The following is a 70,376-nucleotide window of genomic DNA, read 5'->3' as shown; positions in this document are numbered from 1 at the left end:
AACACGCTTACGTCACGAACCAGGAAGACGTTTGGAATGCGATGACGACTTCCGGTGTCGTTACAGACACTGGACTCGACGACCGACTCTGATAAAACCATGGATTCAGAAAACTTCTTCATAATCCGCCAAAGCTTTCCACTGACTGTAATTGCAACCTTTGTGGTTGAGGTTCGGCCGCCTGCGTATCTACACGTAGATGTTGTAGCTTTGCTTGAAATATTCCACAGTAAAGAAAAAAATGGAACTGAATTGAAAATATATTCCAGGCAGAGCTACATAGTGCTAGCCGGGATGGCGCCACCTAGTGCCTCCGCTCAATTTCATTTCTCTCCAGCGACTAGATCAGGAATCAAAATACACTAGACGTTTTGCAAGACGTTTTGCAAGAAGCCTGGAAGTTGTAGACTGTGCACCGACCAATCAGCGAAGAGCTGTGAAGACATGACGTCAAACTTAAGGGTCTGTGTCCCTTTTGTGGAACAACACAACAGTAAACAAAGTGGCCGAGATGGATGCAGACGAAGACAGACATTCTGTGCTGGCAACGATTCCCAAGATTGAGGATTTAAAGCCGGAACAAAAAGAATGTTTGCTGAATTTATCAAGGGGAAAGATGTTATTACCCTTCTTCCTACGGGATTTGGTGCATTACATACGTCACAACCAAATAGCAGCGATTGGTTAAATAAAAAAGTACACACAGACCGTCAAGCGAACAAATCCAAATGCTGCAAGGTCAGACAGTTTCCACGACATGAAACCTGCTGATGAATCAGGCTAAGATAGTGCACCCTACACTATTAAAGACTCTTGTGAGCTTTAAGTCATGTTATAATATTGTTACCTCATCAAAATCGCACCTGGATTTGTGTTTTGTTTCATTCACACATGTTTAAATGACCCTTATGAGGCTGTGTACATTTCCAAAGCTCAAAATGCTCTGTTCCACCTTGTGATGTCATGCAGTTTTCAAGTGAACAGCTGTCTTTTATCTGTCTGGGGATGTCAATTCCAGGTCTGACATCATGCAAATGATTCTAGTGAAGGTGTATGACGTTCAAAAACACCGTGGAGCTCTTTCTGTATTACCACCTGACATCACAAGGTGGAACAGAGTGATTTCAGTTTGAGAGAAGAGCTCAGCCTAGTAAAAATATGCAAAGTTTCTGAGTGTGAATGAAACAAAACACAACTCCAGGCATGTTTGTGACGAGATAACAACATTAAATAGTGTAATATGGACACTTTTGAACTTTATAACAGCATCAATTTCCAAAACAGCCCCTTCTGTCTGCACTGTGACACCTGGAATGATCCATAATGATTCCGTAGCACTCTGACTCACTACCATTGTGCGCATTTGCATGAAGAAACCACGGCATGCAGACCTTTTGACAGCTCTTCCACTGCACTAGCACGCCACCCCAGCAGCCTGTGCCCTCTCCTCAGACAATGGAGAGAGCAGCAGCAGCAGCAAAAAGCAGCCTACCACCGATGACAGCAGCAGCAGCAGCAGCCTCCCTCAACGAATCACAGGCCCGCGCAGACTCCGCCAGACTCGGCTTTTATCAACAAGAGGCGACTGCAGATGCGAGGGATGACCGGAGCTCTCCTTTCGCGCGTCCTAGCACTAGCATAACAACACAGATGGATGTAAACTAAACACTAAACGCGTTGCTTAGACTAAAAGGCCCATAATGCAGCTCCACCACGCACTATTTTCAACTAATGCACTGGGAATAAGACGCAATACTACACAATAATAATGAATAATTGAGAGGAATTACGCATGAGGTATTTGACAGCAGCTCTTCTACGTAGTCCGTGCGTAATAATGTAAGAAATGCTGTAATGCGTGAAGAAAAAAAACATCTTACCAGCGCTCATGGTGCCAGTCGGACCGTTCCCCAGTCAGATGATAACGCGCAATAGAAATAAGACACTATCCTCATTGACAGTGCATGGAGAAGGACGCCAGCAGCAGCAGCAGCAGGGACCGCAGAGTGCGTGAGAGTCTCGGGGATGGAGAGGTCCAGAGCCCGGAGGAGGAGGAGGAGGAGGAGGAGAGGAGGGAGAGTGGGTGGGATTGTGGCTGGAGGAAAGAGTGGAGAGAGGTGGAGGAGACCGGAGACGAGCGTCCTGCCGCGGGACTCACTGCGGACACACGGCGCTCTGCCCTGGCTACGGCGCACACGAGTCGGCGCAGGTTGGGGTTGGGTGTGGGCGCGCCGCTGTCTGGCACCGCGACGTCAACGTGAGGGAAATGTGAACGAACGGGGTTTCCGGGGGGAGTGTTTCAAAGTAAAAGTGCAAAGTGTTGGTTGGAGCGGGACTGTGTGGACTCATAGACTGTTTATATACTGTACATTTCGTCTAGTTAAATGGAAATAAAAAATAAAAAAGTCAAGTTCTGCATTCTGTAATTTTTCTATTATTATTATTATTATTATTATTATTATTATTATTATTATTATTATTATTATTATTATTATTATTATTATTATTATTATTATTATTGTTATTATCATTATTATTATTATTATTAGTAGTAGTAGTAGTAGCAGTAGTAGTAGTAGTAGTAGTAGTAGTAGCAGTAGCAGTAGAAGTATTAGCAGTAGTAGTAGTAGTAGTAGTTAGTAGTAGTAGTAGTAGTAGTAGTAGTAGCAGCAGTAGTAGTAGAAGTAGTACTATTAGCAGTAGCAGTAGAAGTATTAGCAGCAGTAGTAGTAGTAGTAGTAGTAGTAGTAGTAGTAGTAGTAGTAGTAGTAGTAGTAGTAGTAGCAGTAGTAGTAGTAGAGTAGTAGTAGTAGTAGTAGTAGCAGTAGTAGTAGTAGTAGTAGTAGTAGTAGTAGTAGTAGTAGTAGTAGTAGTAGTAGTAGTAGTAATGGAAAGGAAAAACTAAAAAGTCAAGTTCTGCATTCTACAGTTTTTTTCTATTATTAGTAGCAGTAGTAATAGTAGTAGTAATAGTAGTAGTAGTAGTAGTAGTAGGTGGTAGTAGTAGCAGTAGTAGTAGTAATAGTAATAGTAGTAGTAGGTGGTAGTAGTAGCAGTAGTAGTAGTAATAGTAGTAGTAGTAGTAGTAGTAGTAGGTAGTAGTAGCAGTAGTAGTAGTAATAGTAATAGTAGTAGTAGGTGGTAGTAGTAGCAGTAGTAGTAATAGTAATAGTAGTAGTAGTAGTATAACAGATATCAGAGTGGGGACTTGGAAGTCGTAACTTGGACATGAGTCAGACATGAGTTACTATTTTTAGGACTCGAGACTTGACTTGATAAAATGGATTAGGACTTGGGACTCGGCTTGGACTTGAGGCCTGTGACTCGTGAACTTGCTTCTCCTAAAAATATGTTTTTAGAAAATACTTTTCTCTTTATAGTTGATACATGCAGCATTAAATTTTACAGGAACAAACTGGAACATGTCCGTCCCACTTCTGTTTGTTACTTTGGATGTAACTGAAGTACTATGAAGTACTGTGATGTGGTATCCTCAAATGTACTACAGTAATATACAGTACAACACAGTAAAACAGAAGGAACTACAAAGAACATGATCCTTCCAGTTCAGTGCAGACTAGACGAAAAAATAAATCTGAATTCTTTCTCTTCTAACCATAATGATTCACACTAAGATCTTGTCAAGACATTTAAAAAGGAAAAAAAATGCATTTCTACAACTCTTATATAAATATACCATGACTTTTTAAGTACAATTTAGTTTAAAAGTCATATAAATTGCAAAAATCTGGTATTTTGGTTTAAAAACTTGAATTGAGACTTGCAAAACAACGACTTGGTCCCACCCCTGAGAGATAATACTCCCTACAACTGTTCAACAACTCACCCTTTTGTAATAGATAACCCTATGTCCTGTCAATCATCATATTATTGTTGCCATGTCTTCCTCTTGTAAACAGCTGAGATTTGATATTTTATTACGTATTTTCTATTTTATTTTGACTTGTACATTTACATTTATATAATTATGTTTTATTTGACACCTGTCTCTTGCGTTTTTGGTACTTATTTAGAATTTATTACTACCATTTATATTTTTTACTCTTTGTTATTCAAATACATAAGGTGTAAATAGGCCATTTGAGAAAAACTACATTATACTACCACGCAGGCTTGCTTAAATTAAATTAAATTAAATTAAATCCGCCTTAACCCGGGTGCAGAGTTCTGTGCGGAGACTGGGGGCACTTGGGCTCTGGGTCAGATGCTGTGCGAGGTCCTTTGGCTCCACCTTGCGTTGATGTTTGGTAATGCCTCTCACTGCAATAACTTAGACTTAAACTTTATTGATCCACAAAGGAAATTATTTGGACACAGTAGCTCACACATCGTAATATAATATAATAACGAAGAGTAAAAATATAAATGGTAATAATAAATTCTAAATAAGTGACAAAAAAGATAGTAAGAGACAGGTGTCAAATAACACATAAGTATATAAATGTAAAGAAAAAGGTTCATTTTAGTCATTCCACAGCAGTTACAGCAGCTAACAGAATTAAGGTTTGTTCATTGCCTTAGAGATGAAGGACAAGTAGAAACTGATCATCATCTTCATCCAGGTGTTGTCCTGTTTAGGCACTGATAGAGCCAGAAAAAAAGAAACTGTAATTACCATGAACCACTTTAGTAAGATGCCTTTATCCATGCTATTTTTTCTCATAAAAAACAAACAAACAAACAAACAAAAAACATGTTACACAGGTCTGCAGGAAGAACAGTTTGTAGTCAAGGTCAGTTAAAAACAATCAATCAATGAATCTGCCCAGGGACGACAGGTGGAAATTATCACTGGGGCTACAACCTGGTACAGTGCATCTCTCCTGTAAAAACTGCGTGCTGTCCCTGTCTCAAATAAATAAATAAATAAACAAAAATGTCGCCACTGATTGAAATCAAACTCTAGTTTTTTTTTGTTTTTTTTTTTATTAACCTATATTACATCTTGGTGAAGAAAAACAATACTTTTTTATTTATGTCTTGAAAGGCTCAACATAAATGCAATGAATAATCAGTTAATTAATTTGGCAGATCAGAGCAGCCAATGGCGTGTTTGTCTGTGAACAGCTGACTGCACGGAGAGAGGAGGTGGGAGCACAGGGACACGCTCAGGGCGGAACCATGGAAATATAACGGAGCTTGTGCGCACAGAGGAGAAAGTTCAGACAGCGGGACGTGAAATCCGTGGAAAGTGACGCACCGGCGACATGGCAGGTAAATAACAGCATCGGTGTGTGGAGCTGAGTGTGGAGCAGATGTAAAAACAAGAAACATGAATAACTACGATTATTACATGTAGTTTTGTTGCAGAGGCGGCTGTTGTGGTGTCTGTGTCCGTCCAGAATAACGAGCAGAAAAAGTTCAGGTTTTTGGGGGTGGGTGTGTCTTTTCTCTGTTATTGTGTTCTACTTTACGCCATTTACAATCCGGAGGCGCTACGCACAGATGCTTTGATGTGCGTAACGCGCGTAATGGATATCTATAATACTATTAACAATTATGTCCCTGCCAATGTCCAGGTCACCCAAATATGCCTGATCGTCTTCCACGTGAGCTGTATAGTCTCTTTACCGTACAGTGGTAGAAGGTCATGGAGTAATGACCAACAATACTTAATTTCATCGTTTTTTGTAAGTCAGTCAGGGTTTCCAGATTTTTTATTTTATTTTAACTGAGCCACACATTTTACTTCTGTGCTCTTTTACATCATGTCACTAATATAACGTTTACTTGGCAGGTTTTAATTGCAGGATGTTTGGCCATAGCTGCAAAAAATCTTCATCTTCCCACGGTATGCAAATTGCATGTACAAATAAAATGTACTAAAAAACAAAATGTGAATATTAACAAATTAAAATACATTGGTAGAAAATAAAAGTAGATAAAAAGTATAAACATCTTCCTATATTTTGCATTGTAATGATAGTAAAAAACATTTCTGAATGTATTTCCAGCTCAGGGCTTGTCTGGGAATGGAGATTTTGTCCAGTCTGGCCTGCCTCGCCATCCTAAACATCACCGTGATTAAACTGATAACTCGTTATCATGCGTGCTATCATGCTCCAACAAGTCAAGACAAACTGGGGTGTGAAAACCTGCACGTATGTTTACTTTATTATTATTCAATATTTTAATCCAAGAAGTTTTGAATTTAAGAGCAAGGACCACGCCTCAACAATGGAATATGATAACGATATTTACTGACGGGAGAGAGATGTGACGGCTGGAGGGAGACTCAGGGCGGGGGGTTATGATCTCCAATCCAAAATGGTCACGCAGCTGAATCAGAACCCCCTCCTCCTTGAAAATGACGTCTTCAGACAGAAGGATGGGCGAAAGACACGAGTGGGAGGGAGGGAGGTTGTCGAGAGAGCAGACGCAGACGGTGTTGTTGGGATAGACCGTATAAATCGGGCTTGTGGGTAACTGAAGGCGTGGTTCAGATAAGCTGGTTGGCTGTAGAGGAGGTTGAGGTGTGGTCCATCATATTGACTCCCCTAAATTCTCCACTGTATTGTCACTGTAAACATAAAGTGTTTGTTGTCCGTCCTCTTGTGTTCATAGAATGCCCATATGCATCTTTTCACTGAGTTACTGCTCGTCCACGTCGCTCTCTTTGCCATTTCTGTCACTCTGGTAGTTTATGCCTGTAAGAACTGCTGCTGTCCTGCTCCAAAAGTGGTATGACACACACATACACACACACACACACACACACACACACACACACACACACACACACACACACCACACACACACACACACACACACACACACACACACACACGTTATGTTTTTGTGCTTTTATTGTGTTTCTGTGTGTGTTTATTTGTATCAGTGTAGGATTTTCTAAATAAAAAAATTAAACCTCTCTAATATAAACATGTAAATTGTGCTTTCAGCCGGTGATAATGATACAAGCCCCTCCGGCCCCTCAGTGAGGACAGCTGGAAACAAGGCTCATCATTTACTCCAGTGTGACACAAATGTCTCTCAGTACTAACAGCATGTTTGTTATGACACCTACAAATATTATCTACACATTTATTACATCTTCAGAACAGTTTTTTGCACTGTACGTAAGTTTTTATTTATATAGCGCTTTTCACAGACATTTGTCACAAAGACATTTTACAGAGCATTATTCTTTCACGTCACACCTGGTGGTGGTAAACTACTATTGTAGCCACAGCTGCCCTGGGGCAGACTGACTGAAGCACGGCTGCCATGCCAATCTGCACCATCGGACCACCACCCTCACTCACACACACACCACTTTCATACTAGGCAATGTGGGTGAAGTGTCTTGCCTAAAAACACAACAGTTTTTTGCAACTGGCGCCCCCCCATGGCTCCTGAGTTTCCCAGCGTCTCCCATCCAAGTCCTGACCAGGCCCAGCCTGTTTAACTTCTGAGATGTGACAGGATCAGGCTTTGACAAGCTGGTATGGTCACATACACTGTACTTATGCATGTTTGTGATTATGTGTAACAAGAAGTTTTATCATGCTGTGAATTACACTTGTTATTCAGATCTTCATAACTCACTTGTTTGAGTTTTGAATTGCTTGTTTGCGTGTGTTTTTTGGATTTATTTATTTTTTAAATAAATAAAAATAGATATTTGTATGTTTGCTGTTTTTAGTTAAATACTAGAAGAATTTAAAATGACATTACATGATTTTTGACAGTTCAGACAAGACAGTAAACTGCCATGACACAATTTATGTGATTGTTAAATTGTTGTCGTGTGTTGGTTGGGGTCGTACCTGTGATGATGTGACCTCTGCTCTATTTTCATTTTCATTTCACACACGCACAAATATGTGTGTGTGTGTGTGTGTGCGTGTGTGTGCGCGTGTGCGCGTGTGTGTTTGTGTGTGCATCTCACACAATTATATGCAGGTGAGGCGGGTGGTGCTGCAGGTCTCTCCAGTCGTGGTCAGCGCAGCTTCCGTCCCACACAGTGATGCAACTGAAAAGATGCTCTCAGTGGTTCCTCAGTAGAATGTGCTCATGATGGTGTGAGGCACTTGTCTGCTTGAGTTTTTGCAGGAAGCAGAGGCGCTGCTGGGCTTTCTTCACCAGTGATGCCGTGTTGTCCAGGAGAGGTCCTCACTGATGTGCACCCTCCACAGTTGCACCGTCAGTGGTCAGTGGCGGCTGTTGGGTGTGGCTTCTCTGGAAGTCGACATCAGTCTCCTTAATGTCTTACTACAATCTAGAGATCTTACCTTTTCATCCTCCCACTGGAAGAAGCTGCAATCTTTTCTGTCTCTGCAAGCTGAGCAGGCGTAGAATCTTTTGCCTTTAGAACCTCCTTCACAAACAAATAACAAAGTGGGACCTGGAAATGCTCAGTAACAGTAGTATGAGATATGCATGTGGTAGAACATAGAAATGGCATGGAAAGAGCACATCAACATTAATATTAGTGCTGTCATGCGATCAAAAAAATTTAGAGATTAATTAATTATGATCTGTAATTAATTAATCTAATTAATCTCATTTTAATCTCACCTAAAAATTTCTGAGAAAAGCTTCAATTTGAGGTATTTTCATTTAAATTCATTATTACATTATTGTGGCAGATCAAAAGACTGATATAGATTTAAAAAAGTGACTTTATAAAGTCATTTATTGTTTAACAAATGTCTCCAAATTTGGCTGTTGAGCCCAAGTCTCCATGAATAAGAAACTGTTTGCTGTAAAGTAGCAAAGACGAGGAAATCTGAACATAATAACTTTTGTCTACTTAAAGACAATAAAAAGTCCAGTCTTTCCTTAACCATATTAAAAATATTATTGATAGAGAAATGCTTTATATATGAGATCACTGGTTTTAGTCCTAGTTTAGACCTGGTTTAGACCTGCTTTAGTCCTACTTTAGTCCTAGTTTAGTCCTGGAATGGGTTAATCCTGGTTTTAGTCCTGGTTTAGTCCTGGTTTAGACCTGGTTTTAGTTCTGGTTTTAGTTCTGGTTTAGTCCTGGTTTAGACCTGGTCTGGATTAGTCCTGGTTTTAGTCCTGGTGTTAGTTCTGGTTTAGTCCTGGACTGGATTAGTCCTGGTTTTAGTCCTGGTGTTAGTTCTGGTTTAGTCCTGGACTGGATTAGTCCTGGTTTTAGTCTTGGTGTTAGTTCTGGTTTAGAGGCGCACAGGAGGAAGCGCGGTTTACGCGAGAAAACACGATCCACACGCGGCTCACGGGAGCACGTCGGTGTCCGCGCAGTGTCTACGGAAGGAAACGTTCTCAGGTTAATGACGATGATGAAGGTGTGTGTTTGTGTGTGTGTGTGTGTGTGTGTGTTGTGTGTGTGTGTTTGTGTGTATAGGGACAGTAGTGCAGACATCATGAGTCTATGCAGGTTGTTTTCACCAGTGACATTTAAGTTGTAGGCGATTTTATATTTGTTATTTTCTTTTATATTTCACGTCGGGAGAATAATTTCCAAGACACGAATGTGTTTTTACCTGTGCACTGCTGCCTCTGTTCTACTGGCTTTTCCACCTCGTCCATTGTGCGACTGACGCCGCAAACGTGAACATGACGTTTACATCGCTCTTACTGCGTGCGTTTTGTGTGGGTTTCCGACAATGAGTGGAATTACCGAAATAAAAAAAATTTATAAATGTGTTTTTTTGTGTGTGTGTGTGTGTGTTGTTGTTGTCCCAACAACACATAAAAACAGGTTTTATAATAAAGCAACTCACATACAGAAACACTAAAGTTAGAGATTAAAAATGAGATTAACGCGATTAAAAAACATAACGCGCTAAATATGACTGTAATTAATTAATCGCAATTAACGCGATAATTTGACACCCCTAATTAATATATCATAATAAAAGAAAAAAAAGAAAAAGCTTTCACACAGGCTTTGACTCCTGTCCCCGTTTGACCCTCAGTTGACTGCTGGCTGTTTGTCCCTCTCCAACTATTGTATCTAGTATCTGGTCTTATTACCACCTCCCTTAAATATACGCTAAAGAAATTTAGTTTGTCAAATTTGCTTAATCACATGTCTGTTTATTAGTAGGCCTTCTTACATAGATCACATATGTGGCTTTAGGTGTATTTTGTGCAGTAACAAGTGTAAGGCTCTTGTCTAAGTGACAGAACACAAAATTTATGATGATGACTCTTATTTTTGAGAGTGTCAGCACAAATAGCCCACTTACTTATCATATACACAAATCGTTTACAGTCAGTGGGACAGTTTTTGTCTGATCAGAGCAGCCAATGGTGTGTTTACCTCTGAACAGCTGACTGCACAGAGAGAGGAAGTGGGAGCACAGGGACACGCTCAGGGCGGAACCATGGAAATATAACGGAGCTTGTGCGCACAGAGGAGAAAGTTCAGTCAGCGGGACGTGAAATCTGTGGAAACTGCGCATAAGTGACGCACAGCGCGCACCGGCGACATGGCAGGTAAATAACAGCATTGGTCTGTGGAGCTGAGTGTGGAGCAGATGTTTGTGCTGCGCATCACGACGCTTGGAAAAACAGGATGTGAACAGTGATGGCGTAACATGTAGTTTTGTTGCAGAAGCGGCTGTTGTGGACGCGGACACGGGACTGTCCCACAGTCCTCTGGTGTCTGTGTCCTTCCAGAGGAACGAGAGGAGAAAGCTCAAGTTTCTGGAGGGAGAGCCCAAGGCCCTGGGGGTGGGTCTGTCTTTACTCTGTTATTAGGTGTGTTTAAGATGCTGAAATAATCGCCTGAATCGTCCTGAGAGCGCCTCAGGTTGGACACTTGACGAGCCCCAGATCACGCAGAGTCTCGCTGACAGGACAGATCTCGCGTTCATTTGAGGTGTTGCGCTGAATCAAACTACATAAAACTTGGTGAATACATTCTCCTGTCTCCCCACACACCACGGACTGACCCCATATCACCAGAGCAAAGAACACAGAGCTCGTAATAAAGTTTACACGCTTAGGCCTGATCTGTGTTGAAAATGACTTTGTAAAGATCATACATCGATCGTGTTTGTGTTGTACAACATCCGGGCCCTTTTCTGTATGATTTCAAGCATCTGTGTTGACATAAAAGTAGAAAGAGGATGGAGGGACACTCCTGGGCGACAGAGCGTCACGTTTCATCAAAACACATCGGGTCCAATCAGATGTCAGTCTGCGCCTGTGAGTTTGACAGTGCTGCATTTACCGACATGATTTAGGCTTTGTAATCCATGAAGGTGGGTGAAAGCAGCTGCAGGTGCCTTTTTAAGTCTTCACCCTCCTTGATCTCACGATCACCAGTGCGTGCGGAGCAGTTCACCGTCCTGCTCATCTTAAACACACCTAAAATATGTTCTACTTTACACGATTAACAATTATGTCTCTGCCAATGTCCAGATCACCCAAGTCTGCTTCATCCTCTTCCACGTGAGCTGTATCGCCACCTTCATGTACACTGGTGTAGGCAGATGGTTTTATAACATACAGGAATTAATTGCATCGGTTTTTGTAAGTCAGTCAGGATTTCCAGATTTTTTATTTTATTTTAATTGAGCACATTACATTTAACTTCTGTGCTCTTTTACATCATGTTGAAACTAATATAACGTTCACTTTGCAGGTTTTAATTGGAGGAAGTTTGGCCATAGCAGCAAAAAATCTGCATCTTCCTACGGTAAAAAGTACAAATCAAATGTCCAAGTGAATATGAACAAACAAAAATACACTGGTGGAAAATAAAAGTAGAAAATAAGTATAAAAATGTTCCTGTATTTTGCATTGTAATAATAGGGAAAAAAATAATAATTTTTAAATACATTTCAAGCTCAGGGCTTGTCTAGGGATGGAGATTTTGTCCAGTGTGGCCTGCCTTTTCAACATGATGATCAGCTCGAAACAGCTTCAAAGGGCAAGTTATTATTATTGCTCTGATGCTTTAACACCTGAAGACAAACTGCAGTGTGAGAACATGGGTGTATGTATACTTTATCATTATTTAATATTTTAATCCAAAATGTTTATATTTAAGAGCAGTAGATTCTTCACTTTATTGTCATTGTAAAGTGTTTGTTGTCCGTCCTCTTGTGTTCATAGAATGCCTATATGCATCTTTTTGCTGAGTTTCTGCTCATCCACGTCACTCTCTTTGCCATTTCTGTCACTCTGGTGGTCTACGCCTGTAAAGTGGTCAACTGCTGCTCTCCTGCTCCGAAAGTGGTATGACACACACACACACACACACACACACACACACACACACACGTTATGTTTTTGTGCTTTTATTGTGTTTCTGTGTGTGTTTATTTGTATCAGTGTAGGATTTTCTAAATAAAAAAGTTAAACCTCTCTAATATAAACATGTAAATTGTGCTTTCAGCCGGTGATAATGATACAAGCCCCTCCGGCCCCTCAGTGAGGACAGCTGGAAACAAGGCTCATCATTTACTCCAGTGTGACACAAATGTCTCTCAGTACTAACAGCATGTTTGTTATGACACCTACAAATATTATCTACACATTTTATTACATCTTCAGAACAGTTTTTTGCACTGTACGTAAGTTTTTATTTATATAGCGCTTTTCACAGACATTTGTCACAAAGACATTTTACAGAGCATTATTCTTTCACGTCACACCTGGTGGTGGTAAACTACTATTGTAGCCACAGCTGCCCTGGGGCAGACTGACTGAAGCACGGCTGCGATGCCAATCTGCACCATCGGACCACCACCCTCACTCACACACACACCACTTTGATACTAGGCAATGTGGGTGAAGTGTCTTGCCTAAAAACACAACAGTTTTTGCAACTGGCGCCCCCCCGTGGCTCCTGAGTTTCCCAGCGTCTCCCATCCAAGTCCTGACCAGGCCCAGCCTGTTTAACTTCTGAGATGTGACAGGATCAGGCTTTGACAAGCTGGTATGGTCACATACACTGTACTTATGCATGTTTGTGATTATGTGTAACAAGAAGTTTTATCATGCTGTGAATTACACTTGTTATTCAGATCTTCATAACTCACTTGTTTGAGTTTTGAATTGCTTGTTTGCGTGTGATTTTTTGGATTTATTTATTTTTTAAATAAATAAAAATAGATATTTGTATGTTTGCTGTTTTTAGTTAAATACTAGAAGAATTTAAAATGACATTACATGATTTTTGACAGTTCAGACAAGACAGTAAACTGCCATGACACAATTTATGTGATTGTTAAATTGTTGTCGTGTGTTGGTTGGGGTCGTACCTGTGATGATGTGACCTCTGCTCTATTTTCATTTTCATTTCACACACGCACAAATATGTGTGTGTGTGCGTGTGTGTGCGTGTGTGTGTGTGTGTGTGCGCGTGTGCGCGTGTGTGTGTGCATCTCACACAATTATATGCAGGTGAGGCGGGTGGTGCTGCAGGTCTCTCCAGTCGTGGTCAGCGCAGCTTCCGTCCCACACAGTGATGCAACTGAAAAGATGCTCTCAGTGGTTCCTCAGTAGAATGTGCTCATGATGGTGTGAGGCACTTGTCTGCTTGAGTTTTTGCAGGAAGCAGAGGCGCTGCTGGGCTTTCTTCACCAGTGATGCCGTGTTGTCCAGGAGAGGTCCTCACTGATGTGCACCCTCCACAGTTGCACCGTCAGTGGTCAGTGGCGGCTGTTGGGTGTGGCTTCTCTGGAAGTCGACATCAGTCTCCTTAATGTCTTACTACAATCTAGAGATCTTACCTTTTCATCCTCCCACTGGAAGAAGCTGCAATCTTTTCTGTCTCTGCAAGCTGAGCAGGCGTAGAATCTTTTGCCTTTAGAACCTCCTTCACAAACAAATAACAAAGTGGGACCTGGAAATGCTCAGTAACAGTAGTATGAGATATGCATGTGGTAGAACATAGAAATGGCATGGAAAGAGCACATCAACATTAAAATAGAAAAAAAAAGAAAAAGCTTTCACACAGGCTTTGACTCCTGTCCCCGTTTGACCCTCAGTTGACTGCTGGCTGTTTGTCCCTCTCCAACTATTGTATCTAGTATCTGGTCTTATTACCACCTCCCTTAAATATACGCTAAAGAAATTTAGTTTGTCAAATTTGCTTAATCACATGTCTGTTTATTAGTAGGCCTTCTTACATAGATCACATATGTGGCTTTAGGTGTATTTTGTGCAGTAACAAGTGTAAGGCTCTTGTCTAAGTGACAGAACACAAAATTTATGATGATGACTCTTATTTTTGAGAGTGTCAGCACAAATAGCCCACTTACTTATCATATACACAAATCGTTTACAGTCAGTGGGACAGTTTTTGTCTGATCAGAGCAGCCAATGGTGTGTTTACCTCTGAACAGCTGACTGCACAGAGAGAGGAAGTGGGAGCACAGGGACACGCTCAGGGCGGAACCATGGAAATATAACGGAGCTTGTGCGCACAGAGGAGAAAGTTCAGACAGCGGGACGTGAAATCTGTGGAAACTGCGCATAAGTGACGCACAGCGCGCACCGGCGACATGGCAGGTAAATAACAGCATTGGTCTGTGGAGCTGAGTGTGGAGCAGATGTTTGTGTGCTGCGCATCACGACGCTTGGAAAAACAGGATGTGAACAGTGATGGCGTAACATGTAGTTTTGTTGCAGAAGCGGCTGTTGTGGACGCGGACACGGGACTGTCCCACAGTCCTCTGGTGTCTGTGTCCTTCCAGAGGAACGAGAGGAGAAAGCTCAAGTTTCTGGAGGGAGAGCCCAAGGCCCTGGGGGTGGGTCTGTCTTTACTCTGTTATTAGGTGTGTTTAAGATGCTGAAATAATCGCCTGAATCGTCCTGAGAGCGCCTCAGGTTGGACACTTGACGAGCCCCAGATCACGCAGAGTCTCGCTGACAGGACAGATCTCGCGTTCATTTGAGGTGTTGCGCTGAATCAAACTACATAAAACTTGGTGAATACATTCTCCTGTCTCCCCACACACCACGGACTGACCCCATATCACCAGAGCAAAGAACACAGAGCTCGTAATAAAGTTTACACGCTTAGGCCTGATCTGTGGTGAAAATGACTTTTTAAAGATCATACATCGATCGTGTTTGTGTTGTACAACATCCGGGCCCTTTTCTGTATGATTTCAAGCATCTGTGTTGACATAAAAGTAGAAAGAGGATGGAGGGACACTCCTGGGCGACAGAGCGTCACGTTTCATCAAAACACATCAGGTCCAATCAGATGTCAGTCTGCGCCTGTGAGTTTGACAGTGCTGCATTTACCGACATGATTTAGGCTTTGTAATCCATGAAGGTGGGTGAAAGCAGCTGCAGGTGCCTTTTTAAGTCTTCACCCTCCTTGATCTCACGATCACCAGTGCGTGCGGAGCAGTTCACCGTCCTGCTCATCTTAAACACACCTAAAATATGTTCTACTTTACACGATTAACAATTATGTCTCTGCCAATGTCCAGATCACCCAAGTCTGCCTCATCCTCTTCCACGTGAGCTGTATCGCCACCTTCATGTACACTGGTGTAGACAGATGGTATTATAACATACAGGAATTAATTGCATCGGTTTTTGTAAGTCAGTCAGGATTTCCAGATGTTTTTATTTTATTTTAATTGAGCACATTACATTTAACTTCTGTGCTCTTTTACATCATGTTGAAACTAATATAACGTTCACTTTGCAGGTTTTAATTGGAGGAAGTTTGGCCATAGCAGCAAAAAATCTGCATCTTCCTACGGTAAAAAGTACAAATCAAATGTCCAAGTGAATATGAACAAACAAAAATACACTGGTGGAAAATTTTAAAAAAATTAAATAAAAAATGTGTACATTTCAAGCTCAGGGCTTGTCTGGGGATGGAGATTTTGTCCAGTGTGGCCTGCCTTGTCAACCTGTTCCGCAGCTCATTGGAAATGAGAACTCATAAGTTTTGCTATTCTACTCCAACACGTGAAGACGAACTGCACTGCGAGAACAAGAGTGTATGTGTACTTTATTATTATTTAATATTTTAATCCAAACATTTTTATATTTAAGAGCAGTAGATTCTCTACTGTATTGTCACTGTAAACATAAAGTGTTTGTTGTCCGTCCTCTTGTGTTCATAGAATGCCCATTTGCATCTTTTCGCTGGGTTACTGCTCGTCCACATCGCTCTCTTTGCCATTTCTGTCACTCTGGTGGTCTACGCCTGTAAGGTGGTCAACTGTTGCTCTCCTGCTCCAAAAGTGGTATGACACACATGCACGCATGCACACGCACACACACACACACACACACACACACACCCTCCATGTTTGTCATGTTTCTGTATTTTTACTGTGTTTCTGTGTGTTTGCATCACGGGGACCTAATTTTTGTCCCCAAAAGGGAGGCGGGGGTATTCCATGAGCCTGGTTTATTTGGGCAATCCAGACTTATCAAAGCCTCAGCTCCGTTCCACCAAACTGACTGACCAGAAGTGGCCCTGAGTTGCTGCAGTAACAAGCACCCAGAAACAAACCTGGTCAGGACCAGACTCACTGTCAAGATTATTTTAGCTTTGCCTCCAAGAACATTTAAAGAAACAGTTGGGTCATTTCACACCAAATCTCCGAATGCCCTCGCCCGACCATCTTAGAGTGTTTTCTTAGTTTCTGAAAGTGCCTTCATAGTCCATGAATACTCTGCATGTATGTGGACACCACGATTTCAAAAATTTTATTTTGCAAAAATAAGACAGAACACCATCACAAATTTTGGATATGTTAAAAACATAGTCTTTCTAAAACCGTCCATTTTATGTTGGGGGGTGCTGTCATTTTTTTGGTATAATATGGTAAAAATGGCACCAAATTTATTTTTTCCATTTTTAACACTTAATGCCTTCTAGAGCGTTCATCACAGAGGGTCAGTTTTAAAATCCATGTGTGGGAAAGTGTATGTTCAATATCAAACCTCTATCTTTGAAATTGCACTTTCCACAGTCCTTCAAAGATGCTCTCGTATTTGAAGAGTAGAATTTTTTTTTAGCAAATTCAAGCCCCCAGAAATCTGTGATAAACCAAAAGCACATGTGTAAAAGTCCATATTCTACAAGTACAAATTTTAACCCTTGAAAATTTGAAGGACCGACCTTAAATAGTTTTTTAGATACAGCAATCTGAAAGTGGTTCTTTGGAAAACTCTGCTCAAAACAGGTCAGGGGGGAGCTGACAAAACATTTTTTAATGACAAAACTATGAAAAGTTGGGACTTTTCCTATTGGAAAGTGTGTGAACCTCCTAGAATTTTTTCAGTCAAATCTGAGATGGTCGGGCGGGGCCATTCAGAGATATGAATGAACGACCCAGTTTAGATCAAAGGTTTTAGCCCATACACACACACCTGTGTTAGAACACCTGTCTGTCTGATACAGTTTAAAAAGTGACTTTTATAGTCCTATGTGTCGCTTGAGACTTTACAGTCCATATGGACACGGGACACGTGTGTGTGTGTGTGTGGATGCTGTACTCATCAAAAGTCATAAACTATATAAAAGCCTATGGTCATTTCATTCAAATGATCTTTCACATTTAGTTGTTGTGGGGCAGTGCAGCTTTTACACACAGACAGATGCTGGTTTGGACTGTGAGGATGACTGTGGGTTCTGTCTGTTCTCTCCTTCATCACGTCTGTTTCTTCATTCCCTCGTCTCTCACTCTCTGTCAAACTGCAAACACCTTGGCGCGGATTTTAGTGTTTCTTGTACATGTGAAGAATTTTGTTACAGCTTCACTTTTACACACAGCGGAACTGAAGCTCCACACGTACCACCGCACACCGGGAAAGGGTCAAGCAACTTCATTCCCTGGGTGCATTAACCAGAATCCACACTCCGCAGCCTCCTCTCTGTCCACAGAGAGACCTGGAGAGGAAGGGGGAGTTGTGTCTTTCCTTTCACTCCTCAGATCAGAATGACCAGAAAATTTCATTGTCCTATATCAATCTCTTCTTTGTGCGCGCTGTGGGTCCTCTCTCGTTTAGTCAGATCATTAAAAAAGTCAATTTTGAGTCCATTTTCCGTGATGCCGTTGCTCCACTGCTCTGGCCTTCCCAGAGTCACCGCGAGCGCACACAGCGCAGCTTAAACTTCAGACCTGAGTTATGTTTGGTTAGACCCAGGCTTATTTCTGTCACGGAACAACTTGAGGCTTAAATTGGAGTTGGAGCTCAGGATTTCAGCATAAGCCTGGAATTATTAAGCCACTTTGATGGAAAACCCCCCAGGTGTCCATGATGTGGTAAATGCACCCCAACAGTATGAACAAATGTCTGTTTTTAACACATTTGTATCAGTGTAGGTTTTTCTAAATAAAAAAATTAAACCTCTCTAATACAAACATGTAAATTGTGCTTTCAGCCGGTGATAATGATACAAGAACCTCCGGCCCCTCAGTGAGGACAGCTGGAAACAAGGCTCATCATTTACTCCAGTGTGACACAAATGTCTCTCAGTACTAACAGCATGTTTGTTATGACACCTACAAATATTATCTACACTATTATTACATCTTCAGGAACAGTTTTTTGCACTTTATGTACGCATTTTTGTGATTATGTGTAACAAGAAGAAGTCTTATCATATTGTGAATTACACTTATAATTTAAAACTACATAAATCACTTATTTGAGTTTTTAATTGCTTGTTTGCATTTTCTTCGTTTATTTTTTAATAAATAAAAAAATAATAATATTTGTATGTGTGCTGTTTTAGTTAAATAGTAGAAGAATTTAAAATGACATTACATGATTTTTGACAATTCAGACAATACAATAAACTACCACAATACAATTCATGTGATTATTAAATTGTTGTTGTGTGTAGATCACTGATGAAGTCATACCTGTGATGATGTGACTTCTGAAACACACTCTGTTTTGATTTTCATTTCATACACACACACACACACACAGACACACATGCATAAACACATATATACATGCATACATATATCCATATACCATCTCTAAAAAGAGATGAGGGCTTGGAGGCCTCGTCCATCAGCCTTGAGTCTCCTCAGAAAGTCCAGGAGTTGGTGGGTTTTACAGTCAGTGATGTGCACACCCAGGTATTTCCAGCAGAATACCACTTCAGTTTCTGTGCCCATGATGTAGAGTTTAAAATGTAAATTGAAAACCATTAACTTGGAAACTACCACTATTTTTATTTATGTTTATTAGAAGACCTTCTTACATAGATCACGTATGTGGCTTTAGGTGCGTATTTTGTGCAGTAACAAGTGTAAGGCTCTTGTCTAAGTGACACAACACAAGATTTATGATGATGGTTCTTATTTCTGAGTGGCATTCTGAGAGTGTCATTTTGACCTCAGCACAAATAGCCCACTTTCTTATAATATACACAAATCGTTTACAGTCAGCGGGACAGTTTTTGTCTGATCAGAGCAGCCAATGGCGTGTTTGTCTGTGAACAGCTGACTGCACAGAGAGAGGAAGTGGGAGCACAGGGACACGCTCAGGGCGGAACCATGGAAATATAACGGAGCTTGTGCGCACAGAGGAGAAAGTTCAGACAGCGGGACGTGAAATCTGTGGAAACTGCGCGTAAGTGACGCACAGCGCGCACCGGCGACATGGCAGGTAAATAACAGCATTGGTCTGTGGAGCTGAGTGTGGAGCAGATGTTTGTGCTGCACATCACGACGCTTGGAAAAACAGGATGTGAACAGTGATGGCGTAACATGTAGTTTTGTTGCAGAAGCGGCTGTTGTGGACGCGGACACGGGACTGTCCCACAGTCCTCTGGTGTCTGTGTCCTTCCAGAGGAACGAGAGGAGAAAGTTCAAGTTTCTGGAGGGAGAGCCCAAGGCCCTGGGGGTGGGTCTGTCTCATGGATCTATTAAAATAACTGGATACAGTATTGCTGCTTGTAGCTGCCTCCAGTTGATGTAGTGTCACTCACTGGAACTTCAGCAGAAAAAATCCCATGGGCCGAGACAAGATTTTTCTCATAGAGGCAATGTAAACACAAACTGCTCGTGTTCGTCTGACAGGTCACCAACAGCTTTCAAAAATATCGGATTTGTTGGCGATTTTTACCTATTTTTAGATCATAAACTTTTTCTCGCTCAAAATCCTTCAGTTGTCTTAAAAAAAACGCTTTATATTCGTTAGCGCCTGCTCTAGCTCCTCTCGCTCTGATTGGTCAAAGCCGCTCCGCGCGTGTGGCCGCGTGCACTCGCATGTGCCCGTGGTAGAAAAGAGCACTACTGCGCATGCTCGGTCGGCCCACAGCCACCGGAAGTACCTAGGCATGCTAGGCTAATCTGGGATCATGCGCCATTGAGCTCGGCCCATGGATCTATTAAAATAACTGGATACAGTATTGCTGCTTGTAGCTGCCTCGAGTTGACGTAGTGGCCACTCAGTGGTACTACAGTCGAAAAAATCCCATGGGCCGAGAGAAGATTTTTCTCATAGAGCGCAATGTAATCACAACCTGCTCGTGTTCGGCTGACAGGGCACCTACAACTTTCAAAAATGTCGGATTTTGTGGCGATTTTTACCTATTTTTAGATCATAAACTTTTTCTCGCTCAAAATCCTTCAGTTGTCTTAAAAAACGCTTTATATTCGTTAGCTCCGGCTCCGCTCTGCTCCGCTCTGCTCCGCTCTCGTTCCTCTCGCTCTGATTGGTCAAAGCGATCACGTGATACACGAGCCCGCGTTTCGTGCGTGCGTGTGGTCGCGTGCGCGTGCATTCGCGTGTGCCCGTGGGAGAAAAGAGCACTACTGCGCATGCTCGGTCGGCCCACAGCCACCGGAAGTACCTAGCCATGCTAGGCTAATCTGGGATCATGCGCCATTGAGCTCGGCCCATTGACCTGAATGGGCGGCCATTTTGGAACCTGGGGGTGGGTCTGTCTTTACTCTGTTATTAGGTGTGTTTAAGATGCTGAAATAATCGCCTGAATCGTCCTGAGAGCGCCTCAGGTTGGACACTTGACGAGCCCCAGATCACGCAGAGTCTCGCTGACAGGACAGATCTCGCGTTCATTTGAGGTGTTGCGCTGAATCAAACTACATAAAACTTGGTGAATACATTCTCCTGTCTCCCCACACACCACGGACTGACCCCATATCACCAGAGCAAAGAACACAGAGCTCGTAATAAAGTTTACACGCTTAGGCCTGATCTGTGGTGAAAATGACTTTTTAAAGATCATACATCGATCGTGTTTGTGTGTTGTACAACATCCGGGCCCTTTTCTGTATGATTTCAAGCATCTGTGTTGACATAAAAGTAGAAAGAGGATGGAGGGACACTCCTGGGCGACAGAGCGTCACGTTTCATCAAAAACACATCGGGTCCAATCAGATGTCAGTCTGCGCCTGTGAGTTTGACAGTGCTGCATTTACCGACATGATTTAGGCTTTGTAATCCATGAAGGTGGGTGAAAGCAGCTGCAGGTGCCTTTTTAAGTCTTCACCCTCCTTGATCTCACGATCACCAGTGCGTGCGGAGCAGTTCACCGTCCTGCTCATCTTAAACACACCTAAAATATATGTTCTACTTTACACGATTAACAATTATGTCTCTGCCAATGTCCAGATCACCCAAGTCTGCCTCATCCTCTTCCACATGAGCTGTATCGCCGCCTTAATGGGGAGTGATTTAAGCAGATGGTATCATGACATACAATACATAATGGCATCGTTTTTTGTAAGTCAGTCAGTATTTCCAGATGTTGAGCCGTACATTTTACTTCTGTGCTCTTTTACATCATGCTGAAGCTAATATAACGTTCACTTTGCAGGTTTTAACTGGAGGATGTTTGGCCATAGCAGCAAAAAAATCTGCATCTTCCTACGGTAAAAAGTACAAATCAAATGTCCAAGTGAATATGAACAAACAAAAATACACTGGTGGAAAATAAAAGTACAAAATAAGTATAAACATCTTCCTATATTTTGCATTGTGCTAATAATAAAAACATTTTTTTTTTATACATTTCAAGCTCAGGGCTTGTCTGGGGATGGAGATTTTGTCCAGTGTGGCCTGCCTTTTCAACCTGATCAACAGCTCGATTCAAATGGTGGATCGTTTTTTTTTATGTGATTATACTATAAGAAACGCATACAAACAGGACTGCACGAACATGGGTGTATGTATACTTTATTATTATTTAATATTTTAATCCTAAAAGTTTTGACTTCAAGAGCAGTAGATTCTTCACTTTATTGTCATTGTAAAGTGTTTGTTGTCCGTCCTCTTGTGTTCATAGAATGCTCATATGCATCTTTTTGCTGAGTTACTGCTCGTCCACGTCGCTCTCTTTGCCATTTCTGTCACTCTGGTGGTCTACGCCTGTAAAGTGGTCAACTGCTGCTCTCCTGCTCCGAAAGTGGTATGAGACACACACACACACACACACACACACACACACACACACACACACACACACACACACACACACACACACACACACACACACACACACATTGACTTACATTAATTTCCTGAAAACTGATCCTAACCTTAACCATAGTCATTAGGGATGGGCATTTGATAAAATTTTCTTAATCGGATCGTCGAGAGAATTTACGATTGATTATTGATTAATTATTAACGTTTTTATATTAAAATTATCATCATTATTTACTATCTGCACTACTAATCTGCATAAATAAATTCAACTTTACGACAAATAAACCGTAACCACTCTAGAGCCACATCAGCCCGTTTGACATTATAATGTGTTTAATGCAACTTTGTGCAACTCTCACAGAAACGAAACTTAAAACCGCGTGGCTAATTTGCATAAACTAAGCAAAGAAATAAAAAACAGCACTTGTGCGGTGATGTGGTCAACTTCTGTCAGATTAAAGGACACGAATACAGGTTAGTGTGACCATATTTGCGTTTGTAAAAACCAGGACACCGTACGGGGGGAGGGAGGTGGGACTTCGTCATCGACATTGCGCGACTCTCACCTGGTAAAGCTTTTTCCCACTGGACACTGAAACATATGTGCTGCTTTGTACACTGTGCACATGGACTCACACTTGTCCCGACCGGAACGGAAAGCCTGGAATTTCTTGTACAAGTCATCGTTAAATACGCATTTGCGCGTCGACACGTTGCAGACTGACCAACTGTCTGTGTCTGCTCGCTCCTTCTGAGTGCAGAGAGACACATGTCCGGACCCCTGTTTGGTCACACTACACACAGCAACCTACATTTGATTTGTCGATTAAAATGAACGTAATCAATGAAATTCTTAATGATCAATTATCAATTAATCGACTAATCACACCCATCCCTAATAGTCATACTTGCTTAACCTTAAAATAAACCCTAAACTTAACCTAAATAAATCCATATCTTAACATTAAGTCTTGTTCTTGATCTAATAATGTTTACGTCATGGGGACATGATTTTTGTCCCATAAGAGAGGCAGGTGTCCTTGATGTGGTAAATGCACCCAACAGTATAAACAAATGTCTGTTTTTAACACATTTGTATCAGTGTAGGATTTTCTAAATAAAAAACTTAAACCTCTCTAATATAAACATGTAAATTGTGCTTTCAGCCGGTGATAATGATACAAGCCCCTCCGGCCCCTCAGTGAGGACAGCTGGAAACAAGGCTCATCATTTACCACAGTGTGACACAAATGTCTCTCAGTACTAACAGCATGTTTGTTATGACACCTACAAATATTATCTACACATTTATTACATCTTTGTAACTGTTTTTTGCACTGTACGTACGCCTTTTTGTGATTATGTGTAACAAGAAGTCTTATCATATTGACTTCATATACACTTTATGCAATTCCGAACTACATAAATCACTTATTTGAGTTTTTAATAGCTTGTTTGTGTGTATTTTTTAGGATTTACTTTTTTTAAATAAATACAATATGGGTCTATGGATCATACCTGTAATAATGTGACTTCTGAAACATGTACTATTTAATTTACACACTTATATGCATAAACACATATATAAATACATACATATACACATATACATACAAGCACAAATATGTTTTTGTTTATGTTTGTACTAACTAATAAAAATGAAAAAGAAGGCACAAAAGTGTATTGTTTATGATGGTACAAAACAAAGGTGTTGTTAAAGAAAAGTATGTGTTTAGTTAATAGTCGTGGTTTTACTTGTCTTGTGTCTAGTACTTGTGGTACTACTTTGACACAATGTCTTTAGTCTACTAGGTATTTCTGTAAGATTTGATTATTAAATTGCTTTTTGCAGTGCAACAAGTTCGTACAAGCTTTGATATGGTCGTCTGAGCTGTTCCATAAGTCTGCTCCTCGTCTGGTAACACTCACACTTTGGAGAGTCCTTCAAGAGAATTGTTTTTTAAAATTCATTTGACCTCAGGTTGTATTTTAATTCATTTGTGCAGAACAGTTTTTGAATATTATCTGAGTTTGGGTGAGTTTCACTTTAAAGAGAATTTGGCAGGTTTTAAATTTTACCAGGTCCCCAAATTTCAGTATCTTTGGCAAAAAAGTGCATTCGTTTATTCTCTATATATGCAGCTAAGTGAACTATTTGTATTACTTTTTTTTTGTAATTTAAACAATAAATCTGTGTTACTTTTATAAGAATTCCCCCAGACCTCTACAAAGTAACTTAAATGGGGTAAGATAAGAGTACAGTAGATTGTATACACAGCTTTTTTATTTAGAAGAAATTAAGATTTGTTCATCAAGGCTATAACTTTTGCAATTTTTGTTTTAATTTGATCAGTGCCTGTTTCCAACAAAGTTTGTGATCAAGAGTGTGGTCTATCTATTATCGATAATAAAATAAAAAAAAAATAAAATAGGAAAGCCATACATATATTTCTGGTTTATTACGACCATGAAACCATGAAATTTCTGAAAAAAAATCAATATAGTTCCCTTTTAAATCTTAAGCAATCTTGAACCCATTTCCATTCAGTTTCGTGACATGACTTGCTCCAGGAACCTTCTCATAATGTTTTGCAAGTTTCCCTTTTTCTAGTGTTCTTTGATTGATTTACTGCCACAGCTAAACACTTTTTTTTTGTTTTTATCTTCTGTTATTGAGTTATAGTGCAAAGACTTGAAACTATACACATGTGGAGAGCTGTGAGTCATTTGGAATAGAGCCGATTCTTGACGAATGAAGACCAAAGCTAGACTGACTGGCACAGATTATTTAAAGGTGCATTGTGTAACTGTGAGGAAGGATGTGCTTCTTAGCTGAATTTATTTACTGGATCGCTAAGGTGGAACCCACAGCAGGTGATCGGTAAGAATCACTGTGACGCTTCACTTGACTGGAGAATATTTATTGGAGGCTGTCTGATTGTGATGAGAATATCTGGGTGTGTGTATGTGTGAGGTTCTGAAACGACGAGAAAATATAAACAATAATGAGTAATGTGCTGTACACAATATGAACAAATAACATGTAACAACTGAAAAACCTTAATAAACCTGGTACTGACAGAAATTTCTACATATATTTGGCACTGTCAGTTTCACCACAAGGGCAGAAAACGAATGTCATTGAAATTAAAGGAGCTCCATCTGGTGGTCGCGAAAATGAATAACAAGCATGGCTCCCTCTGGTGGCCACGAAGGTAAATACAATGCCCGGTCGAGGCCTACCCAGAGACCACGTGACAAAGCGTGCTCCGGGCCTACAACTAATTAAGTACATAACTAGAGATATAACATAACTAGAAGATTTACGTTAGAATATGAATGCTCGTTAAGGGTAAATAGAAATCAATTCAACATGGCACGGTAAAAAACATAACATGATGCATATAATGAGGAACAAGGTTAAAGGAAAAGTAGGTCCAAGCTAACAATAAAGTACAGCGAAGAACAGAAAATATAAAACTCACTCTCATTGACACACATTAATCGTCCGTTTTTCCCCGGACATGTCCATTTTTTGCGTCCTGTCCTGGGCGTCCGTTTTTTTTTTCATAAAATTACGCAAATGTCCGGGTTTTCATGATCTTTCACTGGGCCATTAAATTGAGCGGCTCTTGTAGCTCTGTGTAACTCAGAATGAGCGAGCAGACACAAACAGTCGGTCAGTCTGCAACATGCCGAAGAGTAAATGCACATTTAACAATGACTTGTACAAGAAATTCCCCGTTTTCTGTCCCGGTCGAGACAAACAGGAGGTCATGTGCACAGGTTGCAAGGTGAGAGTAGCTCAATGTCGAGGCCCCATCCTCCACCCCCGGTAAGATGTTTTCACAAACGGAAATATGGTCACCCTAGCATTGGACGCACACAGTTCACACAATCAGAAGACAGCAGATACACACAAAGCAGGTAATAATAGTCCACGCTACTAAAACACACTGCTTTCGACAGACTCTCCGACAGACTGACAGCTAGCTGCAGGCTGAAGAGTCCAAGGTGACTTCTGATTGGATGAGAGTCCAGGGCAAGTGAGGAGAGAGAGTTAGTGTCAAAGTCTGTGGTCACAAGGGGCCATTTCTACTGCCGCCCCCCGATTTCTGTAGGAAAACTGTAACTTAAGAAAAAGCACCTGTAGATGGTAGTCAGGCTGCTGCGGCGTAAACATCCATCAACATGTATGAGTTGGTCACCACTAAACATTGTGGCTGGTGTGAGAAGGGAGCTGATCACCACTGACAGTTGTCAACAGGGAAACAGGTGAGTGGTGCCTGTCGCTGCTGTGGCAGTGGAGTTTGGCAGTAGTCATCAACTGAGACGTTGCCTGGGGCCGCCCCATTCAGAGTCTGGATAGAAGCAACCAGGGGGCTCATGAAGTGACCATATTTCTGTTTGTGAAAACATCTTACCGGGGGTGGAGGATGGGGCCTGGACATTGAGCTACTCTCACCTTGCAACCTGTGCACATGACCTCCTGTTTGTCTCGACCGGGACAGAAAACGGGGAATTTCTTGTACAAGTCATTGTTAAATGTGCATTTACACTTCGGCATGTTGCAGACTGACCGACTGTTTGTGTCTGCTCACTCATTCTGAGTTACACAGAGCTACAAGAGCCGCTCAATTTAATGGCCCAGTGAAAGATCATGAAAACCCGGACATTTGCGTAATTTTATGAAAAAAAAACGGACACCCAGGACAGGACGCAAAAAATGGACATGTCCAGGGAAAAACGGACGATTAATGTGTGTCAATGAGAGTGAGTTTTATATTTTCTGTTCTTCGCTGTACTTTATTGTTAGCTTGGACCTACTTTTCCTTTAACCTTGTTCCTCATTATATGCATCATGTTGTGTTTTTTACCGTGCCATGTTGAATTGATTTCTATTTACCCTTAACGAGCATTCATATTCTAACGTAAATCTTCTAGTTATGTTATATCTCTAGTTATGTACTTAATTAGTTGTAGGCCCGGAGCACGCTTTGTCACGTGGTCTCTGGGTAGGCCTCGACCGGGCATTGTATTTACCTTCGTGGCCACCAGAGGGAGCCATGCTTGTTATTCATTTTCGCGACCACCAGATGGAGCTCCTTTAATTTCAATGACATTCGTTTTCTGCCCTTGTGGTGAAACTGACAGTGCCAAATATATGTAGAAATTTCTGTCAGTACCAGGTTTATTAAGGTTTTTCAGTTGTTACATGTTATTTGTTCATATTGTGTACAGCACATTACTCATTATTGTTTATATTTTCTCGTCGTTTCAGAACCTCACACATACACACACCCAGATATTCTCATCACAATCAGACAGCCTCCAATAAATATTCTCCAGTCAAGTGAAGCGTCACAGTGATTCTTACCGATCACCTGCTGTGGGTTCCACCTTAGCGATCCAGTAAATAAATTCAGCTAAGAAGCACATCCTTCCTCACAGTTACACAATGCACCTTTAAATAATCTGTGCCAGTCAGTCTAGCTTTGGTCTTCATTCGTCAAGAATCGGCTCTATTCCAAATGACTCACAGCTCTCCACATGTGTATAGTTTCAAGTCTTTGCACTATAACTCAATAACAGAAGATAAAAACAAAAAAAAAGTGTTTAGCTGTGGCAGTAAATCAATCAAAGAACACTAGAAAAAAGGAAACTTGCAAAACATTATGAGAAGGTTCCTGGAGCAAGTCATGTCACGAAACTGAATGGAAATGGGTTCAAGATTGCTTAAGATTTAAAAGGGAACTATATTGATTTTTTTCAGAAATTTCATGGTTTCATGGTCGTAATAAACCAGAAATATATGTATGGCTTTCCTATATTTTTTATTTTTATTTTATTATCGATAATAGATAGACCACACTCTTGATCACAAACTTTGTTGGAAACAGGCACTGATCAAATTAAAACAAAAATTGCAAAAGTTATAGCCTTGATGAACAAATCTTAATTTCTTCTAAATAAAAAAGCTGTGTATACAATCTACTGTACTCTTATCTTACCCCATTTAAGTTACTTTGTAGAGGTCTGGGGGAATTCTTATAAAAGTAACACACATTTATTGTTTAAATTACAAAAAAAGTAATACAAATAGTTCACTTAGCTGCATATAGAGAATAAACGAATGCACTTTTTTGCCAAAGATACTGAAATTTGGGGACCTGGTAAAATTTAAAACCTGCCAAATTCTCTTTAAAGTGAAACTCACCCAAACTCAGATAATATTCAAAAACTGTTCTGCACAAATGAATTAAAATACAACCTGAGGTCAAATGAATTTTAAAAAACAATTCTCTTGAAGGACTCTCCAAAGTGTGAGTGTTACCAGACGAGGAGCAGACTTATGGAACAGCTCAGACGACCATATCAAAGCTTGTACGAACTTGTTGCACTGCAAAAAGCAATTTAATAATCAAATCTTACAGAAATACCTAGTAGACTAAAGACATTGTGTCAAAGTAGTACCACAAGTACTAGACACAAGACAAGTAAAACCACGACTATTAACTAAACACATACTTTTCTTTAACAACACCTTTGTTTTGTACCATCATAAACAATACACTTTTGTGCCTTCTTTTTCATTTTTATTAGTTAGTACAAACATAAACAAAAACATATTTGTGCTTGTATGTATATGTGTATATGTATGTATTTATATATGTGTTTATGCATATAAGTGTGTAAATTAAATAGTACATGTTTCAGAAGTCACATTATTACAGGTATGATCCATAGACCCATATTTTATTTATTAAAAAAGTAAATCCTAAAAAATACACACAAACAAGCTATTAAAAACTCAAATAAGTGATTTATGTAGTTCGGAATTGCATAAAGTGTATATGAAGTCAATATGATAAGACTTCTTGTTACACATAATCACAAAAAGGCGTACATACAGTGCGAAAAACAGTTACAAAGATGTAATAAATGTGTAGATAATATTTGTAGGTGTCATAACAAACATGCTGTTAGTACTGAGAGACATTTGTGTCACACTGTAGTAAATGATGAGCCTTGTTTCCAGCTGTCCTCACTGAGGGGCCGGAGGGGCTTGTATCATTATCACCGGCTGAAAGCACAATTTACATGTTTATATTAGAGAGGTTTAAGTTTTTTATTTAGAAAATCCTACACTGATACAAATGTGTTAAAAACAGACATTTGTTTATACTGTTGGGTGCATTTACCACATCAAGGACACCTGCCTCTCTTATGGGACAAAAATCAGGTCCCCATGACGTAAACATTATTAGATCAAGAACAAGACTTAATGTTAAGATATGGATTTATTTAGGTTAAGTTTAGGGTTTATTTTAAGGTTAAGCAAGTATGACTATTAGGGATGGGTGTGATTAGTCGATTAATTGATAATTGATCATTAAGAATTTCATTGATTACGTTCATTTTAATCGACAAATCAAATGTAGGTTGCTGTGTGTAGTGTGACCAAACAGGGGTCCGGACATGTGTCTCTCTGCACTCAGAAAGAGCGAGCAAACACAGACAGTTGGTCAGTCTGCAACGTGTCGAAGCGCAAATGTGTATTTAACGATGACTTGTACAAGAAATTCCACGCTTTCCGTTCCGGTCGGGACAAGTGTGAGTCCATGTGCACAGTGTACAAAGCAGCACATATGTTTCAGTGTCCAGTGGGAAAAAGCTTTACCAGGTGAGAGTCGCGCAATGTCGATGACGAGTCCCCACCTCCCCCCGTACGGTTGCATTAAACACATTATAATGTCAAACGGGCTGATGTGGCTCTAGAGTGGTTACGGTTTATTTGTCGTAAAGTTGAATTTATTTATGCAGATTAGTAGTGCAGATAGTAATAACAATGATGATAATTTTAATATAAAAACGTTAATAATTAATCAATAATCAATCGTAAATTCTCTCGACGATCCGATTAAGAAAATTTTATCAAATGCCCATCCCTAATGACTATGGTTAAGGTTAGGATCAGTTTTCAGGAAATTAATGTAAGTCAATGTGTGTGTGTGTGTGTGTGTGTGTGTGTGTGTGTGTGTGTGTGTGTGTGTGTGTGTGTGTGTGTGTGTGTGTGTGTGTGTGTGTGTGTGTCATACCACTTTCGGAGCAGGAGAGCAGCAGTTGACCACTTTACAGGCGTAGACCACCAGAGTGACAGAAATGGCAAAGAGAGCGACGTGGACGAGCAGTAACTCAGCAAAAAGATGCATATGAGCATTCTATGAACACAAGAGGACGGACAACAAACACTTTACAATGACAATAAAGTGAAGAATCTACTGCTCTTGAAGTCAAAACTTTTAGGATTAAAATATTAAATAATAATAAAGTATACATACACCCATGTTCTTGCAGTTCTGTCTGTATGGGTTTCTTATAGTATAATCACATAAAAAAAAACGATCCACCATTTGAATCGAGCTGTTGATCAGGTTGACAAGGCAGGCCACACTGGACAAAATCTCCATCCCCAGACAAGCCCTGAGCTTGAAATGTATAAAAAAAAATGTTTTTATTATTAGCACAATGCAAAATATAGGAAGATGTTTATACTTATTTTGTACTTTTATTTTCCACCAGTGTATTTTTGTTTGTTCATATTCACTTGGACATTTGATTTGTACTTTTTACCGTAGGAAGATGCAGATTTTTTGCTGCTATGGCCAAACATCCTCCAGTTAAAACCTGCAAAGTGAACGTTATATTAGTTTCAACATGATGTAAAAGAGCACAGAAGTAAAATGTACGGCTCAACATCTGGAAATACTGACTGACTTACAAAAACCGATGCAATTAATTCCTGTATGTTATAATACCATCTGCCTACACCAGTGTACTTGAAGGTGGCGATACAGCTTAGGTGGAAGAGGATGAGGCAGACTTGGGTGATCTGGACATTGGCAGAGACATAATTGTTAATCGTGTAAAGTAGAACATATTTTAGGTGTGTTTAAGATGAGCAGGACGGTGAACTGCTCCGCACGCACTGGTGATCGTGAGATCAAGGAGGGTGAAGACTTAAAAAGGCACCTGCAGCTGCTTTCACCCACCTTCATGGATTACAAAGCCTAAATCATGTCGGTAAATGCAGCACTGTCAAACTCACAGGCGCAGACTGACATCTGATTGGACCTGATGTGTTTTGATGAAACGTGACGCTCTGTCGCCCAGGAGTGTCCCTCCATCCTCTTTCTACTTTTATGTCAACACAGATGCTTGAAATCATACAGAAAAGGGCCCGGATGTTGTACAACACAAACACGATCGATGTATGATCTTTAAAAAGTCATTTTCACCACAGATCAGGCCTAAGCGTGTAAACTTTATTACGAGCTCTGTGTTCTTTGCTCTGGTGATATGGGGTCAGTCCGTGGTGTGTGGGGAGACAGGAGAATGTATTCACCAAGTTTTATGTAGTTTGATTCAGCGCAACACCTCAAATGAACGCGAGATCTGTCCTGTCAGCGAGACTCTGCGTGATCTGGGGCTCGTCAAGTGTCCAACCTGAGGCGCTCTCAGGACGATTCAGGCGATTATTTCAGCATCTTAAACACACCTAATAACAGAGTAAAGACAGACCCACCCCCAGGGCCTTGGGCTCTCCCTCCAGAAACTTCAGCTTTCTCCTCTCGTTCCCCTGGAAGGACACAGACACCAGAGGACTGTGGGACAGTCCCGTGTCCGCGTCCACAACAGCCGCTTCTGCAACAAAACTACATGTTACGCCATCACTGTTCACATCCTGTTTTTCCAAGCGTCGTGATGCGCAGCACAAATATCTGCTCCACACTCAGCTCCACAGACCAATGCTGTTATTTACCTGCCATGTCGCCGGTGCGCGCTGTGCGTCACTTATGCGCAGTTTCCACAGATTTCACGTCCCGCTGTCTGAACTTTCTCCTCTGTGCGCACAAGCTCCGTTATATTTCCATGGTTCCGCCCTGAGCGTGTCCCTGTGCTCCCACTTCCTCTCTCTGTGCAGTCAGCTGTTCAGAGGTAAACACACCATTGGCTGCTCTGATCAGACAAAAACTGTCCCACTGACTGTAAACGATTTGTGTATATGATAAGAAAGTGGGCTATTTGTGTTGAGGTTAAAATGACACTCTCAGAACACTCAAAAATAAGAATCTCTGCCTGGAATGTTCCACAGTATGACATAATCCAGCTATAAAACAAACTGTTGTTTCATAGCTGGATTATTCCAGGGAAAGTAATAACATCTACATCAGGGGTGTCAAACTCATTTTGGTCCGGGGGCCGTATCCAACCGACTTTGATCCCAAAAGGGCCGGATCAGAAAACTCATGTCATATAAACCCCTAAAATAACAATAAGTTCAAATATTTGTGCAGAGAAAGGCAAATCTATTACAGAAATCTTTTTTAATTGATGAACTCTTTCTTATTATAATATTATGAACAACCTGCAACTTTAAGAAAAATTTAATTTCAACACAATGTTTTAACATGAACTTGTTTGCAAATAGGAATAAGTCAGTTTTTCTTGGAAAATCCTGCATTCGGCTCCACTTTTCTCATTTTGGACATTTTGCTTCATTTTTCTAAACGATCGTTCTTTAAGAGCGTTTGGAAAGAGACAAGACTTCATTTGTGCTGCTCTGGTGGGAGGGGCCACGCACAGAGGCGCTGGAGACACAGAAAATTAACAAGATTTTAATAGAAAATATTATTAAAATATTTTAGAAGAAAATCACCCAAGGGCCACATTAAAGGTCTTGGAGGGCCGGATCTGGCCCCCGGGCCTTATGTTTGACACCTGTGATCTACATGAAGAAAGAGGGACAGTACAGTCTTCTGCTGTCTCCTTGGGGCAGACAACTGATCTGGTAGAGCAGGGTTTTCCCAGTCACACTTTCTGCAACACAGATGTTGAATGACTGTCTTGACCCTGGTGGTGTAGGGCCCTGGATATGCAGGGAGCTTGTGGTGGCTCACCCACACTGAAGAGGGGATGCATTGTCACAGCATCTTCGGTGGTAGCAGTAACTTTTCTGGTGGCTGGTCCATCAGATGCTGTTCTTCATGTAGATGTTATTACTTTCCCTGGAATAATCCAGCTATGAAACAACAGTTTGTTTTATAGCTGGATTATGTCATACTGTGGAACATTCCAGGCAGAGATTCTTATTTTTGAGTGTTCTGAGAGTGTCATTTTAACCTCAACACAAATAGCCCACTTTCTTATCATATACAGCAGGGGTGTCAAACTCATTTTGGTCTGGGGGCCATATCCAACCTACTTTGATCCCAAAGGGGCTGGATCAGAAAACTCATGTCATATAAACCTCAAAAATAACAATAAGTTCAAATATTTGTGCAGAGAAACACAAATCTATTACAGAAATCTTTTTAAACAGATGAACTCTTTCTTTTACAAAATATTATAATATTATGAACAACCTGAAACTTTAAGAAAAATGCAATTTCAACACAATATTTTAACATGAACTTGTATGCAAATAGGAATAAGTCAATTTTTCTTGGAAAATCCTGCACTCGGCTCCACTTTTCTAATTTTTGACATTTTTCTGATGAGGGTGTCACGGTCAACAGTCAAAACGATCGTCCTTTAAGAGCGTTTGGAAAGAGACAAGTTTTCATTTGTGCTGCTCTGGTGGGAGGGGCCACGTACAGAGACGCTGGAGATGCTGCTATGCTAAACACAGCAGAAAATTACCAATATTTTAATTAAAATCAGCCAAGGGCCAGATTAAAGGTGTTCGAGGGCCGGATCTGGCCCCCCGGGCCTTATGTTTGACACCTGTGATATACAGTAATCGTTTACAGTCAGTGGGACAGTTTTTGTCTGATCAGAGCAGCCAATGGTGTGTTTACCTCTGAACAGCTGACTGCACAGAGAGAGGAAGTGGGAGCACAGGGACACGCTCAGGGCGGAACCATGGAAATATAACGGAGCTTGTGCGCACAGAGGAGAAAGTTCAGACAGCGGGACGTGAAATCTGTGGAAACTGCGCATAAGTGACGCACAGCGCGCACCGGCGACATGGCAGGTAAATAACAGCATTGGTCTGTGGAGCTGAGTGTGGAGCAGATGTTTGTGCTGCGCATCACGACGCTTGGAAAAACAGGATGTGAACAGTGATGGCGTAACATGTAGTTTTGTTGCAGAAGCGGCTGTTGTGGACGCGGACACGGGACTGTCCCACAGTCCTCTGGTGTCTGTGTCCTTCCAGGGGAACGAGAGGAGAAAGCTCAAGTTTCTGGAGGGAGAGCCCAAGGCCCTGGGGGTGGGTCTGTCTTTACTCTGTTATTGTGTTTTATTTTACATAATTAACAATTATGTCCCTGCCAATGTCCAGATCACCCAAATATGCCTGATCCTCTTCCATGAAAGCTGTATAGCCTCCTTTGTGTACACTGGTCTGAGCAGATGGTCAATGAATATAACATATATCATTGCATCGGTTTTTGTAAGTCAGTCAGGATTTCCAGATTTTTTTCATTTTATTTTAATTGAGCACATTACATTTTACTTCTGTGCTCTTTTACATCCTGCTGAAGCTAATATAACGTTCACTTTGCAGGTTTTAATTGGAGGATGTTTGGCCATAGCAGCAAAAAATCTGCATCTTCCTACGGTAAAAAGTACAAATCAAATGTCCAAGTGAATATGAACAAACAAAAATACACTGGGAGTAAATAACAGCAGAAAATGATTATAAAAAATATTCCTGTATTTTGTATTGTAATAATAGTAAAGCATTTTTTTGAATACATTTCAAGATCAGGGCTTGTCTGGTAATGGAGTTTTTGTCCAGTGTGGCCTGCTTTTTCAACATACTCTTCATCCTGAATGACATGCAATTTTATTTTCCTTGCCATTACTCTTCAACAAACCAAGACAAACTACACTGCAAGAACCTGAGTGTATGTATACTTTATTATTATTTAATATTTTGATCCAAAAAGTTTTATATTTAAGAGCAGTAGATTCTTCACTTTATTGTCATTGTAAAGTGTTTGTTGTCCGTCCTCTTGTGTTCATAGAATGCCCATATGCATCTTTTTGCTGAGTTACTGCTCGTCCACGTCGCTCTCTTTGCCATTTCTGTCACTCTGATGGTCTACGCCTGTAAAGGTGGTCAACTGCTGCTCTCCTCCTCAAAGAGAGGTATGACACACACACTTTTGGGAACTTACATTCATTTTCATACAGTGAGGCAAAAGTGTGTGGAATTCGATTGGGTATGCATGCCACCCGACGTGTTTGTTTCTGTGTACTGTATGTATGTGACGTAAGCGAGTACGCGACGTGAGCAGATCTGACCAGAGTTTTGCGTCTTGGGGAGTGTGGATGGAAACGCCAAGTCAGAGCGTATTTAACTTTTCCACTCTGGAGTGTGGTTTCAGATTTTTGCATTTTTATGCCCCAAAATGCCATCACCGTCTAAACCAGACATGTCAAACTTTTTTTGGCCCACGATATCATATCAGATATGTATTAGGGCTAGGGCTGGGTATCATTAAGAAGTTGCCGATACGATACATACCTCGATACACAGGCCACAATACGATACATATCTCGATACAGTGCACTTTCGATTTGATATGATATATTTCAAATCAATTCGATACGGTTCAATAAAAAATAAAGTCTAAAACATGGCTGTGATACTAAAGTCTTAGTTAAACCACTTCTTGTGCAAAATTCATATGAAACAAACATTTTAATCATCAAAATGGTGAAAAGGTCAAATGTGTTGCATAAATGAGTTTCCTTTCACTCCACAAGCCACAAAACTGTAGCACTGTAACAAAATAATTTAGTAAAACACACGTAAAAATACTCTTGCTGATATATTGATACAGTAGCCCATGATATCACATCATGTATCATCACATTAAACAATACGATATATCGATATTCCGATATTTTTGCACACCCCTAATTAGGGCTGGACCGCCGGCTACAGATAGACTATAGAGACATTGTCTATTTAAAATATTGTTATTTTATATTATGCTTGTTCTGGATTCAATGTTTAAGCAAAACTATTACTAAACATTTATAAGTTAATAAGAAAAGGTTTAACATCTCGAAAGATGAGAAAACATGCAGATGTTGTTGAAATTTTTCAATAAATATTTAGTTTGGCCCATGACTTAGTCCCAGTTTTTAATTTTGGGCCTCTGTGAATTTGAGTTTGACATCCCTGGTCTAAATGAAAGACACTTCCGATAAAATATTTTGTTGTTTTTAAGTTTCAAGTTAAACCTCTCTAATACAAACTTGCAAATTGTGCTTTCAGCCGCTGTTAGTGATGCAAGCCCCTCTGAGGACAGCTGGAACCAAGACTCATCATTTACTCCAGTGTGACACAAATGTCCCTCAGTAATAACAGCATGTTTGTTATGACACCTACAAATATTATCTACACATTTATTACATCTTCAGGAACAGTTTTTTGCACTTTATGTACACATTTTTGTGATTCTGTGTTACAACAAGTCTTATCATATTGTGATTTACACTTTTATAAATAAAAGTATAGATATTTGTATGTGTGCTGTTTTTAGTTAAATAGTAAAAGAATTTAAAATGACATTACATGATTTTTGACAATTCAGACAATACAATAAACGGCCTTGATAAAATTCATGTGATTATTAAATTGTTGTCGTGTGTAGACAGTGTTGGGAAGGTGACTTTTAAAATGTTTTCCCCTACAGATTACAGATTACATACACCAAAATGTAGTTTGTAACATAATCCATTAAATTACTTAAAGTGAGTAACGTAATCTGAATACTTTGGATTACTTGATTTGCTGTAGAGAAGCAAAGACGAGGAAATCTTCACATAAGATGTTTTTTTCCGCTAAAAGACAATAAAAAAGCCCAGTCTTTACTAAACTTTAATTTAATTTATTTATTTGTATTAAAATATTATTGATAGAAGAGGAGGAGACACGGTCCGTGCAGCATGGTTTTGTCCTGTTAAATCCTGTTTTAGTCCTGGTTTAGATCTAGTTTAGACCTGGTTTTAGTTCTGGTTTAAATCTAGTTTAGACCTGGTTTTAGATCTGGTTTAGACCTGGTTTTAGATCTGGTTTAGACCTGGTTTTAGACCTGGTTTTAGATCTGGTTTAGACCTGGTTTTAGATCTGGTTTAGACCTGGTTTTAGATCTGGTTTAGACCTGGTTTTAGATCTGGTTTAGACCTGGTTTTAGATCTGGTTTAGACCTGGTTTTAGATCTGGTTTAGACCTGGTTTTAGATCTGGTTAAGACCTGGTTTTAGATCTGGTTAAGACCTGGTTTTAGCCCTGGTTTAGATCTAGTTTAGACCTGGTTTTAGATCTAGTTTAGACCTGGTTTTAGATCTGTTTAGACCTGGTTTTAGATCTGGTTTAGACCTGGTTTTAGATCTGGTTTAGACCTGGTTTTAGATCTGGTTTAGACCTGGTTTTAGATCTAGTTTAGACCTGGTTTTAGATCTAGTTTAGACCTGGTTTTAGATCTGGTTTAGACCTGGTTTTAGATCTAGTTTAGACCTGGTTTTAGATCTGGTTTAGACCTGGTTTTAGATCTGGTTTAGACCTGGTTTTAGATCTGGTTTAGACCTGGTTTTAGCCCTGGTTTAGATCTAGTTTAGACCTGGTTTTAGTCCTGGGTTCAGTCCTGGTTCAATCCTGAATTATTCCTGGTTTAGACTTGGTTAAAAAAAAAAAAAAAAAAACGAAAGGGATACAGCCCAAAATGTGAAAACAGGAAAATACCGCCGTGTAATCTCATTTATTTCAACAAAGTAACTGTAATCCAATTACCTCTCATGGAAACAGTAACTGTAACTGAATACAGTTACTCATAATTTGTACTCTGATTACATAACTCCTGTACATGTAATCTGTTACTCCCCAACAGTGTGTGTAGACCACTGATGATGTGACTTCTAAAACAATCAGGAGAATGTGGTTGATAAGAAATGACTCCATATCCAGATAAATAGTTACGTGAAAGAAGTTTAATAATATCAGGATGTTCCATGTTACATCAATCAATCAATCAAACTTTATATAACTTTAAATATGCCACAAAAAGTGCTTTACAGTGATTAAAAACAATCCCATATTTCATTTATTTATTTATTTTTTTTCTTTACTGTTGGCAGGGATTAAACTGGTCAAAAATAGGGACAGCTGGGACATTTCTAATATAAAACTGGGACAAATCACTGGTTTTGTATAAATCTGCTGGAACAAGGGACACAGGGCTCAAAACTGGGACTGTCCCGGGTAAAAAAAAAAGTGCGTCAGAATCCTACATATGTCACCGTTTGAGAAAAAGTACAGAGGAGTGGCTGTGTGCAGGGGGTACTTGAATTGTGAATTTTCTAAGCAATGGTGTCTTGAATGCATAAGAATAAAGATGACTCAAATACGGCCTTGCTTTTGGGTAAATGAGAAGGGGAAATACTTATAAAACGTCACAAATAAAAGTGAACTTCGTAACTTTTGTAGTGGAGCCTCCAGGAAAGTGACGTCCTGTTCTCCGTTTCCTCATTCAGACTCTGATCCCGCTGGCCAAATATCATATACACAAAATAAAATGGACTCAAAATAAACCAAATTCGCACCGAAATTCGCACTGAAAAAAAATCCTCCATACAACCTTTAAGTGGTCTTGTTTATTTTTTTTGCTTTTATTTTCTTTCTTTTGCTCTCTTGTGTAATTAACAGTAATAATAATAATAATAATAATAATAATAAGTACACTACTACTATTATTAATAACAAATAAAAATAAATAGGGTTAGGGTTGAATAAATAAATAAATAAATAATAATAATAATAACAATAATAATAATAACAATAATAATAATAATAATAATAATAATAATAAATAAAATAATAATAATAAAAAAATATTTTTAAAAAGTCAATAAATGGTTGCCACTTTCTACCTAATATGAGTAAAAGTACTTTGTAAAAATGATTTGAAACTACACTGCTCCAGTAAAAAACAAAAACTCAAATCTCTATTTAAGGTCAACACAAAATAAACAAATACACACATTTTTCTAATCTTAATAGACACACAGGTTTTACACCAGATGCCCGGCCTTTGTCAAGATTTCTATTTTATACTGTTTGGACACCAGGGGTCAGTGTAAGATCAACACATAAAGTTTGTTTCTACAAACAGTTCAGACTTTGACCATATAATATGTAGCTTTACTTATATTTCTATACCAGAAAGTTGTGATGAGATGAGAAAAAATGTAAAAATATTTCAAATAAAAAATTTATTTCACAAATACAGATTTCAAAAAGACATTAAAGCAGCACCACGTAGATTTCTGGTAGGTTTCCGTGGCACCTGCTCGGGATATAAAGTTAAAACTAAAACCAAACATTCACTACTGAGATGGAGTTATTGTTATTAGTGCCATTTTATTTTGGGGACAAATCAGGCAAAGCAAATCTATCTCCATGGAGACAGGCAGGTTACAGACACCTGAAAAGTTACAGGTCAGGTCTGTGGAGAGACAACCTGAGATGTTTTAGCCACCTGTAAGTGTTTTTAGTGTAGTATTTGTCAGAAATTTTACAGGGTGAGGCTGTACAATGCAGTGCAGGTACATTCTGAAAAAAATGGTTCATTGGAGATGCTCTTCCTTCCACTGAGTCCTCGATCGACCTGGAGAATTTCCCGCATAGCTCAGGTGGGAGGAAGAAGAGTAAAACACGTGATTAGATAACAAACAAGTCAGAGGAGTTTTACCGCATGACTATGAACTGAATCATAAAACCTGTCACGTGTTTCAACCTATGGATTCAACCCACAAATTTAAACTATGAAGGTGGAGCCTCGTGATGCAGACGATTTGACGCTGGACCGTAAATTGGCCTTAATAGTCACTGGCACCGCTCAGTTTCATTTCTCTCCAGCGACTAAGTCAGGAATCGGAATACACTAGACCACAGGTGTCAAACATGCGGCCCGGGGGCCAGATCCGGCCCTCCAAGACCTTTAATCTGGCCCTCGGCTGATTTTCTACTAAAATATTTAAATTCTATTTTTTATTAAAATATTGTTAATTTTCTGTGGTGTTTATCACAGCAGCGTCTCCAGCGTCTCTGTACGTGGCCCCTCCCACCAGAGCAACATAAATGAAGACTTGTCTCTTTCCAAACGCTCTTAAAGGACGATCGTTTTGACTGTTGACCGTGACACACTCATCAGCAAAATGACAAAAATGAGAAAAGTGGAGCCGAGTGCAGGATTTTACAATAAAAATGTACTTATTCCTATTTCTACAAGTTAATTTTAAACAAGTTCATGTTAAAACATTGTGTTGAAATTTTATTTTATTTTTTTTAAGTTTCAGGTTGTTCATAATATTATAATATTTTGTAAAAGAAAGAGTTCATCAGTTAAAAAAGGTTTCTGTAATAGATTTGTGTTTCTCTGCACAAATATTTGAACTTATTGTTATTTTTGGGGTTCATATGACATGAGTTTTCTGATCCAGCCCCTTTGGGATCAAAGTCGGTTGGATACGAACCCCGGACCAAAATGAGTTTGACACCCCTGCACTAGACGGTTTGCAAAAACCCCGGAAGTTGTAGACCACACACCGGCCAATCAGCGAAGAGCCATACATTCCCGAAATCGAGGATTTAAAGCCGGAACAAAGAGAATGTTTGGTGAATTTCATCAAGGTGAAAGACGTTATTGCCCTTCTTCCTACAGGATTTGGGAAAAGCTTAACATACCAGTCAGCCCTGTTAGCGACGAATTACATACATCACAACCAAATAGCTAGGTTTAGTCCGGATTTAGTCCTGGGTCAGTCCTTTCACAGATCAAAAAATTTAAAATGTCTTTAATAATCGTTCCCCACCCCAAAAACCAAACCAAGTCACCAATCAATGAGCCACGTTACAATCTCTCTCCTGTGCTTTCTTTAACTTTAAACATTTTCCTTAGTCACATCGTCCATCATTATTTTATCCTTGTACATTTTCTTGAATTTAGAAACACTAGTGCAATTTTTAAATCATGATTTAACAAGTTCCATATCTTGACTCCGTACACAGAGACACATTTCTGTTTTAATGTTGTCCTTGAGGAGACAGTTCGGAAAAAATACTGTCTTCTATGGTCACAGTCGACCGAGACAAACGTAAAAAAATTTCGTAGACATCTTATAAAATCTTAAGATTGACTAAATCTTTAAACTTAAGTTGGTTAGACTTAAACAGATGAGTGGTGCTCTCTAAAACTCTTTTTATTGATTATTCAAATTGCTTTTTTTTGCAGCAAGAACAAAGGTTTTGAGGTACTTTGATAAGCGTTGCCCCAAACATCTAGTCAGGTTGGTGTCACCTAGTGCCTCCGCTCAATTTAATTTCTCTCCGGGGACTAGGTCAGGAATCAGAATACACTAGACGGTTTGCAAAAACCTCGGAAGTGCGAATTCGGGCACCAGCCAATCAGCAAAGAGTCATACATTCTGTGTCAGCAACGATTCCCAAGATCGAGGATTTAAAGCCGGAATAAAGAGAATGTTTGGTGAATTTTATCAAGGGGAAAGATGTTATTGCCCTTCATCCTACGGGATTTGGGAAAAGCTTAATATACCAGTTATCCCCGGTAGCAGCGCATTACATACATCACGACCAAATAGCAGCGACTGGTTAAATTTTTAAAAAGTACCCGCCTACCGTCAAGTGAACGAATCCAGACAGTTTCGGCTGACAAATGCAATATTTTAACCTGAAAGTTTATAATTAGTACTTTTTACTTACACACTTGTCTTACTCACTTGGCTAAAACATTTAAAACATTGAGGTTTATTTGACAAGGAAAAAACAGGCCAACAATAAAATGCAATTATCCATAATATAAATAAATAATAAAAATAAAAAAGACAATTTAACTGGAATTCACATTAAGTGTTCTCTGACAATAACTATACAAATACCATAAATGGCAAACCTCTTTTATACACATCCATAACATATAGCAGCAAAAAGCTAAGAAATATACAATTTACCCAACTTATAAATAAAAACATAGGCCTTTTAAAGTAAAGTACTAACAAAATAGTTCAGAAGTTTTCCAAAATGTCACAGTAAAAAGGAATAAAATGTGAATACACAAATAAAATAAGTGTACAAATACAATCAGGTTTTAAAGTGGTCATATCCTCCTGAGACCCGGCCCATTTATTTATGTCCTTTACAGAGGACATTAGGCTGCATCATTTGCCCCAATGTCAGAAATTCAACTTGTACCCAATTTTAAAACGTGACAATATCAAATAAAAGAAGATCTGTGGAATATTAGCTGAATTGAATAAAATCTACTGGGTCCACCAAGACTCTTGAGTTCCATCCTAAAGGTGTCCAAAAGGCTCTGGCAGAAAAATCAGTTTTTCTCAAATAACTTCAAAAATAATGCATTTAAGTCTATGGTGTCAATGAAAGTTGAATATAAATGTTGCTATTGTGCATCTTTTGGTAATTTTATATCTCTATCTCCATAACTTTCTAAGATATGATAATTTTGTCAAAATTGTGTATTTTTTTCATAATTATCCAATATCCACAAAGGCCAAAGATGAAATGAGAGACATAAAGTTTGTTTTTTCTGTAGTGATCAGAGAGTGACAGTGTCTCAATGACAGGTACGGCTCAGGGTTTGGTAAACCCAAGTTTCCAGAAAGGTTAAGGACGTTATTAAAGAAACACAGATTTTTCAGCTCAGATTTAAGGCACTAAACTTCTGAGGCTCGGTGGACCCAGTAAACATCAATAGAATTTCATGAAATTTCTCATGGAAGTTTACTTTAGCAAGTGTAAAATAAAATATTGATACTAGGTACAGATTGATTTTCAAACAATTTTTCAAAAAGTTGGGCAAATAATGTGCCCTAGTGGACACTGAGTTAACCAGTTTGTCTTTTAAGTGTTTTGAGATAGACTTTTAAAGGGAGGACAAGGTTCCTCTGCCTAAATATTACCCTACAATCCCCCAGCCCAATCATGTCCTTGATAAAAAATGGATTAAATAGTATTAATATTAGTTTGTGGCCGCACTATGATAATAAAAAAAATATAAAAAGAAAAAAGAAATTAACAGAGTCTAAAAACTGACTGTAGAAGTGAAATGTCCCCTGCGTTCGTTACAGAGGACATGTTATAAAATTATAAATAAAAATAAAATGAACAAAATCTAAATGCGAAGGTGTTCATTTACGTCCAAACAGAAAATCACAAAAAATACATACACTGCAATACACTTTTTTTCAGGTCCCAGGAGGATATAGAGTACAATTCTAAATACGTTACAAAACAAACACATAAAAAATTGTAATAATAAGCAAGAGCAAAAAGGCAACAGTTGTTAGTTGTTAGTTGTCTTATACGTGAAAAGTCGATTCTAGTTTAAACCCGTGCATATTGCTGTGAAATGAGCTGGACCTTGGAGAACTTGACCCCTCAGTAAGCCACAAAAAATAATAAAATTAAATTAAAATAACAGACTAGAGTACAGCAATAGTTCTCACTGAGAAAGAACCAGCAGGGTAAAGCAGCTCCTGAGGTTTTTCCTGTAAACCGCTACCTTTTTAAGCTATGTAACAGATAATACTCCCTACAACTGCACAACAATTCACTCTAATGTAACGGATAACCCCTATGTCCTGTCAATCATCATATCATTGCTCCTATGACCTATTGTATGTAGCTGAAATTTTATATTTTATTACTTATTTTTCTATTTTATTTTGACTTGTATATTTACATTTATATAATTACCGTATTTTGGACTATAAGTCGCACTTTTTTTAATGGTTTGGGTGGTTCTGCGACTTATACTGTGGTGTGACTTATATGTTAAAATGTTCACTCTGACAGTCACGAGAGGCTCTAGACTGATGTACTCCTGTACTATTATCACTTCACACTCTGTACTGCGCATGTCGGCTGCAGAAGAAAGAGAAAGAGCCGTTGTCCTGCCTGTGTCATGTCAGTCGATCGCACCATTACTTCGATATCACTGACAATTTAAAATGTAAACAAACATAAAGAAAACCGAAACCATCCTGTCAGGATTCAGAAGGGCAGGAATAATTCTAACTGGAACTGATGCTGAGTCTGACGACAGCTACACAAGCGGCGCTCTGTTTACCTCCAGAGGTTGCAGAGTTGTTCAGAAGTGACACAGAGGATGAAGAATTCAATGGATTTAGTGATTTGGAGTGAGATGGAGAGTTTGGTAAACTTGTTCTGTTGTTTATGTTATAATTATCTGAAGAACTGTTCATATGTGACGTTAACAGTCTGTTGTTCTCTGTTCTATTGTTATTACTAGAACTTGCCTTTCAAGATGAACTGTCAGTTCCTGGTCTCTGATTTTATAAACTACATTTCCCCCAAAAAGTGCAACTTATAGTCCAGTGTGACTTATATATGTTTTTTTTCTTCATTACACATTTTTTGGTTAGTGCGATTTATACTCCGGAGCGACTTAGGGTATGTCTTATTTGACACCTGTCTCTTGCTTTTTTTTCTACTTATTTACGTGTGTACAATCCCTGTCGTCTAGGTAGAATCCATGGCAAAAGGAAAAATTCAATTTGTCAACTGGACCAAAGTTTATTTGGTCACATAACGTTCCACATCTCATCCAAGATGCTTATTCAGTCTGCTGGGAATGCTGGTAGACACTTATATGTGTTAGTTTCAGAGTAGTTTCACTGTAGTTAGCTCCTCCGTTCAGGCAGGTATAAAGAGGTGTCCAACAGCATTCCGACCAGAACTGAAGAAGCAAGTTGGATGAGCTGTGAAACGCATTTGACCAAATAAACTTTTGTCCAGTCGACAAATTGATTTTCTCCTTTTGCCATACTTATTTAGAATTCATTATTTCAATGTATATTTTTTACTCTTTGTTATTATATTATATTGTGATGTGTGAGCTACTGTGTCCAAATAATTTTCCTTGTGGATCAATAAAGTTTGTCTAAGTCCAAGTCTAACACATTGTGGAACATTACAGGCATTGCTGTAACGTCTCCTTAAAGTCTAGCAGATGATGATCCCCCTCAATATTCCACCTTTAGACAAGTAAACAACAGAATAACACTTTTAACAGGAGTTGCTTCTAAGTCTAACTCGTCTTTCCGTGTTCAGACGCCTGTATCTCAGAGAGTAGTGACAAGGGCGAGTGAAGACCGGATCGGGGCTGTTTGTATCATCTTGAACAGAGGACTCCTCGTTTTGGGTGGGGCTGGAGTTATTTACTTGTGAATGGTTGCTTATATTATCATCAAAGATTGTATGGACTGACGGGAGGTCAATGTGAGGAAGTACAATTGGATTTACCGAGGGACGTGTCCCATTAGCCACTCCCCTCATTCTACTATAAAACCTTTCCATGGTGTCCGTATCTGGCCCCCATATTGCTTCGTAACACTTTGGGATAAAATGGCAAAAGATAATACCATAATTGGAAATAAGAATTGCAGATGCCTGGACAGCTGTTCTCTCTTCCTTAGTGGTGATGTAGACAGGGACAAAGCATACCCAAACAAACAAGTACATGACCATGCTGAAGATAATGTAGCCTGTTTCGCTGAACTGCTGAGGAACGTTTCGGCCCTTAAACGCCAAGAAGAAACCAACCAGTGCTAAAAAGGCGATGTAGCTCAGCATGACTCCAAACCCGATGTAGGTGTTGCCCTCGTGACACCGCATGACCTTCTTCAAATTCAGCGGAGAGGGGGTCGTGCGGGCGACGTCGGGAGAGTCGAAGACGAGCCAAAGACAACAGATGATTCCCTGGAGGATTGTTAAAACGCTGATGACTGCAGCCGGCTGGTAGAGCTTGTCCAGTCTGCGACGGAGCTCCCGCCCAAGAGGCAGGTACTCCAAGAACGTGCGGTAGGCTTTGACGAGGACACAGGAGACACACATGGTGAAGCCAAGAGCGTACATGACCTGGCGGGCTCTGCACAGGTGGATACTGGGCCTCCCCATAAAGCAGATGACACTTGCGAAGCTAACAAACAAACCAGCCATCATGACAGTGGAGATGGAAACCTCCGCTCTTTTCATTGCAGAGGAGTTTCTGTAGACCCAAAAAAGAATGAAAACAACCAGCAAGGTCAGGAAGCCAACCCCTGTAGCGACCATTATGGCAATGGGATGAGCATCGCCCCAGCTCAGGTAGGACTCCTCTCGGGGGATGCAGCGGTCCGCTCCTTTCAGACACCACGTATCATTTGGACAGACTTTGCATTCTTCATGGTCTGTTTTGGAAAATAGCATATTTGTTTCTGTAACAGGTTTTGTAGCTTTTAAATCATTCATAAATCATGATAAATCTGAAAGTGTTGTCTATTTTAAGTCACGTTCTTCTACAATCACACCTACCAAACATTATAGTATTTTGTTTCTTGGTTGGTAATTTTACAAAATCCTTAGCCTAATAGCATAGTTGCCTAAGTCATATTTGAACGTTTTCAGAAAACATTAAAAAAAACAACATATTTTTTAACAAGCACATGGTATTTTTTATGAATACTATAGAGAAATGACTAAGGCAGACACTGATTTGTGTTCTGATAGGCTGAGGACATAGGCAATAAGGCAGGGTGATGCAGCAGTGGTAGGAGAGTAAAGTTAGGCAGATATCACATCACAATTTGGCCAGAAAAAAAAAAAAAGACTTAGGCAATTACAAAACGAAAACGAAATGGAAGGTTTCAAGTCAGGAACCTTTGTACAAATAGTGTTTCAAATTGTGTTTTTGGTGTAGAAGTAAAACCTACCAAAGCCGTCTGTGAACATGCCCTCCTCACAGTCAACACACTTGTAGCAACAGGAGATGGTATTAATCTTCTTGTATTTCCCAGGTGGACATCGCGGTGAGCACCTGCAAACAGGCACCTGCACCAAATAAACAGAAACAGCTCGTGAGAACAGCTTCACCAGTTCAGGAGGGAACTGCTGATTAATGCAAAGGCTTCGCTTACTGTGGAATTGGTTGTTGAAAGCCAAGCTAAATTAGTTTCTTCTATTTTGATTAATCCATCAAGAGCACGGTATCTTCCAATTTTTGTAAATGTCCTGCGATTACCATCTTTTTTCCACATTATGACATCATAACCATTCAGAGAATCACCATTCTCATCAAAGTAGAATGTCTGGTTTTCATACTCAAAATTGACTCTTTTCATTTCCTCCAAAAGCTTGAAAACACAAAGAACAAATGTTGAACACCATAATTTATGAAGTAGGACAAACAAAAACACATGTTTCTTACCTTCCATGGTGGAAAGTCAGTTTGTCCTGTGCATCCAGAACTGTTGCACTGCAGTACTTTCTTCAGAGCATGAGCCACAACCCAGACGCCCGCTCTTTCTAAAAAGGCCTCTCCAGTGTCTAGAGTCTTCACTAAATAGTCATCATTCTGGGCCTGTGGATCACTACTGGACTCACAGGCTTTAAGAGACTTCAGTTTGCGAAGTTCAGGGGAGGGGCAGTGTGAGGGGGGGTTCTCTTGGGAACATTCAGGGGTACAGTTGAACCGAAGGTTCTTGTATTCTTCAATGAAGTGGTTGTACCCTCCCTGAGGAGCGCTCAGGTTTCTTAGATAATTGTCAAAGGATTCACTTTTTCCTTTAATAAACATAAAGCCCAAAATATCTCCGACTTGGTTGATGCCTTCCATCTGAGCCAGGGGCCCGTGTACAGCCCAGGTGTCACTGGCCAGCCAAATCTTCTGAGTGTTGGTCTTGATCATCTCCTTAAAGATAGCTTCTACCTGGTTTCCTTTAAGAATGAGAAGGACCACCTTTGCAGTGGAGGAGCGGATCTGCCTGACCACACGCTGCACTTCAGGGCCGTTGTGCTCAGGGTCAAACTGGAAGGGCAACACCTCCTGGTAGGCGACACACACATTGGCCCTCTGTGCGTCTTGGAGAAAGCCTTGCAAAGCTGCTCTGCCATAAGAATCGTCTATGTAGACAACACCCACCCAATTCCAGCTGAAGTGAGACATGAGCTGAGTCAGGGCCCTGGTCTGGTGCACATCACTGGGGACTGTGCGCAGGAAGCCTGGTTGCCTCAGTTTATCACTCAGAGCTGGAGAGGAGGAGGTGCTGCTCAGCTGAGAGAAACATTTGATCCGTAAGATCAGGGAGATAACAAACAAATCAACATACAATGTGAAAAAGCCAAGGCTTACCAAAGGGACCATGTAGACACTGAGAAGTTTGGCCACAGCTATGGACGTCTCGGAGTACCGCGCTCCTAAAATGGCCTTGACTTCAGGGCTGTAGTCAGTGTAGTCACACTGGGTACGCAGGGTGTGGTTGTGTGCTAGCATTAGCTGCACATTCTGCAGGGCTGTGCTGGGATGGCTACAGGTGTCACACATCATGTACCCAAGACTCACAGGGAGGATTCCAGCTGCATTCACCTCTTCGATGGCATATATCGCTGCCAACGTCCTCATGAAGGGCACTAGCTCAAAACTGAAAAAGCAAGTATATCAGTCATGGTCCAGTATGTACTATGTGAACAGGTGAGTCACACTGGTGCAGTGGAGGAGGGGAGGGCAGTGACCGGGTCATGACTTTGATGTTATCACATTATCCAAAGTAGGACACGTCCTTGACTGTTTGTTTATATCAAAACCTTGAATGGAGGTCAAATATAGTTTACAAATGGGACAAAATGTAATAACTTAATCATGTTACATATGATGGGGGTACGAGTAAAATCACTGGGTGTTTCTGTATACACTCAGCAGCATTCATGTCTGAAAGAGATTAGTGACTGGAATGTCTGATCAGAGATTTGAAGCACACGCTCACAAGAAACAAAATTCCAACCCCAGCAAAATTGCTGGTTCAGTGTTTCCTCGAGTTGTAACTTGATTCAAACATGTACACACGCTATTTACAAAGTACTTTTGACAAACCTCTTTTGCTACTCATTATTAAAGCTTATCTTTCAGTTTAGTACAAGGGTGGGCAAATATGTTTTTCATGGGGCCACATGAGAAACAGAAAATACAGGGCTGGGCCAAAATGCTTAACTAAATTCTGCATAATATTAAATATAATTTTGACAAGTTGGTCAGACTGGTAAGAGTTTATGTTATGACTCAGCAATGAAAAAGTGAGACTGCCTTACAAAAAATGTCATATAAAAAACAACTCTAAAATAAAAGCAATGCAGCTTTAGTCCATGCATGAGGTAAAAGTACAAACTATGTTTATTTTGTAATTCCAAATTATCTTAAACGGGCCGATCAGAGTCAAACAAAGGGCAGAATGTGGCCTGGTAGGTGGACAATGCCCAGGTCTGATCTAGTACGAGCTGAGCATCCACTGGCTTTTGTTTCCTGAACTTGACTTTAACTACAAGTAAAATAGAAAAATATGAATAATGTTGGGACTGATGAAGTCATTTGGTGCGTATTTAAAGTAAAAATGTATCTCAATATAACATATTTTCCATCGTGCACATTCATTTTGCTCATGATTTTGCAGGAATATATTATTCTACATGTGTCTGTTCTGCAGCGTCTGAAGTTGAGGCTGCATGCAGTGGCTCAGAGGTTTAAAGTTTGTACTAGTCAGATTGTCTAGCCCAGGGCAGCTGGCTACAGACGAAGCTTAGCATCACAACATGTAGAGTAAATACATACTGCAGATGGTGTCAAAAAAATCCTTACTTTGGGCACCTCTGAATAATAGAAAACTATCTGCAGCATTAGAAGATGGAAGTTTAAAAATAAAAAATACACAGTGTAAAAGATGAGTGTACTCACTCTGAGCACTGGTATCTCTCGGGGCTGGTCCGTGTGGCCAGGTTCTTGATGGAGCCGTGACAGGGCAGCAGAATTCCGATCATGATGTCTCCGGGGGCCCAGGCCCCGCACACATGACTCCCCCCGTGCTCCATCACATCACAGCAGAGCACCAGGGCGGAGAGGCAGGCCTCCACCACAACAAGAGCCCACAACACAACCATTGTCACTTCAGCATGGCACAAACAGAGTGTCAACACGTTTAAGGCAGCATGCCACTGGGGAGGCGCACTGGACAAACCTGTCTGTCAGCTAATACAAAAGTTTCACAGCTTTTACGTGTTAGTTATTCCCCTGTGATTCTGGAAGGCGTCCTGCATTCAGGTTGGGTGTTTATTACGGTAAGTGGTTTGTCCTCAGATAACCAGCCATGCACACAAATGATACTATAAACAACTTCGTCATTGTACAATTTATGCTGCTACATAGGGGAATCTAAGTGACCTGGGCATATGTCAGAAAAGTAGGATGAGAATAATAATCTTGCAGAGGTATAATCCATTTTCTTTGGTTTTATCGGGGGCCAGGTCGTGGAGGCAGCAGCCTGAGCACGGAGGCCAAGACTTCCCTTTCCACACATAATTCCTCCAGCTCTTCCAGTGCTCAAAGCTCAAGTTCACATCTGGATTTTGGTTAAAACATCTCTTCAGTTAAAATGGATTTGGGGCCATTACGGCATTTTGTAGTTTAATAGTAAAGGGGGGACAGTGGCTCAGTGATTAGAGCAGTGGTCCTCTAACCCAAAGATCAGAAGATTGATTCTGACTCAGAAGTTCTGTTGTTGTGTCCTTAGGCAAGGCACTTCAAATGAAATATATTTGAATGACAGCTACTATATGCTCTGTATAGTTTGGAATGATAATGTGTTTTGAGAAATGATCAATCAGTGTCTGCTGGGAATTATCAGGGAAGCTCTCACTATATTTAGAAACTCTACTTGGCACTCGGTCTTTCCTCCTCGTTCAGGACAAAACAGAAGTTGTTTGACCAGTTCGACCACTGATGAATTAAAAAATATATATATAATACATCTGCCTCTCCTGTGTTACTGCTTTGGAGCCAAAATGTGAGCCAAATAAAAATATGAATTTAACTATACTCAATCAGGTTAAAGACAGAGTAGAGCTAGTGAGTGCTACACAGCGTCTACAAATATCTCATGGTCAGATGTTCATCAAGAATAATACATCACAGACACACACATATATATTTAATATATTCTTTAAATATTATTTATGTATTATTATTTTATTTTTCTTTTCTCTGGAGACAGTGGGGGGAGGTGAAGGGTGGGGCGGCTGGGGAAGAAGGATGGTCACATTGAATTACTGTTAATTATATTATTTATTTATTTCTTCTTCTTCTTTTGTGACATCTGATTTATGTGCACAAAAAAAAAAAAAAAAAAAAATAAAACATCACAAAAGAAAGCCAAAGTCAAAACACAAATTCATATATTCCTGTTCAAATAAATGAGAATGCCTCAAAATCTTGCCATTTTTGCATACATTAAAAATTTATTTTTATTCTTTAATTCTAAAATTTTATTTTATTCTACAGTTTCATTTTATTCTTAAATTTGATTCTACAGTTTATTTTATCCTACAGGACATTTTTGGTTTGGTTTGTTGTCTTTGTTGTCTTCATTTTATGATCTCTGTGCAGCCCTTTAGAAACTGATTTGTTTGTAAAATGTGCTGTAGAAATAAAGAGGATTTGCACTGGATTAGGTAAAAATTAAAAATAGAATTGATTATTCGTCTTTGTCATTCTGACGCAGACTATGTATTCAACATGTTTCCTTTTTACACAGATTAATATACTTTTGATATTCATCACATACTTTAAAAGCAACAGATTTGCTGTGCATGACAGTTTTATTCTATTGTATACCTCAAACTATGGTATAATTACAAAAAAGACGAATTAATTTTATAAGTCTGAAATATCCTTTAAATTATCTTTCATACATTTCTGTTTACAAAAATGTTTTTATTCAATTCTTCTATGAAGCAAGCGGCTATAATTCTGTAAATCAATCGCAAAATGTAATTATACAACACACTTCAATATGGTAAAGTTCAAATGCTTTTATTTGTAACAGAACAGCTACGTTTATTTTATAATGATAATGACTAAATGAACCTCATGAGGACAGAGCTGCTGCCTTCTTCGCTCTTCTCGCTGCACCTGACTTCCTCTTGGCTTTAGCTTTAAGGACAGGCCCAATCTTGTTCCCCGTCTTGGTTTTGGTCCAGTTTCTAAAGAAAAGACAAAGAAACAAGAAGCAAGAAGTTACTGTGTGTGTAATATTGTGCACATTAAAGGGCCCACGCTGTTTTCTGACACTGTTATAATGTTGTTTTCTCATCACAAACAGACCTGGAGTTGTGTTTAGTTTCATTCACACATGTTTAACACACAAACCTGCATATTCGGGCTGAGTTCTTCTCTCAAAAAGAAAACACTCTGTTCCACCTTGTGATGCCATGATACAGGAAGTGCTCCACTATGTTTTTAAACTCCATCTTCACTAGAATCATTTATTTTGTTTGGAGGATAAGCCCCTTGACATGTCTCGCCATCTCATTTTCGCGGGGGTCCTCAGAATCACAACAGCATAAGACAGAAACAGTAAAGCAGACAGCAGGCTACATAAATTCAGGAAAAAAAAGACAAAACAACTAAATCAACACAACCATACACACACACACACGACTGTTAGACACAAAATAAGTGAAATTTGAACAAAACTGAAGATAGAGTTGAAATATAGTCACGAAAATAGTCGTTGAGGGAAGACTGTGCCAATCAAAAGGAGCTTTCTATTTAAATGAGTGTTTTCCAATTTATTTTTTGACTATTGGGCTAAACTGGATAACCTCCACTGAACAAAAACTAAGACAGAGTTGAAATATAGTCACAAAAAAGGGAGTTTTAGATTTAAATGAGTGTTTTCCAATTTATTTTTTGACTCGTAGAACAACAAAAAATTATCTGATCTGTGTGGATATGGATATTTTGGATAACTTCAGCCCTGGAAATGTCAATCTCCACTGAACAAAAACTAAAAGGTAGCGGATAAGTTGAAATCTACTGCTTCATGACATCACAAGGTGAACCAGAGCATTTTGAGCTCTGGAGATGTAGACATGACATCTTATCAAGGCTTAATGTTCACAAGAGACAATTTTGTAAAATACAGGACGGTTAAATAAGGATAAACCATAACGTTACAGTAGACGTACTTGCTGGTCCGTTGGGTGTCTTTGTGGGGACAGACTTTGCGCTTGTGTTTGAGACTTCCACAGTTGAAGCAGCCCTGTCCGGCGCTGGAGCCACACGAGTGATCCGGGAGGCAGCACCGGCCACATGCTCCACAATGCTTCCAGGCTGAAAACACAGTTCCCATTTTAAAGGGACAGTCCAGAATTTTGGACATAGGACCTCATTTCCTCGTGAGCCAGAGTGTTGGAGACGTACGGAGACACTTTTTTAAATATTACATCCAGTCCTTGTACAGTCCCTGACAAAAGTCTTGTCACTTATCCATTTTGTGGAAACAACAGCTTATAACCTGACTTATAATTAATCCATGAGTTTTAGAAAAGGCTCATATAAAACCTAAAACCCTCCCAAATTATGTTTAATATACTAAAATAAATAGACTGATCATTTAATGAACAGGTCAGATTTTGGCAAGACAAAAGTTTACAGAGAGTAATGTGAAAGTTGAACAAATAATTTACTTCAAATACAATTTTTTAGTAAATTATTAGTCAATAATAAAATATAAATGATTTGTAGATGTGAATTATTATAAAGTGTTCATGCAACCAGTGACTTCCACAGTTTGGAAGCAACTTTCCCTCCAAAATGGCAACAAAAGAGCAGAATTCAGCATTCAAATGTTTCTTTTGCCTGTAGTGGGCACCCAGTCACAGCCAGCAACATGTGCCACGCAACTAATCATCCACCAAACGTGCAATACTATAAATGTACTTTATGCCCCCTCCACCATCACTCTGCCTTACTGATTTGTCCGTGCTAATCAATGTCTGTGCTGGATTGATTTTATATCAGAGATGCTGTATGCCACAAAAGCAGATGATTATACTTACAGGGCTTAACGCACTTCTCACAGACAGAGCAGTGCTTCCATTCACGTCCATCCTGTAACAGTAAATACAATAAAATTACAAAAATGCAATTACCGTATTGTCCGGACTATAAGTCGCTTCGGACTATAAGTCGCACCAGCCAAAAAATGCACAATGAAGAAGAAAAAAACATATATAATTCGCACCGGACTATAAGTCGCACTCTTTGGGGAAAAATATTTTATAAAATCAGAGACCAGGAACTGACAATTCATCATGAAAGGCAAGTTATAGTAAAAACAACAGAATAAAGAACAACAGGCTGAATATGTTAATGTAACATATTAACAGTTATTCAGATAATTATAGCATAAACAACATAACATAAGTTCACCAAATTCATGATCTCACTCCAAATCACTAAATCCTTTGAATTCTTCATCCTCGGTGTCACTTCTACGCGACCTCCAGAGATAAACCATAGATCCATGAGGTAAACAGAGCGCCACTTCCTCTTCTATGTAGCTGTCGTCAGACTCAGCATCAGTTCCAGTTAGAATTATTCGGGCCTTTCTGAATCCCGACAGGATGGTTTCGGTGTCACTGAAGTTCAGGCTTTGTCGATCATTCATTGACTTCCAGGAAAGTTGCATTGCGCACCCTCCCGGTTCCCGTGAAGCTGTGTTCTCCATGCCCGCTTTCCGCCAGTCCCTCACAAGTTTTCTTGCTCATTCCAAACTTTCTTTCTGCTGCTCGATTACCGTTTTCGGCTGCATATTTCACTATTTGCAAAAGGACTTTCTGCAGGAGACATGCGCAGTAGAGTGAAGTGACAGTGGTACAGGAGAAATAGTAGTTCAAGATACTGACACACAAGTCTAGAGCCTCTCGCGGCTGTCAGTCTGAAAATTTTAACATATAAGTCTCATCGGAGCACAAGTCGAAGGACCACCCAAACCATGAAAAAAAGTGCGACTTATAGTCAGAAAAATACGGTTTTAAGGGTTTTACAATGAGTCGCATGGAAGAGGGTGGTACCTTAGATGGACACACGTTGCATTTGGGACAGTGTTTGTTGAGGGACCAGACGTATCTCTCACACACAGAGCAAAACCTGGGAAAAAAGATCATGATACAAACAAACACACGACTTTGTTCCTGTATTATAGCAGAGCGGTGGTTTTCATATTCAAGCTTTAATTTAAATTTTTTATTTTATTCAGGTTTTTAGTAACCATGGATACCTGTAGCCCTCCTCTTTAGGCAGAACTAGATCTCTGGGACAGATGTTGGTGAACAGTCTGACAGGAGACTGCTTCCGGCCGGTTTTCCCGTGTTTGTACAGGGGGTGGTTGTCATAGTCCACCTAGTCCCAAAACACAGAAAACAGTCTGATTTAAATAAACAAATACAGAGTCAAAGAGAAATGTCATACAGGGTTCTCGCTCTTTTTCACTGACAAAATTTCACAAACTTTTTCATGACCTAAAGTGAATTTTTCATGACTTTACGGCACCTAGATATGAAGAATTGACCAGACTTTTAGGGCTAAATATGAAATGTTAACCCTTTCCACTCACGTCTCCCATAAAAAAACCCAAAAAAACATGCTACACAGGAACTCCGAGCCGCACAGAGGATAAACGCAGCTGACGTCCGATCGCGCTTGGCGGACACCCTGCTCCACAAGCTCGGGGTTCTCTCCTAGATTCCAAGTCCTAGTCCAACATTAGTCCTGGTTAAGTCTTGGTTTAGACCTGCTTTAGACCTTGTTTAGACCTGGTTTAGTCCTGATTTAGTTCTGGTTAGTCATGGTTTGGTCCTAGTTTAGTCCTGGTTTAGACCTGGTTTAGTCTTGATTTAGTCCTGGTTCAGTTCTGGTTTAGTCCTGGTTTTGCTCTGGTTGAGTTCTGGTTAAGTCCTGGTTCAGCTCTAGTTTAGTCCTGATTTAGTCCTGGTTTAGACCTGGTTTAGTCCTGATTTGGTCCTGGTTTAGTCCTGTTAAGTCCTGGTTTAGTCCTGGTTCAGCTCTGGTTTAGACTTGGTTTAGTCCTGGTTTAGTCCTGGTTCAGTCCAGGTTCACTTCTGGTTCAGCTCTACTTTAGTCCTGGTTTAGTCCTGATTGAGTCCTGGTTTAGTCCTGATTTAGTCCTGGTTTTGCTCTGGTTTAGTCCTGGTTGAGTTCTGGTTAAGTCCTGGTTCAGCTCTAGTTTAGTCCTGGATTAGTCCTGATTTAGTCCTGGTTTAGACCTGGTTTAGTCCTGATTTGGTCCTGGTTTAGTCCTGTTAAGTCCTGGTTTAGGACTGGTTTATTTCTGGTTAAGTCCTGGTTCAGCTCTAGTTTAGTCCTGGTTTAGACCTGGTTTAGTCTGGTTTAGCTCTGGTTCCTGGTTGAGTTCTGGTTTAGTCCTGGTTGAGTTCTGGTTAAGTCCTGGTTCAGCTCTAGTTTAGTCCTGGTTTAGTCCTGATTTTTAGTCCTGGTTTAGTCCTGATTTAGTCCTGGTTTAGACCTGGTTTAGTCCTGTTAAGTCCTGGTTTAGGACTGGTTTATTTCTGGTTTAGACCTGGTTGAGTTCTGGTTAAGTCCTGGTTCAGCTCTAGTTTAGTCTTGGTTTAGACCTGGTTTAGTCCTGATTTAGTGCTGGTTTAGCTCTGGTTTAGTCCTGGTTGAGTTCTGGTTAAGTCCTGGTTCAGCTCTAGTTTAGTCTTGGTTTAGACCTGGTTTAGTCCTGATTTAGTTCTGGTTAGTCCTGGTTTGGTCCTAGTTTAGTCCTGGTTCAGATCTTGTTAAGTCCTGGTTTAGCCCTGGTTTATTTCTGGTTTAGTCCTAGTTTAGACCTGGTTTAGTCCTGATTTAGTCCTGGTTCAGTCCATATACGGCGCAAAAGTTGGGCATCTTCACTCGCTGATAGTTATTTGACAGATCAAAACATCCTCATGAGAACTTAACAGAACTTAAAGCCGCAGTTGCGTGAAAGAGATACTAAAATTCCATGACTTTTCCAGGATTTCCATGACCGTGGGAACCCTGGTGATAGACTTTTTTGTTATATTATTCACACCTGATAATCGAGCATTCTGAAAGAGGGTAAACACTCCACAATGCGAGGTTCAAAGAAGTAAGGGAAGATCCAGATCATGGGCATCTCTGTAACGCCGCCGTCTGGAGAGGAAACACAACGTACATAAAAAACTAAGTGAGATCAGGATTTGTTTATGAACCAGAGAGTTGCTGATTCACGCCAAAAGCACATACTGTTGTTGTGCCTCGATACAATCCGGTCACGGTAAATTGTAAAGATTAAACTGAGTCTCACCGCTGCTCTGTTGGGTTTTCCACGCCTGAGAGATGAGAGAGAAGCTGTGGGCCAGAGGTTTTACCAGGCCCCCGAACGGAGGGTCTGCCACCATCACCACCTTATCTCCATCTGACTCGGAGAGGAAACTCTGGAGAATGAGCCTGGAAACCTGCAAAAACAACAATTAAAGAAGTTTAAAGAGGGGGATTTTATTTCTACGGGGTTCTAACTGGTAACACAGAACATATTTAGATCTCCATGTTACCTTTTATTGTTCTGAGAATGATGTACTCGCCAAAAACAAAATATTGAAAGGTTTAGTGTTATTCAGTTTTGTTTTTGATGCTTTTTGAGTCCCTCCTCCCCTTTGCTCCACACAAAACCCTTTCAGAGTGAAACAACGACACAATCTGCACGTCACGTCAGGTTTGTGACGCTTTTACTTCATCACGTCTCCGACATCTCACAAAATGCACTTTACCGACTACAGTTAGTCCAAACCAGGACTAGACCAGGACTAGACCAGGACCAGGACTAGACCAGGACTAAACCAGGACTAGACCAGGACTAAATGAGGAGTAGACCAGGACTAGACCAGGTCTAAACCAGGACTAAACCAGGACTAGACCAGGATTAAACCAGGACTAAATGAGGAGTAGACCAGGACTAGACCAGGTCTAAACCAGGACTAAACCAGGACTAAACCAGGACTAGACCAGGACTAGACCAGGACTAGACCAGGACTAGACCAGGACTAGACCAGGTCTAAACCAGGACTAAACCAGGACTAAACCAGGACTAAACCAGGTCTAGACCAGGACTAGACCAGGACTAGACCAGGACTAGACCAGGTCTAAACCAGGACTAAACCAGGACTAGACCAGGACTAAACCAGGACTAAACCAAGTCTAAACCAGGATTAAACCAGGATTAAACCAGAACTGATCCCAGGATTGAACCAGGAATAAACCAGGTCTAAACCAGAATTAAACCAGGACTGAACCAGGACTGAGTGTCGGAATGGGCCCAGAGGTGGACCCACGTAGACTGTCGGGTGACCGCAGGCAAAAGGACCGGTGCAGAGCTCCGCGCCCACGGGGCTCAACGCAACCGTCGCCCGATCGCGCTTTGAGGACACCCTGCTCCGCGAGCTCAGGGTTCTCTCTCTCAAGTCCAACATTAGTCCAAGATTACATCTGGTTTAGACCTGGTCCAGTCCTGGTTCAGTCATGGGATCAGTCCTGGTTTAGACCTGGTTTAGTCCTGGTTTAGTCCTGGTTTAATCCTGGTTTAGTCCTGGTTTATTCCTGGTTTAGTTGAATCATTATCCAATCATTACGTGTTTTTTTTCATTTTGTTTTTGGAGAAAAATAATGAAGAAAATTGTTGTTTTTTCATTTACTTATTTTTGGTTTTATTCTGAAAAAGGAATGAACGAACGATACACGTATTCTTTTATAAAGTAAATGTAAAAATGCTTTATATTTCATTCCACAAAATAACATCGAAAAATAAAAAGCAGCATTGGAAAAGCGAGGAATCTTCATACAAAAAAACCTTTGACCTTCTGAAAGTGAATGAGGAAACTTTGGCTGCGTTATATATTACCCAACTGTGTTTCCATCAACTTCAAATCTTTAATTTTAAAACGTAATTGCTTTGAATTCTCACCTCTCCCCCAAAGAAGTGATGGTTAAACATGTTGTAGTGGCAGAACTCCCCCTGGCTGTAGAACTGGGCAAACCTGAAACACACAATAAGTCAAATATGTGAACATCAGCGATATTATAGATACAATTAGCCTGTTGGGACTTATCTAGGGTGCACGGATAACAGATAGACAGGGCCGCGGGTCATGTGGCGCGTCTCCAGGGTGACGCGCGTCGGGCCCGGGTGCAGCGCAGGCCCCGGCTTGTGCAAATATCAACACACCCACCCAAAGAGAGAGCAGCTAAAGCATTCTTCTGGGACGGAAGGAAGGTAAAAAGATTAAGACGAGAAGAACCGCTGATCAAATAAGATAATCCACAATAGGAGGAGGAAGTCAGTAATTAGTAAGTAGTATTTATATTTGTGTAAGGTGCTCAAAAGTATAGTGCATGTAAAGTTGAGTAATGAGTTTTACTTCAGTGACTTCATTGTGTCTATTGCAGTGATGGTTAAAGGGCTGATATTGCGCAAATTTGACTCTTGTGAGCTTTTAAGTTGTCGTTTTGCAAGTCACAAGTAAGTCTCAAGTCTGTGACCTCAAGTCTGACTCAAGTCCCAAGTCAAATACAGGAAAGCCCAAGTCGGATCTTGAGTCACTGGCCCATAAGTCCAAGTCAAGTCCAAGTTGTCTGCGTTGAGCTTCAAGTTATTTCAAGTCTTTAAACCAAAATACCAAATATAGCTTAGATATTTGCAATTTATATGAATTTTAAGATAAACTGTACTTATACTTACATATAAAGTCAGTAAGTATTATATTTATAAAGAATATATGAGTTGTTGAAATGCATTTTTTTCTTTTTAAATGTTTCGACAAGATCTCAGAGTGCATCATTACTGTGCAGTGACTGTGGCAAATGAAAATGTAGTTATTAAAAAAGGGAAAATATATATAAAATGTAAACCTTCAAATTTGTGTGAAACTTAGCGGTGGAACACTGTTCGATGTGCTTTCTTTAAAATATTCACAGTTTTATAGAAAATTTGGTGATTATTATGGATCATTTTCCTTTTTAAATGTCTTGACAAGATCTTAGAGTGAATCATTACGGTCAGAACAGAAAGAATTCAGATTTTAAAGTGTTTCTCGACGCTTCTCAAGCCACAGGCCTCAAGTCCGAGTCAAATCCAAAGTCACTGACCTTCAAGTCCAAGTCGAGTCCCAAGTCTTAGCCCATTTTTATCAAGTCAAGTCTCAAGTCCTAAAAATAGTGACTCTATTTTTACGACTTGCAAGTCCCCCCCTCTGTTAAGCTGTAACATTTCCATAGAAAGAGGCAGTTGTTGGACCCTCCACTAGAAAATGAGGTAGTGTTTTAGCACTTTTAAAACTAAAACACGTCATGCATTGTTTACGGACTCCTTTCACGTTAACTTTACACTTTGGTTGGACACGTTTTCTTTTCTTGTTGTTTGTAAGTGGTGAGATGATCTGTATGTGATGTCCTACATGGCTCAAGCTATAATAGTATCACGATACAATGATACGTGCAGTAATCGATATATAACACATGATACTCTGTGAGATTCTGCTTTTTTAACAACCACATACTCTTCAGCAACAATATTTCTTTGTTAAACCACTAATTGTGCAAAGTTTTCATGAATTTTAATCATCAAAACAGTCAATATGTCAAGTGTATTGCATAAACAAGTTTCCTTCCACTAAATAAATCCACAAAATTGTAGTGTGGTTGCAAAAAAAAGTTAAGAGATACCAAAAAAATCCGCTTCTGTATCACGGACTGCTGTATCATCAAATTTAGTATCAAGATATATCGATATTTCTGTATTTTTGCACACCCCTTGTCTTGTGTCTTTTAAAACAGGCTCAAAGTGAAAACAATATTCAGGCTCGATATTGTAAACAATAACAACTCCTTCAGGGAAAGCTCTAGTTCTCATGTTTCCAAAAACTTGCAGGACTAGTTTCTTTTAAAACAGCTGACACAAATATTTCAAGTGTTGGTTAACAGTGACCTAATTCCTGAGCAGAAATGTCCTGTGAGGAGGCGGCGACGGTGGCACCTGTGGCCCAGTCTGCAGCGGCCGTGTCTGCGGGGGCGCCCTCTACTTGTGGACGGAGCGTACTGCAGGACGCCGCCAGCCTCACTCCACTGGACTCGACTGAAGACAGGGTCCAGCCGTTCCCGCGCTCGCCACAGCTGCAGAGGAAGTTGGCCAAAGCGGCGTCGCCCGCACAGGTATAAAATCGTAAATGTGAGCGATATTGATAAAATTAACATCTTGATGTTTTTTTATCTTGAAGTATGACACAAAACTAAACCATAATGGACCATATATTCTCAACCACAAAAGCACAGAAATCTCACTTTATGTCTTATCTGGAAGTTTACACTAGACATTTTTTCTCGTTTTATGTTTGCTGTAATTTTTTATTGTTTAATTTCAATGGTAAATGTCACATATATAGTGTATATATATATAGTGATTTTCCACTTTCACACACTAATACACCAGTGAACACAGGCTTGGGTTAAGTGTCTTGCTCAAGGACACAGCAGTGTATTTTTGATTGAAATTTTATACTTTTACATGACTTTATTACACATATTTTACTATATTTATTTATTAGCTTCAACCCATATTCCTTTATCATTTTTAGGATTTCCAAAGTTTCCTCTGTAGGAGGCCGCCAGGACTGAACCAGAACCAGAACTGTAGCATTGTTTTTAATCACTGTAAAGCACTTCTTGTTACATTTTTGCATGAAAAGTGCTTTATAAATAAAGTCTGATTGATTGATTGATTCATCTGTGGGAGCTGGAATGCCCACGGACAACCTGTGGGCCAGTGGATCTGACCATTGAAGGTGCAATTCAAACGGTTGACCTTTGGATCAGTGAACAAATGCTCTACCAGCTGAGCTACTGTCGCCATCTTTAGGACAACAATTGCAATTTTATTATGGATTTTCGATATATTGCCCACACCTATAAAACAACAGTTTATTGTAACACCTGTCATTTTATTATCATGCGTCATTATGAAGCATTCACTCAACCAATTAATTAACAATTCAAACTTATAGGGAAGTAGTGAAAGTTCCTCACAACATTGTCTAAAAACAACATTAATCCCACAGGAGCAGCTGTCACAGACACTGGAGGAGCTGCGAGAAGAGAAGACCAAGACTGAAGCTCGCATCCAATCACTAAAAAAACGCAGGGCAGACCTCGCGGTGAGTTCTCCATTTTTCCCACAAAACTAGAGAAAAAGTTGGAAAAAAATGTAAACTAATAATAACTGGATTTAGACGAGAACTGATGTGATGAAGCAGCAGATTCATGCGCGTTTCGAGGCCATGCGAGCGGTGCTGAAGCAGGACGAACAGGCGGCGATGGAGAGTCTGGACATAGACCTGAAGAGGACCCGGGCTATGCTAGACCAAGTCCTCAAGACCTGGAACCAACATCTGGACCAGGTGTCAAAAACGATAAGCAGCACGCAGAAAGCACTGAAAGACAAGACGACCCCTGGTGGACAAAAAGAGGTATGACACGACCCAGAGGATTCTTCAGAGTTTCAATCTAGTCTTATTAAACTGGTATAATGTGACCAAAATAAAAAAATACTCTCAAAAAGTACTATCAAATACTCGCTACAATTACCCCTAATGCTACTACTACTATTACTGCCAATGCATGCTTAAGAAATTATTATAAGGCTGTGCAATTAATTGAATTTTGATCACGATTTTGATGATTTGTAGTTTATTTTGGGACTTTTAAAAATATAAATATGCATATTTATTTTATTTTTTACATATAGAGATTGTAGAACAGCTGAATATATAGTTTATTTTGGATACATTTATGTTTTTCTATGCCTTATTTCATGTTCAAAGTAAATTTTATTCATTTTATGTTTTTGTTATACATCGCAAAACTGCTCTAAGGTACAGCCTATATTTATTTTCACTTTGCATTTTGCGTAAATTATCAATAAAGTTGTTTTTTTTTTAAGGTCGAGCACGTTAATGGGTTCATTTTGCGTTAACTAATTAATTCATTATCGCTGACAATTATTTTTTCCCTCCTTAATGCAGTTTTTATTATTTATTTATTTTTTATTTTTTGTAAACATCTGTTGCTCACTGGCTTTTATTTTGAAAAAGTCCAGAATATTTTTTAAAAATTTTTGCCCAGTCCTAGTTTTTTTTTTTTTTGTTTTTGGGGTTTTTTGAGAGAGAGAAATGCTGAATAAATGCATTGTGTAACAAAAAAAAAAAAATCATTTGAATATTTGTGATTTCAATATTTTAATTTTATGGTCCATTCAAGCAATGCAAGCAAGAAAATCCAGAAAAAGATATACATTTTTAGTGCCCACACCTAATTGCAGGAAATCTAAAAAGAGATTTGACAACTAAAAAATAATAAACTTCTTAAAATTCTCAACAAAGTATAATCATAATCATACTTGTGTTTTGGTTTTAGGGCAAGAAGGACACTATCAGGTAAGATTCCAGGTAAGTTAAAACTGAAGTAGTGTTCTTTGTACTTTAACTGTATGATCCTGTCCAGTTTAAAGAAATCTGACGGAGCGGAGAAGAACATTCGACTGGACGAGGAGCGATTTGAGAAGCTGCTTGAAATGCTCTCGTCAGTCTGCAAAGAGCTGAAGGCACAACTGCAGAGGAAGACACTGCTGCTGGGTCAGTCTGGGCTTTTTACATTTGAATAAGGAGATAGGGAAAAGTTACATCATGAAGCATGCTGATTTTTTAAAAAAGTATAGTGGAGATGTAAATAATGACCTTTTAATTATAATCACATCAGCCTAAATATGCAGGACTTGTGTATTAAACATGTGTGAATGAAACAAAACACAAGTAAAGGTATATGCGTGCTCGATTATGAAAAAAATCATTATCACGATGATTTGAATATTGAATATTTGAATATTGAAATCACGATTATTCATACCATTATATTTTTTAGTTACACAATGCATTTATTCTGCATTTCTCTCTCAAAAATAAACTTGGTTATTGATAATTTACACAAAACTTTCAAATTGAAAATAAATATAGGCTACAAATATGAACCTTAGAGCAGTTTTACGATGTATAAAACATAAAACTTTGAACATGAAATAAGGTAGACATGTCAAACTCAGGCCTGGGGGCCAAATTTGGGCTCATGAGCTCATATCAAATATGTATTAGAGCTGCCTGCCGGCTACAGATAGGCTATAGAGACACTGTTTATTTAAAATTTAGTTATTATTTTATATTATGCTCATTCTGGATTCAATATTTTAAATTTTGGCCCTCTGTGAATTTGAGGTTGACACCCCTGAAATAAGGCATAGAAAAACATAAATGTATCTAAAATAAACTATATGTCCAGCTATTCTACAATCTCTATGTTTAAAAAATTTAATAGATATACTTTATATATCTAAAAAAATCCAAAAATAAACTTTGTTAAGCTTTAATCGTTTCAACTTGATTATATGAGTTTGGAGATCAATTAAAATCGCAATCAAAATTCAATTAACTGCTCAGCCTTACTCCAGGTAAGATTATGATGAGGAAACATTATAATATAGATCAGAAAATAGTGTAATTTGGGCCCTTTAAATAAGCTACAATAAAAAATGTGTGAATAAAATTTTTAAAATGAATAAAATTATTATTAGGTTATTATTATTTTATTTTTTTTTTTTTTTTACACATTTTGCACTAGAAATTATTACTGGCTTCAATATAATTTTAAAGTGGGGTTCAGGTGTATGATAATTTTGAGGATCTAAGCATGAAAAGTTTGGGAACTCTTGAGTTTGAGTTAGAATTATGAATATTTGTTAGAATTAAACATTTACAATAATAATAATGTGTATAACTTAGACGTATCATACTATTTTTTCTGATTGTCAAGGCCACAAATGACAAACCATGACTTTTGTTTTCTCCCAGACCTGCTCCCTGTGGTGGTCGACGCTCAGACGTGTCACCCACAGCTCACGGTCACCTCAGACGGCCAAGGCCTGGTCTACGGCGCAGCCTGTTCGTCCCTGGAGCGCCCTCTTCAGTTCGACCGAGTGTGCTGCGCTCTTGGCTCCGCCCCGCTCTGCTCCGGTCAGGGATACTGGGAGGTGGACGTGCGCTGCTGCTCCGGTTGGGCTGTGGGCGTGGCTTACGGGCGGCTGGAGAGGAAGGGGCGGGACAAAGGATCCAAACTCGGTCGTAATCGAAACTCGTGGTGCGTGGAGTTTAGGAACGAGAAGCTGTCGGCGTGGCACAACGACAGACACGTGGCGTGCCATTGGGTTGGGTTGGGGCGGGTGCGGGTGAGGCGTGTGGGCGTGTGGGTGCACTTCGATAAGGGTCAGCTGGTGTTCTACGACGCGGAAACCATGGGCGTGCTGCAGAGCTTCTCCGCCGCCATGACGACAGTGTTTGACCGGGTTCACCACCAGTTCACCGAGCCCCTGTACCCCGCGGTGCGATTTGTCAAACCCAACAGGCAAACATGGCCCAACCACATTGAGTTCTGCCACAGCCCTTTCACTTTATAGCTCATATGTTTCACACCTCACTCATTTTTAGATGACATATTGTACATACATGGATTACTTACCGTATTTTCAGAGCAATTATATGCGCTCTTAAGCCTCTAACCTCATCAAAATACGACCACGCGCCCCGCAAGCCAGAGCGCCCTGTACACGAATCCACTCGGGTGTCCCAGCATGACTTCAGTAAACTACAAAGCCGCACCACCCGCAGCGCACGCAAACACACACGGAGCAGACAGCGACCACACAGCGAAAAACACCCACAGACACATTCATCACTCCACGCCGACGAGGAACGGAACGGAGGAACGAACCGAAAAAGCGAGTGCAATGTGCCTTTCTGAGCCACAACTGAACAACTGAGTCACTGCGAACACGCCGACAATCCAGCGGACAGCACCCTCCCTACACGCCACAACTGAACAAAGCCCAGAGTCACCGTGAACGCACCAAACAAAGCCCGACTGACCCATTCAACTGCTGTGTTTTGTTTAAAGTCCGGTGAGGTTTATTTGTGAAAAAAGTTTGAAAATAGACCATTTAATAACAGTCCGCCTTATAATCCAGAGCACCTGTAAAATATGGTATTTTCTTTTTTGTTAAATATCACAGATCGTAGTTTTTGGACTATAAGTTGCACCAGCCATAAAATGCACAATAAAGAAGAAAAAACATACGTAAGTCGCACTGGATTATAAGTTATTTTATAAAATCAGAGATCAAGCATCGACATTTCATCTTGAAAGGCAAGTTACCGTAATAACAATAGAACAGAGAACAACAGACTGTTAACGTCACATATGAACAGTGCTTCAGATAAATATAACATAAACAAGTTTACCAAACTCTCCATCTCACTCCAAATCACTAAATCCATTGTATTCTTCATTCTCACATATAGCAAAAATACTGTTTCTCCGTGGGCTTAGTTGAAAGGTGTGGTGTGTGGGTATTTGTTAGTGAAACATTTTTACTCACCTGAAGTCTATGTCCAGCAGCAGACTCTGCATGGGCGTGTCTTTCTTCTCCAGGTTTCTTAACTTAATCAGCTCATGGAGTCTGCAGAGAGCAGAAAAAAATAAATAAATAAATTTACTTAAATATAAATATATATAAATAAATATGAACTTGAAGCATTGTAGTATAACATTGTACAATTGTTTATAATGAATGCAATGTAGAAATAAAACAATTGATGTAACCAACTGCTGGTCTTCTTTTTACACATAATTATATATGTCCACATAAGGTGTACTGTAATAACATAATATTAACCATATCACAACATTCTTTGTGGCTAATCCCTGTCCACTGCAAACGCTCTAATGATTGAAGCCACTATTGTTCCATAGTTTATACAAAAAGTTCAAACTAGAAATAATACAAATAGGGGCAGATAAAATGTATTGTAAAGTATATAATACTGTTAAAATACAAGACAAGTCTAGTGAAATGATCAGGTTCTACATTTGTGAATTTATCTCTTGGATATTTCATGGCAAAGTACAATGTAACTGCTAACAAAAACTGTGTCTCTTGCCTCTGTACTAGGGCTGGGTGTCATTAAGATGTTGCAGATATGACACATATCTCGATAGAGAGAAAGAGAGAGACATTATCTGAGAGCATGAGTATGAAAACTACCAACACCACAAGCAAAAACTGTTACCTTGGGGTGCCCACACACAGAACCTTCTTGAAGCCGAGCTGGACCAGTGTTTGGAGCAGGAAGTGCGCAGAGCGGTCGGCGAACAGGTACTGGGCGTTGCTCTTCTTGTTCTCCAGCGGCCGGAGCAGGACACTGGGCCTCCTGAGCTGGGCGCTGGTCACCTCGGTGAGTCTGTGAGACGAGTGGGCCGCCTGTTCCCCTGGCAAAAGCAGCAACTGACACTCTGCACAGAACTTCTTCTCCTGCAGCGGCAAGTCCACAAACTTCTTCAGTCTGCCAGAAGTGAAGGACATTTTATGATCAACTACAGGAATGAATGCATTATCATTTTGGTTCTAGGGCTGTAAGTCTTTTAGTTCTTTAATCGATTAATCCGTCGATCAAATCTTAAATGACCAAATTTGTATTAGTCAACTATTATAAGGATATAATTATAAGTTACTGAATGAGTTAGCTGAAGATTTTTTTGTATTTTATTTGTATTTTGTATTGTATTTAGTATTTTTTCATATAATGTTAAATTTGAGTAGAACTAATAACATGTTTTTGCTATGTTAATATTATGTTTGCTAATTTGTTTTGTCTAATTTGGTATCTAAGCTATATTTGGTACTTTGGTTTAACGACTTGAAATGACTTGAAGCTCAAAGTTGACAACTTGGACTTGACTTGGACTTATGGGCCAGTGACTCGAGACTCGACTTGGGACTTGACTTGGACTCGAGGTCAAAGACTTGAGACTTACTTCAGAGACTTGCAAAAGAAAGACTTGGTCCCACCTTTGATATTTAGCTCTGAGTTTGCTCACTGCTTTTGTTTGTTACTTTTCTTTGACAAACAGTCACTACACTTGGCATGAAATGCTGATAACCACTAAGGTAAAAAACAAAAAAGACACAAAAAGAAAGTAAATGTGCTGCGTAATAATTCAAATCAGGGTTTAAATAACTAAAAATACTATCTGATTGTCATTACTGAAAAAATATACCTTTCATAGGCATATCATCCAGCTTTAAAAACCACCAGGAGAGTATAAATATCAACATGTCTAACAGTTACTACCTGGCACAGTACTGCTTATGGGTAAAAGCGGGCAACTTCGCTTTATTTTCCTCTTCTCTTGCGAGCTGCCTGGCCTCAGACACCTGCCACAAAAAAAAAAGGAAATCAAACTTTGTGAAATCACATCTACTCACTGTCTTTATTCTTACTACAATTTAGAGATCTCACCTTCTCGTCCTCCCACTGGAAAAAGTTGCAGTCTTTTCTGTCTCTGCAAGCTGAGCAGGCGTAGAACCTTCTGCCTTTAGAGCCTCCTTCACAGACTTTTTCAAATAACAAAGTGGGCCCTGGAAATGATCAGATATGAATGTGGTAGAACATAAAAATGCATTGAAATATATATTTTCTTTTGACACTTTTTGGTTAGGGGTCCATCACCTCATTTTCTTTTCTATGGATATGTCATTTCTGTTGCTGGAGTGCTCCACAGTAAGACATTAAACAGCTCTACATTACGTTTATTGGTATCTTAATTTTCCTTACCACTGTTGGTATCCTTATGTATTACTGCAATACAGTTATGTTACCAAACTATAACAGTGACTCTTTGTCCATACTTGTAAATAGTTCATATAGTTTAATGTAAAATGTCAGAAAATTTCAAAAGAAATGTGTTAGATTAGAAGAGGGGGATGGGATTAAATACATTTTCTTCTTCCCACTCCTTTTTGGGCCAATTGTTTATTTATATTTATTAATTTTTTTTTGATAAAGCATGTTACCCCCTGTCCCAAGACAAATTCCTCCCATGGGAGACAATAAAGGATTATCTTATCTTATCTTATTACAAGTTAAATGTCCGTGAATGTGTCGAATATCCAAATACAATATCAAACCAATTCAACCGCGGGTAAATAAAGACGTCTGCTCACCCTAGTTTAATGCCATACTCTGAAATATTACAGACAAAGCATTAACATCTACATGGAGAAAAGCATTTGACGGACCCTCCACCAGAAAAGTCACACAGTGCAGCTTTAAATAATCCGTGAGAGTCTGTTTAACTTTACGCACCGTGAGGACAGCGAGGCGCGGGTCGGTCTTTTTCGTTAAGAATCGGCTCTATTCCCAATGACTCGCAGCTCTCCATGTCTGTGCCGTTTCAAGTCTTCGCAGAGTATGTTCAGTCGCACGACGGTTGAAATACACGCAACGCAAACTCTGTATTTTCACGCAAACCACGAGAAAAACAAAACCACATGCCGCCGGAGCTGACGGTCGCTGAAGTATGACGTCACCTGTCGCACAGAAATCTGATTGGTCGAAGTTGAAGCGCTCCCAGAAGTTCATTAAAAGCTTTTTAAATTTATTTTATTTTATTTTATTTTATTTTACTTCATTTTATTTCATTTTATTTTTTTCATTTTATTTCATTTTCATTTCATTTTATTTTATTCTATTTCATTTTATTTTATTTCATTTTATTTCATTTCATTTTATTTCATTTCTTTTTATTTTATTTCATTTTATTTTATTTCATTTCATTTTATTTCATTTCATTTTATTTTATTTTATTTTACTTCATTTCATTTTATTTTATTTCATTTTATTTTATTTCATTTTATTTCATTTAATTTAATTTAATTTTATTTAATTTTATTTCATTTCATTTTATTTGCAAATAGACACTCCGATAAAATATACTTAGGTCCTCTAGTTACAAAATATAATGTCAGAAATGTGCCAGCTTTGTTTTGGCGCATCTTAATTTCACCACAGCTTCCTTCCTGTTCTGTAAAACTCATAAA

At 39.6% G+C, this 70,376-nt stretch overlaps 6 protein-coding genes across 9 annotated transcripts; 3 read left to right on the top strand and 3 right to left on the bottom strand.

Annotated features, from left to right (window-relative positions):
• The first annotated feature begins 10,321 nt into the window (after window positions 1-10,321).
• Window positions 10,322-13,083, top strand: LOC129409811 (membrane-spanning 4-domains subfamily A member 4A-like). The gene is made up of 7 exons (XM_055156575.1): window positions 10,322-10,452; window positions 10,571-10,689; window positions 11,383-11,493; window positions 11,606-11,659; window positions 11,810-11,959; window positions 12,079-12,201; window positions 12,362-13,083. The coding sequence occupies exons 1-7, from the start codon at window positions 10,446-10,448 to the stop codon at window positions 12,398-12,400; spliced, it is 603 nt and encodes a 200-aa protein (XP_055012550.1). The 5' UTR covers window positions 10,322-10,445; the 3' UTR covers window positions 12,401-13,083.
• A 1,257-nt stretch (window positions 13,084-14,340) lies between these two features.
• Window positions 14,341-18,667, top strand: LOC110158727 (membrane-spanning 4-domains subfamily A member 4A-like). 2 transcript variants are annotated; one of them, XM_055156578.1, is made up of 7 exons: window positions 14,341-14,481; window positions 14,602-14,720; window positions 15,414-15,524; window positions 15,638-15,691; window positions 15,792-15,935; window positions 16,062-16,184; window positions 18,335-18,667. In XM_055156578.1, exons 1-7 carry the CDS (start codon window positions 14,475-14,477, stop codon window positions 18,371-18,373), a joined length of 597 nt encoding a protein of 198 aa, XP_055012553.1. In that variant the 5' UTR covers window positions 14,341-14,474; the 3' UTR covers window positions 18,374-18,667. The 2 variants fall into 2 exon arrangements, with proteins under 2 accessions (XP_055012553.1, XP_055012554.1); XM_055156579.1 differs by lacking the exon at window positions 15,414-15,524.
• Window positions 18,668-19,437: 770 nt separating this feature from the next.
• On the top strand, window positions 19,438-37,196 carry LOC110158731 (membrane-spanning 4-domains subfamily A member 4A-like). Of its 3 annotated transcripts, none has more exons than XM_055156574.1 (7): window positions 19,438-19,575; window positions 19,694-19,812; window positions 21,547-21,657; window positions 34,934-34,987; window positions 35,133-35,276; window positions 35,397-35,520; window positions 36,659-37,196. In XM_055156574.1, the coding sequence occupies exons 1-7, from the start codon at window positions 19,569-19,571 to the stop codon at window positions 36,724-36,726; spliced, it is 627 nt and encodes a 208-aa protein (XP_055012549.1). In that variant the 5' UTR covers window positions 19,438-19,568; the 3' UTR covers window positions 36,727-37,196. The 3 variants fall into 3 exon arrangements, with proteins under 3 accessions (XP_055012549.1, XP_020778917.2, XP_055012548.1); XM_020923258.2 differs by lacking the exons at window positions 19,438-19,575; window positions 19,694-19,812; window positions 21,547-21,657 and adding exons at window positions 34,261-34,399; window positions 34,518-34,636; window positions 34,709-34,819; XM_055156573.1 differs by lacking the exons at window positions 19,438-19,575; window positions 19,694-19,812; window positions 21,547-21,657 and adding exons at window positions 34,261-34,399; window positions 34,518-34,819.
• On the bottom strand, window positions 28,755-32,330 carry LOC129409812 (membrane-spanning 4-domains subfamily A member 4A-like). The gene is made up of 7 exons (XM_055156576.1): window positions 32,186-32,330; window positions 31,949-32,067; window positions 31,145-31,255; window positions 30,997-31,050; window positions 30,705-30,851; window positions 30,462-30,584; window positions 28,755-29,446 (listed from the first exon to the last, which is right to left on the bottom strand). Exons 1-7 carry the CDS (start codon window positions 32,190-32,192, stop codon window positions 29,408-29,410), a joined length of 600 nt encoding a protein of 199 aa, XP_055012551.1. The 5' UTR covers window positions 32,193-32,330; the 3' UTR covers window positions 28,755-29,407.
• Window positions 37,197-42,358: 5,162 nt separating the features above from the next.
• On the bottom strand, window positions 42,359-50,415 carry LOC110158730 (G-protein coupled receptor family C group 6 member A-like). Its single transcript, XM_055156062.1, has 6 exons — window positions 50,204-50,415; window positions 48,611-48,899; window positions 47,687-48,532; window positions 47,397-47,612; window positions 47,193-47,310; window positions 42,359-46,670 (listed from the first exon to the last, which is right to left on the bottom strand). Exons 1-6 carry the CDS (start codon window positions 50,404-50,406, stop codon window positions 45,508-45,510), a joined length of 2,835 nt encoding a protein of 944 aa, XP_055012037.1. The 5' UTR covers window positions 50,407-50,415; the 3' UTR covers window positions 42,359-45,507.
• A 1,902-nt stretch (window positions 50,416-52,317) lies between these two features.
• Window positions 52,318-69,855, bottom strand: zcchc4 (zinc finger, CCHC domain containing 4). Its single transcript, XM_020923259.2, has 13 exons — window positions 69,643-69,855; window positions 68,797-68,915; window positions 68,629-68,711; window positions 67,567-67,839; window positions 66,876-66,956; window positions 59,313-59,385; window positions 57,660-57,810; window positions 57,405-57,505; window positions 55,587-55,708; window positions 55,381-55,456; window positions 54,364-54,415; window positions 53,491-53,635; window positions 52,318-52,503 (listed from the first exon to the last, which is right to left on the bottom strand). Exons 1-13 carry the CDS (start codon window positions 69,716-69,718, stop codon window positions 52,389-52,391), a joined length of 1,467 nt encoding a protein of 488 aa, XP_020778918.2. The 5' UTR covers window positions 69,719-69,855; the 3' UTR covers window positions 52,318-52,388.
• Window positions 69,856-70,376: the final 521 nt, after the last annotated feature.

This window comes from Boleophthalmus pectinirostris, unplaced genomic scaffold (genome assembly GCF_026225935.1).
Source record: "Boleophthalmus pectinirostris isolate CB_2022bp ecotype Guang Dong unplaced genomic scaffold, ASM2622593v1 HiC_scaffold_20, whole genome shotgun sequence".
NCBI lineage: Eukaryota > Metazoa > Chordata > Actinopteri > Gobiiformes > Gobiidae > Boleophthalmus > Boleophthalmus pectinirostris.
This window is presented reverse-complemented; position numbering and strand designations above follow the sequence as displayed.

Bases quoted from the DNA above. Each gene is read 5' to 3' on its own strand.
- LOC110158727 (XM_055156578.1), top strand. The intron at 15,525-15,637 runs GTAAGTCAGTCA...TTCACTTTGCAG, and splicing joins AATTAATTGCATCGGTTTTT to GTTTTAATTGGAGGAAGTTT. The intron at 16,185-18,334 runs GTATGACACACA...TTGTGCTTTCAG, and splicing joins GCTCTCCTGCTCCAAAAGTG to CCGGTGATAATGATACAAGA.
- LOC110158730 (XM_055156062.1), bottom strand. From the start codon at position 50,406: ATGGTTGTGTTGTGGGCTCTTGTTGTGGTGGAGGCCTGCCTCTCCGCC. The intron at 47,613-47,686 runs GTAAGAAACATG...TGTGTTTTCAAG, and splicing joins CTGACTTTCCACCATGGAAG to CTTTTGGAGGAAATGAAAAG. The intron at 46,671-47,192 runs GTAGGTTTTACT...TTTCCAAAACAG, and splicing joins CATGTTCACAGACGGCTTTG to ACCATGAAGAATGCAAAGTC.
- LOC110158731 (XM_055156573.1), top strand. The intron at 34,820-34,933 runs GTAAGTCAGTCA...TTCACTTTGCAG, and splicing joins ATATCATTGCATCGGTTTTT to GTTTTAATTGGAGGATGTTT. The intron at 35,277-35,396 runs GTATGTATACTT...TTGTGTTCATAG, and splicing joins TACACTGCAAGAACCTGAGT to AATGCCCATATGCATCTTTT.
- LOC129409811 (XM_055156575.1), top strand. The intron at 11,660-11,809 runs GTAAAAAGTACA...ATACATTTCAAG, and splicing joins AAAATCTGCATCTTCCTACG to CTCAGGGCTTGTCTAGGGAT. The intron at 11,960-12,078 runs GTATGTATACTT...TTGTGTTCATAG, and splicing joins TGCAGTGTGAGAACATGGGT to AATGCCTATATGCATCTTTT.
- LOC129409812 (XM_055156576.1), bottom strand. The intron at 31,256-31,948 runs GTGGGTCTGTCT...GCCAATGTCCAG, and splicing joins GAGAGCCCAAGGCCCTGGGG to ATCACCCAAGTCTGCCTCAT. The intron at 31,051-31,144 runs GTAAGTCAGTCA...TTCACTTTGCAG, and splicing joins AATTAATTGCATCGGTTTTT to GTTTTAACTGGAGGATGTTT.
- zcchc4 (XM_020923259.2), bottom strand. From the start codon at position 69,718: ATGGAGAGCTGCGAGTCATTGGGAATAGAGCCGATTCTTAACGAAAAA. The intron at 57,811-59,312 runs GTGAGAATTCAA...TTGTTTTTGCAG, and splicing joins ATCACTTCTTTGGGGGAGAG to GTTTCCAGGCTCATTCTCCA. The intron at 55,457-55,586 runs GTATCCATGGTT...CTTTTTTCCCAG, and splicing joins CCTAAAGAGGAGGGCTACAG to GTTTTGCTCTGTGTGTGAGA.